Here is a 72,089-nt window from a genome sequence, read left to right as displayed (position 1 = left end):
AATTAGTAGAATCCACTCATTGTTTGTTTGTGGACTTTTCATGGAATTTGTTCATAGTAGAACAAACATTTATAATAATAATGAAACAGGCAGATTTAGTTTAGTTAAATTGTCCAACTCGGGTAAATTGGATTATGTACGAGAAAATGATGGCTTTCAAAGCTTTCAAAGAAATCGAAGCATTTTACTGACATGTGATGCTTTGTGCAACAGTGGAGGTAGAATGGATCCTTTATCCTCTCATCCATCTTTATTACTTAAATCATACCTAACCTTAAAACGAGATGTTTAGTTGCAAAGGCTTACCAGGAACTTCACCAAATGTGTCCGTTTTCGCAGAGGCAGCTGGCCACACAGACAAGAACAATTTAGCCCTAAAACAGTTTAGGCCAGAAGAAGGACATCCCGGGGCTTAAAAGGAAGCAGTGCAAAGGGCAACGCCTGCGACACGCAAGCAGTTAACAAGAGCTCACAGTGTACCAAGACAACACATCACTGATTAGGTTGAGTCAGCTAATGCAGAGTGGATGGCTCTGGCTGGAAGGAAACACAACAGCATAAGGATTATCTAACATGTCCAGATTCATTGTGGTGGGATTTAATTGCAACATTTATTGCCGGCAAAGCACAAAGGTTTGTCTGAGAAGCCTGAGGGAACCCGGCCACCCACTCACCTACTCATATGCTCACACTGTGATGTCAGCACACTTCTGTACTTCTGTCTGCTTGAAGGAGAAAGGACAACCGGAAACAAGAGAATAAAAGAGCTAAGGTGTACAATGTTGTTGAGCGAAGGGCTTCTCTAGAAACCGGGGATTTGCTGACCTTGATGCTGGCTGATGCAACACACACGAGTCAACAACATCAAACTGGACAAATACCTCACATCAGTGTTTGCTCCTGCACTAGGTCTATTATACTGATGCTACTAACGCTAAAAAAAAATCAAAATTAAGTTGAAGTATACATCTTTTGATTTGGCCTTTATTACGACACAGAAATATTAACATACCTATTGTCTGCTTGCTATCTATAGTATTTTTCATTAAACACTGTTTTTTTTTCCCATGAAAAATAAAGACAGGATAGGTGAGAAAATGCTATTAGATAAGGCTGAAGCATGTTGTTTCTCAGAAAAAGGAACTGTGATCTAACAGAGAGTTTCTTTGTTCAGTGATGGTCTCGTGATGCCTCTCGTTGCCTTTGGACAGTCACACCGATGTACTCTACCATACTCCCCCAACATTTCATGGTCTGATTTAGGTCGATCTATATCTTGACCTATAGGTTGAATGGTATTTGTTAACAGACTCACTGTTCTTGATGAACACAGATGCTCTCAGTATTGATGCTGTGTGAAGGCTTTTCTTGGAACACCCAGAAGCATCTTTGTCACTCTTTCAGTCCTAGAAAGAGTCCTAGTTTTGGGGAGAAATGATTTAGGATAGTTCTTTTAGGAAATGTGAACAGTTATGCATTATGGTCAGGCCTGCTAATACATATAAACTTCTTAAAACGTTGTGCATGTTGGATCCAGAAAATCTCATGTACTTTTGACCAGAAAATGATTACTGTGAACAACAGATAAAATGTATCTAAAATGAGAACAGTTAAAAACCTTTGTTTCAACAACATCTCAGTAACTGTACTGAAGTTGTTAAGGTAGGTGTACGCACTATTATTATTATTTTTAATATAAGCTTGATTGAAAATAATAATAATAAGAAGAAATGCTTTGGAAGTCAACTCAACCATCAATGGGAAAAGAGTTGCTGTACAATTGCTTGGATTGTTGTCTAGTATTTGAACTAGCTGTTACAAATTGCTTTAAAGGCACAATATGTAATTTCTGCAGTCAAAACAAAACAGAAGATGGTTGCAGAGTATTGTGTGGTGAGGGCCGGGGGGAGTGGGAGATCAGAGATGCTGTTAAGCTGCTGCTGCTGCTGAGAGAGTCGGGTGGAGAGCCATAAACGACCACAGTCACATTGGATTCTGCTCTCATTTTTATTTTCTGAATCAAAAATCTTCCCACCATTAAACAGCCACCACTCTTCCTCCATGCTGTTACTGTTCTTAGTGATGATGCTCCCCTTCTCACTGTGTGCGTCAGCTGTTTGAAGTCATTGGTTACCTGATGGCTTTTGGTCAAATGAAACTAGAGTTGTGCTCCCTTGCAAGGTTTCCTGAAATACAAGTAGCTGAGGGGAAGATCTGCACCTATTAGTCATTTCACTGTCAAACAAATGTTTTATTCACAAAGCACTACTCAATAGACAAGGGGTCTCGTGTTTAATACTTTAACCTGGTCATGCTCTGGGAAGGCATTTTTCTCCCTCAAAACCAACACTCCAGATCAAAAGATAAACTGGTCTAATATCCTTGAAGCAAGTCTTGAAGAAGGGCTTTGTTTCTCCTGTAAAACTAACTGAGATTTATTTAGGAACTCATATATTTGTGTCAAAAGCATGTGACAGAGACACAGAGGGAGTCAAAGTGCTCAACACTAGAATTAACCTCTGCAGTTGTCTTGAGATGATTGCAGCAAATTAATTAATTGTTCTCATACTATTTTTTTTTTTAGGAAACCACAGTTATTTACTTAGTATTTAAAAATGGTCTTTATGGGAGAAGACTACAGTAAAACATTCCCCAATTTATCTTGAATATGTCAACTAATATATCACACACCAAGGTAATGCATCACCAGGCAATCCTGATAAACCAGAAGTGACATTTACCTGTATGAATGAGTTTGAAATGAAAGGTCGCCTCCCACTCCAGGCTGCTCTATAGCCTCAGGACAGAATGGAGGCTAAGGCCATTTCAGGACTCTCACGTCTTAGGGCCCTACTTTACCTCAACCCACAATTCTATTCTTATTATTTGCATTCGGAATAAGCCCCACCACCACACGCTACCTGAAATTGGAGGTCCTTTTTCATCTCAGGCTGTCCATCTCAAGCCCGGTGAAGACCTTAAAGTTTCATTTGGGCTCAGCTGGGATGAAGAGAAACCTCATCCTCAGCTCAGCATGTTCCTTTCACAGTTCACCTCTATCTGGGTTCTGCTGCGGGGATTAGAAAACAGGACTGGGATCATCCTCTCTTCAGGGAATACTGTTATGCCATCCTGTCACCAGAGAGAAAACGACAAATCAGACGATGTCCCTGGTACCTTACTTTCACCCCAGCGTCTGTAACAGAGCAGCCCGAAACAAAAAAGACCACCAACAGGAAGAAATAGCAAGTTATTTTGATGGTATATTACACCCTGATGGCAATCTGTTATTGGCTGTTCTGCCATCTGAGGTTGAGAGCTTTCTATTGGCATAGAAAGTAGGTCAAGCAGCCGAGGAGAGTCCTTTTGTTTGTATCCAGTGGTTAGCATAGCTGTTTTGATTCAGAATGGGAATCAAACCCTATTAGTACCATACTTGTTAGAGGACATTTACTTTGTGTAATCCATCCATCTTTTTAAAGGGACACACTCGCCAACCATCACCAAACAGAAGGAAATGTGTATAAAGAATGAGAAGCATGCTTACCCTGCTGGAAAAACCACCATAGACCAGTATAGCTGGTGACCAGCAGGACCAGCATATGTTGTGTTTTGGTGCTGGTATGCTGGTCACCAGCATTCCAGCTGATGCTGATGCTGGTGCTGGTGATATGATGCTGGTCATCAGCATAGGATGTGTCTACAACTTCTTTCATCATTGAGTATGAGGAGGAGTGAAGTTGGCTGTGAAGGGCCAATACAGGACACAGAATCAATGATGTCGTCACAGTACACCAAGATTATTGAACACAAGCTTCAAAACTGCAAGGTTTTGGGGTCATTTGAGGGTACCCGAAACAAACTGTAAATACTGGACTAAATATACAAAAATATAAAGGGAACACTTTGTTTTTCTGCTCCCGTTTCTCTCAGAGGTTGAAGAGAGCAATTGCATAGTGGTTTTCCTTTTTATGTACACAAAATAATTATGTTTTTCTGATTCTGAGCACGCATTTGTTAAAGTCCAATAAGATAAGCCATTCACCTGACAGGTGTGGCAAATCAAAATGCTGACTGAACAGGACTCAGGCACAGGCATGGGCAGGGAACTTCTCATGCGGGTGCATTGGATGCTGGTGACCAGCATACCAGTGCCAGCATGGCATGCTGGTGACTGGATGCTGGTGACCAGCGTTGGATGCTGGTGACCAGCTTCAGCAGCAACTGCACCATGCTGGTCTATGCTCCAGCTAGGTACTAAGCTAACAATGCTAGCTGACATCACCAGAGCAAGCCTTTCATTCACGAGGTTTACCCTACATCATCTTCTGCATGTTGATATAGTCTAGTTTGGTCGAAGTAGAATCCACAGGCTTTGTTGTGAGCAGTTATATGTAGGAACTATGTTTTGAATATTCCAAACATTTGTTCAGTTGTGATGCCAAAATGGCTAACAGTGCGTTTGTCACCATCAGCTAAGAGTGCTAGCTACAAGCTTGCACTTTGACTTATTTTGGCAAAATATTTGCATTAGAAGTATTGAGCATGCCATGTACAGCAAGTGGATAACAATGTTTTGAGAAATTTCTTGCCCTTGATATTTTTTTCCCAGTGAAATTGGGGCAGGTTTAGAAGCCATTAACCTAAATTACATAAGCTTGAGCCATTTGAGCCTCGGTGGTGACTGTGTAGACTCTCAGGTACTGGTCAAGTAAATGGGCTACTCATCGTTCAAATTATTACAACATTTCATATCCGAGGGTAGACTAAATATCTTTTTTAATGCAACATAATTTAAGACAGCTACGAATGACAGCCCCCCGGCCCCCCAAAATGATGGTAAAGTTAAATTAACTTCTCTCTGTTTATTGCAGGCCTGTTGTGTTTGACTACATTTGTTTTTTAACTTGGTTTACCCTATTAAACTGGCAACTCTCAGTCAAGCTTTCCTTTGCGGATAAATCAGGATATTGAGTCAAAATTGGAGTAAAAATTAGGGTTTTCTGTTGAACATTTAGTATCGAACAGTATGAACATCTTGCTCCTTCTGTTTCTATTGATGATGACTAAACAGCTATAAAACTATTGTGCTCTGGAGGACAATTCAGTCCTCCACATGCTTCAACCAGGAGGCTCCTTTGTTTCCGCATGAAGCATCAACCAGCTGTTAAATTTGCCCTGCTTTGTGATGCCGATCGCAAATCACTCCACAACACAGGACGTACACATTAGGCCTGAGAACAAACAGAGCGAGCAGCTGTTCCGATGACACACTCGAACTTAACTGAACAAGCTGTCTTATGGGTGAACTTCCAGTGCACCGCCAGGCTACTGATCCATGCGCGCACTGTCACTTTGCAGTCAATAAAACTGAATGGAGACAAATGTGGCGAAGACCTCTTTGCAGGTGACGTTACACCAGGGGAAGTGATGAAAAACAGCAGTGGCAAATCATTTTCCAGTAACCATGCGCTTGTGGATTGATTGTGTTCGCGGCCTGTATGTGTTGGGGAAGAGAAGAAACAAGATGGAAAAAAAAACAAAAAAACAACAACATCCCATATCAGGCCAATGCCACAGGAAGTGTCTGTAATGTTTCCCAGCACTACGTCTGCGTGTTTGTTTGTTTGGATTTTTTTCTGAAGGTCTCTCAGAGCGGTGACTCAGCGGAGAGCGGAGGGGGACAGCTGAAAGCCCGTTTAAATGAATCAGTGAATGGAAACATTCAAACAGAGAGACAAATTGCTGGGAAATTCTTGCCAATGGACCTTCACAAGATAAAACACTGTTCAACCAAAAAGGGATAATTGATTGATTCAGCTTGCTTTGGTTCTGTTTTTTTTTTTTTTTTGTGCAGTGTTTGTTTTGTTTTTGAGTATTATGAGTGAAGTAACATGAGGAGTATAATGCCAGGTATTTTTCCATTTACTAACAAAAAACATACAAACAATCAAACAAAAAAAAAAAAACCTTGGTAATCCATTAATGAAGGGTTTCAGTATACTGATGTGTTTATGGTGTAATCATAAGTTCAATATCATCATTCAACAAATCAGTATATGAGTTTAGAATTACATGGTTATAACATGTTACCCGCAAAGTTACCTGTCCTTGAACATTACAAACATAATCTCTTGAGATTCTAGGTATGGTTTAAATATGGTTAATATTTCTTAAACCAAAATTACGCATTGCTTTCCAACACAATCAAGCACATACTTGTACTATGCACTAGATTGATAAACTTAAGTCCCATGGAAGATGCTTTAAAAAAACAAAAACACAAATAGAGCGCTGCACAGATGATGGTTCTCTGAACAGACAGCATATGGTCATTTCTATATGGGATTTTGAATTATTGCAGAAAATTCATTCTGGAACAAACACTTAGTAAACAAACACCACTTTTATGTTTTTTTTTTTCTGTTTTTTTTTGGAAGCATAAAGACAATGTTAAGCCATCATATAATACACACATTTTACCTTTCCAACTTGAAGATTAGGCCATTTGTTGTGGAGTTACAAAAGTTTGCAACTCCAGTCCACCTGTAAAGATGGACTGGCGAGTAGATTTCTGTCTTCAGCATAATGTTCACAACAACCTCTGGAGTCTCATCAAGCCACTTGTAAACAAACACCTTTACAGACATGTAGACGCTTTAAAATTCATAAATCATTTTTAGGTCTTGGGACTCATTCTAAACATTTTTGGTAACACATTTTGGCAGATAATTATGAAGAAATCACTCTGTTTCTGAAAGGATTAAACAAATATGATGACACTGAATTATTCAGCTTTGGACAGGACCAGGGTAGCTTTTTTTTCAATCTTCATATAAGCAGAGTGTGTTATCAACTGCCTCATGTTATGCTCTGCTGGAAAACTAACGAGCTCATTTTAGAATGCCAATCCTTTTATATAAAGAAATGGGTCATGCAGTTCCATAAGCATGCTGTTTTAGTGAGCAGAGAAGACAGAATCCTTGTTTGCCTGAACTGTTAATGCTTTCAGCCCATATTTTTGCAGTGTGGCAGTAAACAGATTGCAGGGCTCAGTTCTATGAGACACGTCTTCATAATTCATCTTTATAATGACGCTGTAGTTTTGAAACTTTGATCTTACTCAGAACAAGTTTTTATGATTCTTTTGAGTTGAACTCTTTAAAAAGATGGAGAGATAGACTGAACACAGTTTTATCTGGGGTGCCAAATATTCAGCAAAATTAGAACCGCATCCTCCCACGTACAACTTTCTATTCGCAATTTGAACAAGAGGTGCAAGGATTTGTGCTTGGACAGTTGTCTTTTCCCACCCCTCTCAACATTTGTGAAGTGGTCCTGTTGGGTCTCTGTGGGAGTGCGTCTGGCAGTGTGTAGGAAGGAGCCTCAGGTTGCTCATCTGTCTGATCCGCCTCTCGGGAGGAGAGGAGCAGCCTGCCGCAGGCCCAGCCAGATGCTCACTGTGGCTGTTAAACAATAACCACTGGAGTGTGCTCCCCCGTCAGCAACACTGTGATCCGTAACTACTCCCAGGGGGCTATTTAGAGAGAGGTCAGCCGAGCCTACAATATGCAAACTGTCCAGAGATTCAAAAGCGCTAATCTGTGAAATAATTTATCAGTGCTTTTCATTGCCGGTGTTGATTGCTATGGGGTTTCTGCACTACTTTTGAATTTCTGTTGGAAATTGCACTCCATTCTTTCACTGTTAATTATGTAAGCTGCGTCTAGTCACAAGTAACAACTACTTAAATTCTTAAAACTTGAGAAATCAGTGGGCTTGAAGTAGCAAAAGTAAACTGTGAATGGAAGTAGTGCAGTTGGTGCCATTGGTGCAATGTGCAATACTTCCTCTGGCAGTGTAGCAACACAGTACCAGGTGGTATGCTGACTTTATAACAAGAGTCAGTCTAGCAGATCCATTTTATATAACAGTGAACTAAATGCTGACAATAGCATGAGTGAAGTATGAGTTGGTATTTCAAATCTGATCCAATCTGAATGCATCCCAGAGCACCTGAATGTGTCATGGAAACATGGATGGTCACAGCCAGCTGATACTTGTATGACACCTCCCTCAACTTCACAAGTAACTACAACGGCTAATCAAACAGATTAGCACTCTTACATTTAGATGAGATGAGTAGGTTCATACTGCATACTCACAAAGACTGTCCAGCACAAACCAACTGAATGGACAACAGACACTACACAAAATAAAGAGTAATGAAAAGGTAATGGGTGTGCCTTTTCCATGAGGATGGGCTTGATTGGACCTTTGTGGATTCTGTTCTGAGTACAGTGGAATGTATTATTCTCAGTGTTAATATACTGGTGTTTAGCAGGACATGCTGACCATAGTCACCATCTTGAATTTAGGTAGCAGCATGCTAACATTTTGCTTATTGGCACTAAGCACAAAATGCAGTTGCAATGAATGTGAATGTCATTATTCATGCAGGTGTTTAGCTACAAAAGCAAAGTATGATCCAAGTGAAACGTTTGAGCTAAGGATCATGCTAGTTCAAAACTCAGGAAATAAATCACCAAAGGAATTAGGATTCATGAATATCTTGATGTAGCCAAGTAGTTTTTGTTTCATTAAGACAAAAAGAAAATATTTTTTTTAGATAAGTGGCATTTTAGGACTTGCTGGTGCTGCCTGAATGAAATCAAAAAATGGGGAAACATGAATGTCTGTGCCAAATGTCATGGCAATCCATCTGTTTTTTGTGTGTGACATTTTCTCTATTTATGGAGTTCATTGGCAGTAGCATTCAAAGGTAGATTTGTTCGACATCTAACGGCGCACAAATTGTATCATATCCTGTAATATACATACTCCATTTTTAAGCTCAGTCCTTACTGCAGTCACCTGGGTTTAATTCCAGCCTTCCGCTATATTCTAAATTTGGGGATAAAAAAAAAGTTTCTTATGTTGTGTATACAGTTAGTATACAGTTGGGACACAACACTTTCATATTCAGACTGGAAGAATACGATGAACTTAAAGGACATCCAACTCACATTTCTAGCCAAGGATGCGCATTGGCATGGCTAAATAAGTTTATATTGACTTTGTGATAAATTATCGACTGTTTTGATGGATGCAGCCTCTGTGATTACCTATGTTAATCAGTGTCAAGTCAGTTTTCTTTGCACAGCTCACAGAGTTGCTTGCAGTTGACTGGACAGATAAACAAAACCAAACACTCCACAGCCTAAACGAATGGTGTTACCTTTTAAAGCTAACCAAGTGTTTGTTATAGTACCTTGTTCCCTCTTAGCAATATGACAAGTCTGTATTCATCACCATCCACCACCAACACTGGCAGCTAGGAGTGTTTTTTTTTTTTTTTTTTTTAAATGTCAGTTCTTTTTAGATGACACTCCATAAAGAGTCCAAAGTGCAGTCCTTTAAGCACACGTGACACAGCACATGCCCTGTTTGTGAATACTCAAAGCTCTTTAACTGATTTGTTTTAGTCGACAGATGAGACAGAAATGCCATTTTTGATCAGAAAAGAACATTCTTTCAGACCCCATTGGAAATCACCTCTTGTGTGTGTATATGTTGCTGTCACGTGCGCTTTTAAACCTTTTTAAAAGTGTCTGTGTGTGCATGTGTGCATGCGTGCATGTGTGTGTGCACGTGTGTGCGTGCGTGCATATGTGTGTGTGTGTATGCGAGAGAGGTGGACTGTGATAACAGAGCAGCAGGGTTATCTGAGCTGAGTGAAAACGATTTCACAGCCATGAATAAAATATAAGCATGATGCTCCAACAATAGAAGCTCCAGCGCGTTGAACGACTGCGACTTGCAGGTGGTCCTCTGCCGGTAAAGCTCACCCCGGAGAAACAACTGATAATGATTAACTCGGTGTGAATGCCTTTGTTTTGTTTTGGTTTTTTTTTTGTTTTTTTTGGTGGGGTTGTGACACGTCAGGCACAGACAAGAAATGGGATGATATTTGACTCTTGTCAACAATCACGAGGGACACGCACCATGAATGTACCTGCTGCCTTGGAGATCATAACAAACAATCAGTAATGTCAATACAAGAGAGCAGCAGGTACTGTTATTCCCAGAGACTGTTGTTTGTGACTTCAAATAAGCGGTCAAGCAAGTGGACAGTCCATTAAGTGGGCAGGTTTTAATTTTAATTTTAAAATGGTGCTTGGATATAAATGTAGATCTTCACATTTACACACAACTATGAAAACAAGGAACCTGTGTTTGTCTGGATGTTATTCCCATTTCTCAACAACCGTTTATCTGATCCACTTCACACTTATCAGGTTTGTTGCCGAGAACCCAAAGAAGTTCTATGTCAACATTAAGAGTTACTGAACAAACAGTGACTACCGCTCTGACTTCATGGCTCTGCAGGCTGAAGCTGGGCTCACACGTGATTGCTCGCTTGATCTCAGGGGGAAACAGACAAACAAATTCATAAAACAAGATTAGTGTGGTGCAACAACTCAGTTGTGTTTTTTTATTTTCTTCAGTGAAAACTGGAGGTGAGATTTCAGGATTGTGTCTGGCTAAAGTTAGCTTCAAAGGCCTTAATTTATTCATTTGTTTTCATGATGAAGATACATTTTGTCAGTACGCCATGAAATGATTTTTTTCTTTTCAGCAGGTTACCGAAGTGATGATCTTTCCATAACATTGACCAAATTGCCTGTTTTAATTAAACCTAACAAAAGACTGGATACAAATACTTGATGCTGGCGTGATTGTCGTGAACTTTGTTCTCCCACCATAGTCGACCACCTCTTCATGAATCCAGTGCAGATCATAAATAAGGTGATTCATTATGTCAAATGTAATGCAGATAGTCGTGCTTATCGACACATCCAGCAAACAAAGAAACATTAGCATTCATTTCAAGTCTCGACTCTTGGCATCTGACAAATGTAGGTCCATATTCACTAATTTTTTAGCTCTGGTTTGGTCTCCACCACCTCCTGAGAAAAAACATATGAGTCTTCAAGCTTCAGCGTCTAGATGTTAATTAAAGTTGCACTGTACAGTAAGCATGTCATGGCTTGTTGATGACATTTAACCATATGACAAACAGGGTGTTAATAAAATACCGTATACAATATGCATTAAAAATCAGAATGGGATGTGTTATATTTACATCTTACATCATCACAGTCATGTGAGGCTGGAGCTTGATTTAATACACCTGCGGCATGTTTTGATTCTGCTCAATGTCTGACACAATCAAATTTGTTATGTTGTTTTTCCCGCACCGCCTCTGTTGTTTGTCTCGCAGCCGAACAGAAGGACTAATCAACTGTCCTTCTCATCCTCCCCATAATCCATAGTCATGGCAGCCCTGCACCATGGGGATTGTGTTTACTATTGATGAAGAGACTGAGACCAGAGGGAGACAGAGACATGGAGAAAGAGATAGAAAGGGATAGAAGGTTAATGAGACAGTAATACAGGGCTCCGTTTTCCCAGCACTCTATGCTGTAATACTTATATTGACTATTTTGGAGGGCGAAGGCGAGGAAACGTGCAGCTGATAGGTGTCATCTTCCTGTCGAAAACAGCAAAGGAAGGGAGACTGGTGAGGCTTGTGCCCATGACTGAGCGCCTGGTCTTGTCTGCTTTCCCATGTCCACACACCCTTGGGTGCCCTGGTAGACTGCTGGACAATCAGAGGAAGTGGGGGAGCTCACTTGGTCCTGATGGCTTAATTGTTCAATCACACCACAAAGGAGACAAAACTTAGATAGCACGCTATTCCCTATCTGTATGATCAGTGGCTGTCTACTGTTAACATTGTTGGGGGTACAAAACAGTCTGTTAGAGTATTTGGATGTGTGTTCAACATTGGATTTGTTTGGACTATAATGATACTGTCAATGAATTATTTCTTAAGTGATTTACCAATTCCGCTAGCATTGTCAACCATAGCCACCATAGCCACATGTGCACCAGAGCCAATCACTGCAGAGCCCACCCCCACGCCCCACCTCCTAAGTCAAGGGACGCACCAATACGTCCAAATCACGTGACAAATTTAAGATGACGTAGCCTCCGTGAGTCTCAGTTCTGACATATGTGTCATGAACATTGCTGTCATGTTTGCTGCGCACTTGGTGCAGGAAGAAACTGACAAAATGGGCTCACGAAAGTGTCCGCAAGCAGGACGTGTTTGCAAGCAAAAACAAGGGAGTTGAAAGATTTGTGACATTTAGCATGTTTGGAGTGTACAGTTAGTGTGTTATGTAGTGTTTGGTGTAGTGTGTTTAGTGTGTAGTGGAGTCGTGTTTTTGTTTAATGAGTCAAAACAATGAGGAGATGCTGAATGTGGAGCAGGCAGTGCAGCTCTTCATTCAGCTGGAAGGAGCTGTGGAGCCCTGAGCCTGAGGCATTGCCTGCATTTAAATGTGAATAGTTGCATATAACTTTGAAAATTTCAAACATTTACACACAGATTTAGCAAACAACAATTTATTTTTGCATTATAAGTAATAACAATGCTTTGTCAAACATATTTGTGGTTTTCACAGTAAAAAATCTATATCTTTCCTACTCTGATTTTTTTTTTTTTTTGTGATTTTAGGTCCATAGTGTTAATATAGTATATCAAAATGAAAAAAATAACTGTACAGTCACACATGTGAGGTTGTGCTAAAAAAAATGACAGCAAGCAAGGCAAGGTAAATAGTTTTTAAGGTGAAATATAATGGTAAAATCAAAAATAGTCAAAAACTGCCAATTTGACCCTGGAATATCAAATTTCACAACAAACCTAAATATCCCTGACGTCCCACCTTCAAACACAGCCTCATTTGGCCATCCATGAAAAAGCTACATAACCTCCCACTTTTCTATAGGAATACATATTTCCTACGGGCAATGCACTAGTGTTGTGCCTGGAGGATGAGTGCTTGTGTTGGTTTCATTGAAACAGCTGTGCCTAATACTGTATGCCTCTGCTCAGTCCACTGTCAGATTGTCAGTTAAATAAAGAGTTCATGTTATATAGCATCTGGCAATCCTATTATAAAACTGCAGAGTTACCTTGTGGGCCATGAAGAAGCCTACAAGATGACGGTAGAGTCAACACATTCAGTGGTACATGTACAGTTGGGTACACGCTGTCTGGACAATATGCACAAGGACTCTCAAAGGGCATTTGCCATAATTTTGGTAACAACAATAGGTACGCTAACACATTACTTTTCTCAATTGATAAGGCAGTAACATACAATTTAATGGTAGTAATCTTAAAACGTTACAGGTTACTTTTAAAAGAAATGTAACTCAACACTGGTTGTTAATGGGTTGTGGTTGTTTTTTTCTTGAGATTGGTTTGTGAGACAAAACATCCAGAATTTATTTTTACGAGATGTTGAGATTTTCAGCCTTATCTGTGGTTTGCCGACAAATACGTTCACATCCTTTATTCCTGTGCCTACACGTTGTTTACTCACTCTCCGATGTCCAATTACATGACTGTAATTTCCACTTTCACAGCTACAGATAGTTTGTTCTAGTCATCATTACGTGCTGAGCTGATGTTTAGCTTGTAATCTCCTTCACAGTGAGATGCGTGTTAGATGTGATTGCCGTCTACTGGCCCAGATAGGCCCGTGTTATGTCTACTGGCCAGGGTGCTGTCCCACATTCACCCTGCTCTTCATTCCCTGAGTGACTAACACGTTGACAACAACAGCTAAGTTAATGGATGTGTAATGTCACGGTGGGTGACTCCATCCCACCAGTGCCCCAGATACTACAAGAGAGCACTGGCTTTTTCTTAGCCACTAAGCAAAAATAGCACTATGAACGCTTCATTATCGTTCCGATGAGTTTTTCATCACTCTTTACCGTGTGTGACTCATCGCTGTTGAAGCAGCTGTAACATCCAACCTAGGATGTGACTAAATGTAAAGTTTTAGGTGTTGAGCAAAGTTCTCTGCAATTTGCAAAGTAACTGAACTTTTTCAGCTAGTTATTATAATTTAATTTGATCCCTTGCCTGCTAGTTATTCCAGTGAAATGTTAGTAGTAGTAGTACAAACCATACAGTACATTCCTAAATCCCTGGTCCAAAGAATGAATTGTGAAACAGAGTAATAAATCACCCCACAGTCAGACTGGGTCTTCACTTATTAGAGATTTTTTTTTTCTTTTTTCTTTTTCTTTTTTTTTTTTTGTCGGCTTCATTGCTGTTATGAAATAGCAGTGGAATCCAGGTCAGTCCGTCTGTCTGATGAGTGGATGACTACATTTTCATCGCTCTAATGCCATTTTGGTAATACGACAATGAAGTCACGGAGTGCAGTGAAATGTAGATGCAGATTCCCTTTTTAATCACAAAATTTAAGAGGGGGAGGGAGGTTACATTCATGTGGAACACGGCAACGTACAATATCGGGTGATATGTTGTTCAGCCAGTTAATGTTGGGTTTGGCCTTTTTTCAGCACACATGCAGTAAAGAAAATAAATGTCTCTCCCGAAATACTCAGGAAATCTTTTCAGTCAACCAGTTTAAAAATGAGTGCAAATACTGAGGGAGCACAGTTCAAACACATTAGTCATTTTGAAGACATAATCTACATTTAAATTGTTTTTTTTTTTGTTTTTTTTTGCAGTCATTTCATAACATACTGTACAAGTAGAGAATATATAAATATTTATTCAGTATTGCATCATGCTGAAAATAATTTAGGAAATGTGCGCATGTTTCTGTGGGGGTTGGGGCTTGCTTTCAGTTCACTGCTCCAGTGACTGGGAGACCAATGTTTAATCTTCAGTTTAATGAAGCACTGCCTACTGATTATTAGCAGATGAGTTATGTAATCCAGTGCAATTTCCATTTTAGTGAGCGCTCCCAAATTTCTTGCAAATAATGAGTCATTTTGTCAAACTGTCCGATGAAGCGGATTACATTTAATAATGCCTCTGGTCCCGATAGCACGATGACATGACTTTAATTAAATCTAATTTAAAAAGATACCAGTGATAAATTACAACTGAATCCTGGCCCGCCTCAAAGGATTGGTCTGGCAGAATGTTTAATATTGAACAGGTTCAATGACAGCAGATTTCCACTACCTTCAGCGTGAACTGAAAGGAAAGATGAACCCAACCCTTAATTATACCGCACATTTAAAGTCACATAGAATACCTGGAATAGTTGACAATACACAGGATTATGTAGCTATATCAACATTTAAGTGCAATCTAGTTTGGCACAGTTTCAGATATCAAGTGTTAACTCACTTTATTGTTCGTTGTAAACACACAAACTACCACAACAGGTCTAGTCACCTGCATAACCACAGCATCTATTTCACAAAGAAGTCGGGACAGTGCTGGGTGTCATAAAGGATATTTATCACAGATTATTTCTTTCTTGCTGATGGAATGAAAATCAACTCTACGTTACATTAAGTACCCACTGCAATTATTTCTCTAAATTAAGTATTTCCATCCAATATGTTTTATAAAGCTTGGGCTATGCAACTGAACTGAAAACAACCCTCAGCTCAAACTTGAAAGTTTATTCTAGAGCTTGACGCTTAATTTTAGCAGCTGAAGTACATTTTTAATACCAGGAATTGTTTTGCAAGATCAAAAGCTGTTCTATCGTGCTCTGTTCAAGAGCTCTAGTTTAAAAGTTTAAATGTTTTCCATCAGTACGGATGTTAATGACATGGCAAATCGCTGATTTCTTCTCATCCATTTCAAAGAAATCAATAGTGAGAACAGTGTGTGTTGTGATAGATATTTATGGCATGACGCGGTCATTTTATTGACATGTCACCCAGCACCAAGTAGAGGTAAAATGATTAGCTTATCCTCATCCAATCTCCTTCTCTGCACTGTACAGTGCTGTGCACTAAGACGCGTCTTTCCTAGAGGGGTTGCATGCATGGAGCTGGTGTAGACAAAGGAAACAGTCAAGCATGTCATCCCATCCTTGCAGATTCACAGTATTCAGACATGTCAAAGGGTTAATGGATGATTTACAGTGTAGGTCCAGTTTTATGTCCTCCGTGGTCTTCATCGCACCCAGTCAAACGGACCTCCGCTGGCCTTGTGCGCTCGCTCTGTTGACCATGTCCTGGTACATCTTGGACCTGAGGAATCGTGGGTAGGAGTCTTTCTCCATGAGGCTGTAGACTTTAGCCTGGACTTCGTTGAGGCTGGTTGGGGTTGGATCCTCCAGGCTCTGCTTGGTCTTCTCCCTGGTGCGGTAGTCAATGTTTATCTGCCAGGAAAAGAAGGTCACTCACATTAAGTCACATCATCTGAGATATACAGGGTGATTTTTTCCATGATTTCACAGAGATTTAAGTCACTTTTATTTACATGCGTTTACTGTTCACTTCTCAAAGTCCCTCTAGTGTAGCAAAGAGCAAATAAAGTGCATGTCAGGGGGTTGATGGGGTGTAGCAAAGACCAACTCTTTGTGAAAATGGAGACAGTGGTGTTTGAAATGCACTTACATTTTGTATGCTGTAGAAATGTACCAAGATATCACAATCACATAATTAGATGAAGGGCTTTTGACAATGGAGAATTAATAAAATGGAAGAAGACATTAACCCCAGTCACACACACACACACCTCTCTCGGTGCCTGAATATCAATGAATTCATGGAAGATCTTGTTAGCTTTAGACACAAGCTTGGTTGAGCTCTTGATTTTTTTGTACTCCTCGCAGGCCATCCAAAACTCAATATTCTCGTCGCTGAACTCCGTCTTGAGAAATGACCGGAAGGCAGCCAGGCCATCTGTAAAGGACAAAAACAAAACAACAAAAAAAAAAAAGATTAGGATGCTTAGGGAGGATGTAAAAACAATAAGACACTTCACAAACATGATGGATACTGCAGCGTTTGCACCTATTTCTGTGTAGAGGCTGAGAACTCCCTCTTCTGCAGTTGTTCTGTTTTTCCTTCAGCACAGAGCAGCTAAATAATGTGATAATACCCCTCATCCTATGTTGACATCTTTCCTGTGTGTACACACTTGTGTTCCCAGAGGTGGAATCAGCTCTCATGATTAGAACACAAACAAATAGGAGCAAAGTACTCCCACAAAGAGTTCTTTTTTTTCATGTCTTCATCAGTCAAGATAAGTGATCAGTTAATGTGCTAATGATAACATGGAGGGAGGGCATGTGTTTTTTTTTTGTTTTTTTGTTTGTTTTTTTTTACCAGCTTGTGTTACGTTGACATGTTTTTTTCAAACCCTGTCATTTCTGATGTTTACCTAATAAATCTGGGCAGGGCACAGTGGATGGCCCACACACACACACACACACACAGGTTTGTTTGCAGACTTCGCCAAATAACTGCATCAACACAAGCGGAATCATCAAGCTTTTCTTGCGGTCCATCTCATCGACTTTAATGTTTTGGAATGGATTTCCTCTGTAGGGACACACTCTGTGAAGAGCTCTCAGAGAGTGCATACCTGTACAAAGAGATCAAACTTCCCTGCTCTACATTAGTTATGACATTTAGTAGCATCAGACTTTGGATACTAGACAGTCATGGGTGAGGTGCCGTATCTCTCTCAAGATCAGTACTGTGCAAGAAAGTGTTTTAAAAGTGTTTTTACATTACATCTGGTTTGGCATCCCCAGACTGAAAAGATGAGAGTATTCTGTTTACTGTATACTGTTTATTGTATTTTAAGATAACTTTACAAAGCAACACAACCTACATTGATATTTGATACTGAATAAAACCGACAAAGATCAAGCTATAACCAACAAGCCTTATACTTTTGATTAAACCATTTCAGGATTTTATTGTGAAATGGCATCAAAGAGGGTTCTTCATGTGTGGTCTCATGTAGGTCTTCAGTGAATTACGTCAGTTTACAAAATAACCGGACGTGCCAAATGGTTTGTAACACACAACCATCTGGGAAGTTGTCCTTGGAAACTGCTTAGAGAAGGACGGGCGCTTTCAAAAAAGCACTTGGCAGGCGATTGGACGAACCATCTGTCTATCACAGTCCACCAGATAAGAAGTGAAGACATGCTTTCCATTGAGAAAAGCAAAGCCTTCAGTTCTGTTCTTCGGTCTTCTTTCAGTTTCAAAAAAATCTCCTCAATTTCAGATGTAAATGATGCTACGGCAGCTATCTTTAGGAGCCCCCAGTTGTTAGATCTAAATCACAACTGTAGCGGCCAACAGGCCATCATTGGATACTGATTGCTCTAAATGTGGTTTGTACTCACGCACATAGTCTACATAAACTGACTTTAAACATTTCCATTAATAATCTTTATGAAGTGACTGGTCTGTTTTTGTTGCATGTATACGAAAACACATAAGGTATTCTTATTCACTCTTTTAGCTTTGTTTTTGGTCTCTATGACATCCCTAATGTAAATATCGGACTGCTATTTGCTCCACTACGTTCAACAGCAAGTCACAAATGACAGTACGTCTGCTGATTGAGGCTGAGGAGGTAGTGGTGGGGCTCATAGAGCATTTGAGTTCTTCCAAAGTCAAAACAGCAACAGTGAAATTTACTGAGCAGACATCTGAACATAAGAGTTGCAAATTCAGTTGACAGTTTGTAGGGTCCACCACTTTGAGTAACCCCTTTCACATTGCCATTTGATGTCGTATGAAAGTCTGTGTTGAGTGCATCCCGATCCTCATAAAACATTGTTGCTAGCAGTGTCCTTCACTCTATGTCTTGGTGTAGTGCTATATCTGTTGGGACATTACTCCCACGGACTGTTAATTAGTAGATCAGCATCAAACCAACAGCATGAAGTGAATCATGCCGCTTGTCTCGCATATGTAGACTGATGACCACAGCACTGTGACAGTGCAGGGGATTGGCCGGGCTGCACCAAATCTCATTCTGGTATCACGGGAAAAGAATCTGCCCACCATTGAGTCTCCGAGGTTCTGCTCCGACGTTTCCGCCTGTTAAAGGCCGTTTTTCTTTTCCCTTGCCACTGTCGCCAAGGGCCTGCTCATGGTGAAAATATTGGGTCTCAGTTTAGCCCTGAGTATTGAGTAGAGTAGTGCCCTTGACTGACTGAATAAAAGCTCTGGCTGTTGTTTTTCTTTACATAGAACCTATCAGCTTGGGTGGTGCCCTTGACTGTGAAAGAGTGCATGGGATACTTGTTTTGCACAGTGGGCCCTGGCCATAAAATGGCTAAATCCCAGCAAAAGAATAAGGTAACAGCTACTAACTTGTTTAGGTTCACACCATTAGCTACCAAGTTTGCCTAGGGATAACGTTTGTCAGTGTGTATGGTGCTAGCTTGGATGATGTTGTTTCACCTAGAGACTGGGAAGAGAGAAATGCCGCTGGACATAGACTATCATCCTAAAAACTACAGTCCAGAACCAGGAAAAAGATGGAAAATTATTGCTCCATAGCACTCATGGTTTAAAAAAAAAACAAAGCACCCTAAAACCAAAAGCGCACAAAGATTGATAAAGATTGGTAACTTGTTAAGGTAGCGTTCATTCGGAAAGGATGGGGGTAAAGGTCCATTGCTCAGTAGGTGGTTTAGAAGGTTAGAATGCAAGAATGACTGAGGGAGATAATTTGACAAAAGTCAGAGTGAAAATGGAGAGCAGGCTGACATGAATTTAGCAGTAAATGTGGCTGAGAAACTTTAAGTCAGTGCAACAAGGGAGCTTAATGAACTGACTGTCCAGAGACTCACGCTTAAATACATCAGAACAATTAGGAGCAGCTGGGAGCAACGGGGACAATGTGGGGCAGCTGGGGCTGAGACGATCACTGGGGACAATCACTGTGGCACTCTGGGACCAGCCAGGATGTTAATTAAAGAATACACTGTAGCAGTAAGCTTAAAACACTGTCTGCTGTTTTGGACTGTTCCCGTCACTTCGTCACTCTGGATGACAACTTTGGCTAGAATGCACACTATAGCCCTGACATATCAAAAGCCCGGCTGCTCGTCAGCTTCACACAATGTTCTTTCTACTAACAAGACATGTAACAGCCGACAGTGTTCTCGGGTCAGGCCCCCAACAGCACACACACACAATCGGCTTTACACACTGAGGAATGACCCTGAATCCACGAAGGTCTAAGCGTAATTCACTATTGCGCCTTACAAATTAAATTAGGGCAAGGTGAATGCAATATCCTATCAGGGGAACATTCAGTGTCCCGGCCCCATTGCTTTGATATTGAATTATGTAATGTGTTAGTGTTATGTGTCCATGTACTTGTTGTAGTTCACCTCTCTAATGCTCGGTCAATTGAAACAGGATACACAGGTGCATCCCGCCTGGGGTCGGCCCTTTTCTTGGCCCCCGTGACAAACGCTGTTTTTCACGGGCGACATTAGCTTCCTAATGGTTATGTGTCCAGCCGGGGTGTTATGTCACAACCTCGATTTGAACAAAAACAAATAATTTTCATGCGAGGGGGAGATTGTTTACAGCTCTCTTTTATTGAAGAACTGTACAAATCATAAATTGAAAAAGACATCTAACTGCTAAGTAGCAAGCAAAGCGTTTGCAGTCACATCCATTTTCAAAGTCTCTCATATGTAAGACTCAAACACGCTTACGATTCTTTAATGACGAAGACTTGCGGTGATGGCTGATCATTAAAAGGAAACCCTCTAGACTTTTCTTGTTCATTAATCAATTTGAAGATATATATCCGCAACTATTTTGACAAGCGATTTTTAGAACCAACTCGTCCCAGCTTCTCCTATGTGAACATTCGTGGCCTTTCTTTGTTTTTTAAATTTGATGGTGCTTTTTCAGAAAGCAACATTTATCTGAACACTGGTTACATCAACGCTAGCATTTCCCCTTATTGCTGACACATCACAAACAAAATAATTATATTATAAATAATAATAATATACCACCTCCAACAATCGAACATGGAACAGCAAGGCATGCACATACTTCAAGGTTACACTGGCAGGCAGGTGTAGGTGTGAAGTACTTGACTGATGTGCGTACTTATACAGCAAAAGTCTGCAGGGTGCCTTCAAATCTGCTCAGCAGCAACTGTGTGACTGACTGCAATGGACTGCTATCACCAGGCATGGACTGGCCATCTGCACATTTTTGGGCCGGGCTGTCATAATTTAATCAAAAAAGTATATTATAATCATTTTTATTGACCATGACGGCCCATTGGTTGATTTTCTTGTAGGACATTGGGCTAATCCAATGAAATATTCCAGCCCTCCTCTTTTTTTTTTTTAATTTTTTAATAATTATTTTCTAAGAGCACAATTTAGAGAGGACGGCCCATTGGTCCATCTTCAATATAGATAGTGGACCGAATCAATCAGGATATAATACAAAAGTGGCCCCACCCCTTCTCTGCGTTGTCTCCTGTAACTTTTGCTAGTTTCAAAGTGGTGAGCATGAGGAGTGGCAACGTGGGGCAACCTAAGAGAAAGAAGGGAGGTCTGGAGAAGTTGCGTGCTCAGAGTGAAGAATCTCACTGTAGATGCAGAATGATGAGCAATGCTGATTTATATGTATCAGTATTAAATGGTGTTGCAGAGTTCCCAAAATCTGGCAGTCACAGCACCTTATTCTGATAAAATAGCAAACGGTCAAGGCTGAGAAGTGTTGGATGAGCAGCAAGTGTCCGTTTTAGGCGACATCATGGCATTTTAGATATTTAGGTTAAAGGTGTGTTAAAAGGCTGCATAGTAGTTTGAATTTGTAGCAGCTCTTTATGCTGTGGTTAAACACATTTTTTAAAAAACGATTTAAAAACTGCTAAATGATAAGTAAAAGCTTTGCAATTTACATTACTAAAGCAAGTGTAAAAAAAAGTATAAAAGTATTATTAGCAAAAGGTACGCCCACATTGAATAAGAGAGTAAGACAGTGCCAAATGCTTTTAATATTTGCTTTGCATGAGTTCATACAGCAGCACAGTCTTTAGCCTTATATAACAATGTTGTAGCTTTTTAAAGGAGGGAGCACCTTTTAACCTGAAGGGTTAGAAGTGAGCTGCTATATCAGAAAATACGTATTAGAGATGATTCCAATAAAAAGGGTGGCAGAATTGAATTACACAGAGCAGATAAAAGTGGTGGAGATAACAATAGATGCTAAACTTCTGATATTTAGGATGCTGATGATGCATTATGCTTAGGAAATAGAATATTCCAATTCCAATTTAATATAGGAGGTAGAACTATGTGTTGAGTAAATGTACTTATTTGCTTTCCACAATGATTAATTGACAGACTTCTAAAGTCAGCAGCAGAGTTGGATTTGGGATAATAGTAAAACACATTCCTTTGGGGAACACATACATAAATTACTAGTTGGTTGTACTGGCCAATTTTTTTTGTTCCAGTCCAGCCCTGGCTATCACAACAACAATCGGTCCAGTGATTAAAGCTTGAAACATCATGTAATGCTCAAAAGTTTCTTTCTTTTTATTCTAACTGGCAAAGATATGGAATTTAGTCACAGTTCTGATGACATAAAATAAATGACTTGAGACTCATTTGGATTTGGAGCGGATAGACTTGTGACTTGACACATATGCTGACTGAAATGTATTTACGTTCAGAGTTCGTACTTTTTTGATTTTTTGTTTGATTATGTTTATTTTACAGAATATCAATAATTATGACACAAATGTAATTAATTTTTAACATTTTTGAACCGGTTGGATGACTTGGTCAACTATATCCTTGTTTGAGGTACTAACGCTGCATTCTATTGCGAGTCGGAAGTCAGTATTTCTGAATCTGTATTCCCTACTTTCATTCTAAATGCGTCCCGGTGTATCTGCTTGGGAAAACATTGACGCCCACAGCAAAGGGATGTTTGTATGGAAAGCCTGTGAACTTCACAAGCAGCTACAGCAGCTGATCTAACAGATTAGGGGTCGCCTCCCTCCTCATGCTCACAAAGACTTCTATCAAGCATAAAATCGTCTGAGCAGAAGTGAAAACGGCAGCTACGACATTGTTGTGACTAGACGTTTTACAACACATCCACTACCATTAAGTAAGAAGTGATGAAAGGATAAAAAGTATTGTTCGCTATGTGTGGCGCCATCTGTGCTTACGATGGTGAAGCTGGGGTTGGTGGAGCTTGCCTGAGTTTCTGACTTGGATGTCTGAACTGTATCTGGATCAGTTTTCCTTGCTTTACTCCAAGCAGCTACAAACATAAAGCAACTTTTCGTCCATGTTGCTATGCTTGCAATCTGAGTTTTTATTTCAATCAAACCATTTCTACATCAGTTGTGACCCTCTGGACCTCAGTGAAACACTCTGTAAAACACAAACATTCCGAAAAAGAAAGGGTTTTCATATCAAGCAGATTTAGCTCGAAGTGGAGCAAGAGTGTGTGGTGAGTATTTCTGGAGAAATCCCACAAGGTGGATGTGCTCTGAGTCCTGTCAGTTCAGTTTTGATGCCTCTGATGTTACGTCACACAGCTGGTTAGCAGTTAATAAATGCGTGACCGGTTTGTGCAAATGGATCTTTGTGAGTGGGTCTGTGCCAGTGTGTGTTTGGTCCAAGGGGAAGGTCACAGACAAGTGTGTGACTCATTATGCAGTAAGGAGTCATTACAACACAGAATTGACAAGATGGTCTTAGAGGGAAGGACATTGACTTGAATTGAATTGAGTATGAAGCAGAAACTATCAAAGAAACGGGGAAAGGGCTATTTTACCGCTACAGAAAGGTGATTTGTGCAGAAATAGAGAATGTCCACTTACGTTTGTGAGAGAGAAGATGATCAAACGATTCTGACCACCGAACAACCTCGTCGGTTGACACTCTGAAGGAGAGAAAGAGCCGGAAGAAAGTGCCTGAGCAAGATGCCGAACAACCACTGTAATTTCATGCATTTTTAACACCAGATGGTACTGTATATATTATTGAAAGGGCAGAGGAGTTTGATGTATGATTTATTCAATGCTCGCGGTTGTTCTTCCGCTCAGGAGGAAGCTCGGGATAGAAGAATAACTGTCTGACATCTCATTTTAATAATAATAATAATAATAATAATAATAATAATAATAATAATAATAATAATAACATATCTTAGATTTTTTTTAACCTTTGCAACAGCTTCCCCTCTTATAGGTTTCGTACCCACTTGCATGCTGTGACTTGGAAATATACTTTTTAATATCTCCATTATCGTCAATAATGGCGACACCCCTATACCGTTTGTATTGCTAATGTGATGTTATGACACACGACACGTGTCTTCTGAAAAGCAGGTCATGTCTTCTCCTCGCTCACGTTCCTCACATATCTCACACTCACAGGTTCACCTCCAACACTGAGGGAGACATGTGTTAATCTATTTTCACTCATGTAAATAGGTTAGAATAGATTAGTCAAGAGCAGTTTTCAGTTCCAATGGTTTCTACAGCTCTCATGTTTCTGTGATGGAAAAAGAGGAATACAAAGTACTTTGTCACAAAATAGCATTCATGAAATTTGGTTGAGTAATTGATTTATTATAGGTTTACTGAAAATGTGACTAAATCTGCTGGGTCAAAATATACATACAGTCATTTCACCCCAATTGGGTGCTTTTGATGGCCATCCACAAGCTTCTGGTTGTCCTCTGGCTGAATTTTTAGCCACTCCTCTCGACAGAATCAGTGAAGTTCAGCTACATTTGTTGGCTTCCTCGCACAGACTTGTTTTGTCAGCACAGTCCACAAGTTCTTGATGGAGTTCAGGTCAGGACTTTGACAAGACCATTCCAAAACCTAGATTCTTGCCTGATTTAGCCACATTTGATGTGCGTTTGGGATCTTTGTCCCATCGGAACACCCAACTGCACCCAAGAGCCAATCTTCTGGCTGATGATTTGGAGATAATCCTCCTTCTTCATTATTCCATTTACTTTCTTTAAAGCAGCAGATCCACTGGCAGTAAAACAGCCCCACAACATGATACTGACTGCACCATGCTGGACAGTTGGTATGGTGTTCTTGGGGCTAAAGGCCTCACCTTCTCTTCTCCGAGAAGAGTTTTCCTCCAGGAAGTTTTTTCTTTGTCCGTGTGATCAACAGCAAACATCAGGGGGGCTTTAAGGTGCTGTGTTTAAGGTGCTTCTATCTTGAACATCAACCTCTATTATTTGCTCTTTCAGATGAATGCTGAGCTCCTTAGACATTCCCATTGCAGTGTTTATGGCTGAGTCGAGAAAAGTCGTCAGCTGTTATCAGTCAGAATCACTCAGAAGAAGTTCAGAGTCCATGCTACAAAGACAATTTGATTCACACAACATTCTGTAATCACCCAAATTGATTGTTCAGTTTACTGTATGTATATTTTCGATGCAGCAGATTTGGTTACATTTTCAGAAGACCTATAATTAATTCATTACTGAACCAAACTTCATGAATGTTTCTTCATTAAAATAACTTGTGACATCTCAAATGTGCCTTTTGCTTACAACTGAACATTTTGCCCACTTGCAGCTGTAGGCAGCGTCAGTTCAAACCGATTTGATGGCAGTAGGAGAAATGTTTCTTCATCAGCATTTGCCACGGCTTTGTTAACTGTTACGCAAGTTTGCAGCAAATAAAAACCAAGCGCTTATTTGAAAAGGTTAAATCGTATCACACAAATGTATTGTGTATGATGAACAACAGAAGGCTGAGCTGCTAATCCATGTTTCTGGCATGAGGGTTGACAGGAGTGGATTATATGAGATTGAAAGCCACACTAAAAAAAGCAATAAACTTAATTTGAAGAAACGTTTTCGAAGAAGTGTAACAAATTCAAACTCAAGGCAGACTGTGGCATCCAGAGAGTTCTGTAACACAACAGAAGCGTTTCCATTTGTTGGAAACTTCAGATATTTTTTGGCAGACTCACTTCAGACACCTGGCGGCTGTCTCGTGGGCCGGAGGCAGGAACTCAGAGAAGTCACTGTAGGAGTCAGATTTGTTGGACAGGCAGCCTAGTCTGGTCTTCATGGTGCTGAACCTGCTGTAAAACACACACAGGCGACACAATGACTTCTGACTCTGATATCTCAGTGTACAGCTGTGACAAAGAAAATACATCTTATGTCTTATGTAAGCGGATGATGATTTGTGTGTAGGTGCGAGGTTGTGACCTGTAGGTTGTAGGCTCTGAAGAGATGTGGAAAGAACTATGTTCATCAGCGGGAATTTAATGAATTGAATGCATGAAGGTGCACAAATGTGAACCCAGAGCATAACTGGAAAGCAGCAAATACGTCATAATCAATTTCTCTGAATAAGTGAAGGTCACTGTGATAATACTGCTAAATGATTGTATTCGCTCCTGTTTTTCAGTGATTGCAATACACCAGGAAAAAAAATGCATCTTAGCTTGGCAGCATCGAACATATTCTTCAGCTGTTACCAGGGTGGCTAATCGTATGTTTTAGCTTCATGAAGCCGGGCTGCCCCTTTAGATATTTAGACTATGCATCAGTTCTTAAATGTTGTTGGGAAACCTGATGAATTAACTGATGATAAGAAACAAGATGCGGAGAGGCCCACTGGCTGGGCTGGATGTAGACGACAGGTGCAACTCCATATGCAAGAAACTGATTCAGTGCGGGCTCTGCCTCATTCAGAGAGAGCTTAAACATCCCTGATAGCCAAATTCACATCCACTCAGGGTTTTCTTGTTTGATTGCAGTTTGCAGACTTTAAGAAAACCCCTAACAATTCATGACTGGAGTTCAGTTACAGAGGCTAAGATATGGAGCTGACAATATCCAGCTTCAATTCACAGTATGGCTTGTAGCACTGGGGTCTCTATTTAGTTACTTCTACAGATGGAGCATAGAGAGATACTGTACTGTTCATCTTCTTTATTAGAATGATCACACAGAATAAATACAATAATACACACAGCAGTTAGGATGATTTATTGTTTGGCTATGAAAAGTAAAGTATGGAAACAGCCCCTAAAATTGGTCATTAAAAAACACTAAAAAAAACACTCAATTCTCTTTAACTTGACAAATTGTATATGCACAGATATGAGCCACATCTCCATAGTTCGTCACAAGCTGTCCCATCTTATTTGCACACTGCTGCTGTCATGTACTGTTTGTCAGCCCTCTGCCTCTGGGACACATGGGTCACTCCAGATGGGGAAGGGTTGTGAGGATGCTCCATCAAAGGTTAAACATTTCTATAAAAGTGGGCCTATTTCACAGGAAATAATAAGAAATCATTGGATAGTTAGACAGTCATACAATACATTCACATAAAATCCCAGAGACATGGAAGTGGTATCCATCGTCATCTAACTCTCCATCTGAGAGCAAATAAGCATTCTTATATATCTGAAACAGTTCAGTATTCTCTGCAGTAAAGACCTGAGTACTTACAAAAGCAAATATGTATATAAGTGGAATGAGAGATCAAGTTTTAAGATTGCCTAATTTGTTCCATTTAAAAGATGCAACTTGGAGAAGGCTGTGCCGGAGAAGGCTGTGCTGCCAAGTTCAGCACTTTCCTGAAGGGGAAACGAAAAAAAAACTGGATACCCCAGGGCCTGAAAATGTAACAAATGTCAAAAACTACAATTCCTCGAATAACCACTTGTGGCCAGCTCCAAAAGTGAGTCAATGGAGACGGAGCGCAATGAAGTCTTGCTCATCTCGGCGGGCTCAGCTCAGCAAGCGAACAACAGAAAAATGCCTAAATGCCACCGTGTGCTGGATGTACTATATAACCAAGAACTGAGCTGAGCTGAATGGAACTCACTAGAACCGAGCCAGTAACACATCTAAAGTGGATACAGGCAACATGATTTGAATCTTCAGAATGATGAGGCATATTGCCTTTCAGAGGCCTGATGTCACAGAGTAAAGGCTCATATTGATTGTAGTCTTTGAGCAACACAGTCCTGAGTTCTAGTCTGGTGTGCAGTGGTTTTAAATCTCAGAGGGAAAGTGATGAACTGCAGCAACTTTCACAGGAGAACTTTGAAATAATAGAATCTAGTTCTCTTTTTGTTGCTTGTGAGGACCGGCCTACTTTTTTTATGTGGTACACCCTTATTAGGATGATATTTACACGGCAAAAATAAACGTCGAGACAGACTTGATGGTTCAGCCACTTTCCTGTCCCCACAACAACAACATGCTTCATACTGAGGTAAGCCAATTTTATTGTGACAGGTTTGTTATGTACATATCTCTGAAGAAATCTGATGGATGATGATAATTTAGGACAACTTGTGTCTGTCTATTCATCCACACACGTTAATTAAAAAGTCCCAATTTCACAAGTCCCTCTTGCCTTTTACCTTTATCACTTTGAGTGCAGTGCAGGTGGAGTTGCAGCAGTGGATTGTTTTCATGCTTGGACCTGGAATTGGGAACATTGCGTGAAATGTACTATTCATTAGCCAACCGAAGGCCATTTGCTGGAGCAAATGAACTTGAAAGTGTTGTGTCCCCCATTCACCGCTGGCTGGTTGTGGTATCATATTTACGTGTGTGAGTCTGTGTACACAAGAGGCAGCGTGTGCGTTTGTGTTTGGTTTGGACCAATAAATCAGCTTTCTGATATTGCCTTTAAATGAAAAGTGAATGGCAGTTTCCTTTGCCATCAGATGTGAGTATCAGAGAGGGAAACAGGACATTTACAAAGAGAACATTAGAGTAAAAACATATTCTGCAGGGAGAGGCATTTGTTTTTGGGTTAAGAGGAGAGTTACTAGCTCACATGCTCTCACCGAAGCTTTAATCAATCAAGATTAAACACGAGGAAGAACAGCCCCGAAGTTATTGCAGCTCCTTTGCGATGCAATGTGGATGTGATGCTCCCTGCCCCAGAAACACCCCTGTTATATACCAGATGTTATTTATAAAACAGATGCACTGGACTGGAAGAACAGTTTGTCGTCTGTGTGAGTCATAATCTGAAGGTGCACTTCATTTGTTAATGAAAAGCTATTTTCAGAGAGGCTTGCAAAAAAAAAAAAAAAATAGCCAGAGATATTTTAAGTATAGCAGCGCATGTATGGCGTATGGGTTTACTCAAGTTCACCAGTGAGGGTCGAGTTCTACGTCAGATTTCTCCATAGACTCGTGGAAGGTTTTAAAAGAACGTTGTTAGGATTACTTTCTCCCACCATGAAATCCGTAATGCAAACACCGCCAAGACATACACAAAGACTAGAACAAGATGCATTGCTGTTTTTAGACCCCTGCAGCGAGGGAGCCTGACGATGTAAAGTCGAGGATGAAATGCACACAAAAGGTCACGCAATCACACAATTTTGATGCGTTCCTTCTATGCAGAGGCTGGATGTGTGTAACACGCTGTGCAAATGAAGTTTTGGTGTGAGGTTGGTGGCTGCAGAGTGGCTCAGGGGATCACTGAATGAATGAATGAATGAATTGGATACATCCTCTGAGGAACATCATGTTTGTCCAGCAAATTTCAAGGCAATTTGCGAAAGTGATCAAACTGGCTTTAGTGTTGAGAGAAACACCATCTCACCAAAAGGACCATTCAGTAGCTCCACTAGAGGGTTTTTATCATATCATACATTTTTCCCCATTTCATTTAGGGTGTATCCTCTGAGAACCCCGATAATCCTGCTCTGGCTAGTTGATGCACAACTATCTTGGTCTGGACCAAAGTGATGGACATGACAGTCCAACTGATCAATATGCAACTCACATTACTCTCTGCTATCAAGATGAACTTTCATTTCTTTTTTTTTTTGGTTAATGTTTATCTCATATATATCACTTTTGCATCTGATATATTTTCATGCATCTTCCCTTGATTATTGTACGTCTTTCATAAGCCACACTGACTTCTGACCTTGTTGTGGAAAGGTGCACTACAATGAAACCTGACTACAGAGCTTTGCCCTTGGTGATGGACAAATTCCACGACTGACTGGTGCCTTTTCAGCCTTTCTTCCCTCAGGCAGTGCCATTATGTAGGGACACCTTTCACGGATTGTAGGTGGCATGCACACATGGGCATACAAATATTAAATGAAGGCAAGCCGACAAGCGGTTTTAATACAATTCCAGGGGAAATGGAAACCAGCCTTTAACCATAAATCATGGTTGAATGTGTATGTGTGTCAGCATGTGCCTCTTTTTTTAGAGCAGAAAAAAAAGGTCATCTAGTGAAGTTGACGAGGAGAGACGTGGACATATGATACTGATGGTTTGGCACACACCGTACAGACTTATCAATAACTGACCTCCTCCCCCTCCTCATGCCTTCTGCCTGTCCTCGCCTCTCTTCCTCTCTTTTGACAAATCTATCTCTCTGGCTGTTGTGAGCTGCGTTCTGCGTCTGCAGCGTGGCACAGACACGTGCCGCCGCTGAGCTATTTATAAAAATCCCTGACAAATCCATGTAGTCAGGAGGAAGCAGTGCATGTTCTATTCAGCCATGCAGCAAGGCCGACTCCTGGAGGAAAGAGGCTAAAAACGGCAACAGCACTCTAATGTCTCAGTTATACACAAGTGTGACTCTGAATCTCAAAGTGAAGGCAGCATCCTGCCAGACCTCCACTATGCGAGGTGCCCGTTGGGGTTGCTGGATTAATAAGTAAAAATCTAGATCATGGAATTTGTTTCTGTGTGTGTGTGTGTGCGTGTACGAACATCTCCTTTGATGTTACCTAACTTGGTGCAATGCAGGTTTTCACATTACCCTCCATGTCCTCATTTCTGGCAGACAGACAGAAGGGTGTCTTTCTGACAGAAGACACCCGGCAGGTCTATAGCTGTGTGCAGCATTAGCTGACATGCTGCACAGTAATCATTAAATGAGGGTTTGTATAATAATGATTAGATGACATTTATCTAGGAAAAATAAAGAAATTATTGATATTATTATTATTATTATTATTATTATTATTATATTTGCCTGGTGCAAACAGGTAGACGTGTTATGTATTTATAGATTTATTCTGCACTGGGATATACATAGTGTGATTACATATGCATGGATGCTCAGGTGTTCATATCTACAGTGACGTTAGTGTTGACGGTAGCGTTGACGTTAAAAGCGAAAAGACAGAGACGATGCGCGTGTGTGTCGTCTTCAAGATCTCAAGTACAGGTCAAATCCCTGCTCTCGCTCCGGCTGAGTGCAAGTAAAAATAGCAACTTGTCAAGTTGAATTTTGGGACTGTTTGGGTTGCGTCCACATATAGCACGTCACGTTTTTGTCATAAATCTGGGACAAGCTCCCAAGAAACGTCACACTGTTTTGACACAGCGCTGTTTTTTCTTTTTTTGTACCTTATAAAAAACTTTTCCAGCTTTTCCAATTTCCAAACACACTAGAACTGTGTATACTACTGCAGCTGTAGCTAAAGTCTACAACTGCGTACACATATCATGTTCGTATTAGATGTATATGAGCTGATCTTCATGTCAGGAGGTGGAGAGGATTGTGGTAAAGTGACAGCTAGGCGAGATGGTTGCCATGCAAGAGACAACTATTAGAGACGGTGTTTCCACATCAAACCCACTGGATATTTTTTAGGAGACATCAAGACAACTTGCAGCCAGTGTTGCTGGTTACCTTGAAAAGGTAATCTGATTACTGATTACTCCTTTGAAAAGTAACTTAGTTATGCATGATAGCACTTTGTGGCCAGCACAGAGTGTCATCTTTAGATGACACAAACACAAAATAATGACTGTATTTCCAGCTTGAAAATGCACATCTCCATTGCTGTTTGTGTTTGCGTTGCTGCATGGTGTAACACGTGAGTTGTTCTCATGCTGAAAACTTGAATTGTCACATACACGACGTAACTCCCCGAAACGCGAGAAGAAAGCAAAAATTTATATTTTTAGTAAGGAAAATGACAATAATAATAGTAACGCACAGTGACTTGAATAAGTAACTTTAATCTGATTACTGCTTTGGAAATATAGACACGTTAGATTACTCGTTACTGAAAAAGCGGTCAGATTAGAGTAACACATTACTGAGTAACACGGTACTGGCATCACTGGTGGCAGCAACACATGTATGATGAGACATTGGGATCATTTCCAGGCAAAAATTAAAACAAAAACGGAAGATTTCTCAGTCATGTTAATGGTAGAAGTTTTTGATGGAACATCCAGATAATTTCCAGCAACAAAACATTTTCCCCAACTCTAACCAAGTGGTTTTTACGCTTAACCCACCCAGACCACATTAAAGAAAAAGAAACATAAAGGGGTAAAAATAAGAAGCATGAGTTTCAAACTATTAAATGTAAATTTTAAATATGTCCTTTTTTGTTAAAACATAGATAGGCAACATTTATTCTACTGACTGGGTGAGATTCTCCAGGCTGGCGAGGAGACGGTTTGCAGGCTAGCTGTGTTGACTGTGTCCACAGGTAAGTAGTACAACCTCCCTCCCAGCATCTCTCAGATTCATTAAATCATTTATTTAATAATGACTGACCACAGACACGAGAGCAGCATTAATCCTCTCAGCTCTCTCTTTGCAATCCTGCAAATTAGTCTATTTCTCAAAATGCACAGCTTACCCTTTAGGTTTCCTTATAAACGCATATATGCACTCCAGTTCTTACAACCATTCAGTTTTCCTGCTTCATAGAGCCTCATTTATCAGCAGCCATCTCTCACTTATCTGTTAATTAATATCAATTCACTGGCTTGGTAATTAATTCGCTCAGTCACTGTCAGCCTCTCGGCCCCCTCCACTTCTTCACAAGCACTAAAACAGGGTCACTCGCTTGTCTTGCACAACCACCGAACTGTGTCGGCTGCTTTGCTCCTGTGACACTGTGTGGCTGATTTGTGTTCTTTTTATAACCAACCGCTGGCTCAAAAATAACCCAACCGAAGGAATCATCTAGTTCCTCAGGGCTAATATCAGGGATTTTATTCAAATGTTGGCTGCTGCAGAAAGGGACAGAATTTGTGCGCACACACATAATACCTGGTGGAAGAAACATGTTGTATTTCTTGCAGTGTCTTTGAGTCGGTCAGTCTTGCAGTGAATAATGGGAAACAAAAGCTTGAATAACTCCTGTGCTACATTCATAAAGTGAGGCACACAAAGAACAAGCAACACACAGGGATGTTTAAATGCCAATACTGAAGGTCTCTCAAATTATGGCGTAATTACTGGCAAATGTTCCAACATGGGCTCACATTCAGCGTGCAGTTTATAATCTCCGCTCATTCAGGGAGCCAGTTTTAGCTGATTTCAGGCTGATTAAGATGCACCGTGACTCAGATCGCAACATATCCAACAGTTCTGAGCAGAGATTTCATTTTGGCGAGTCCAGACATGTCCTTTTCCCGTCTGCAGCCAAGTTGTCAGATTTGGGACTTGAGTCACAAAAGCACAACTGCGGTCTTGCACTTGTGTGTTTGCTTGTGTGTATTTGTGTGTGTACTCTGCCCTAAGAGCAGAAGCCCGACTGCCCACAGAAGTATGTGTCAGACTATCTGATGCGGTGCCACCGTCAGAAACAGCGGAAGGGAGAATATTTCTGTCCTTGCGGATGTCTGCTGTGCCCGACTGGTTCAGGTAGATTTCAGGACAGGATTCTCAACAGCACACTGCTGCTGAGCTGCTACTCTGATGGACAAACGCCTGCCAACGTCCACGTGTCATTGCGTTAACACACTGAATCAGTTTAATCCCTTTTAAAAAAAAAACATCTGTAAGTGGGATTTTAGTCCCACATGTATTCTCTTTGAGACACAGGACACTGGTCACTGCTGAGTGCCGTCGTGTCAAGGCCAGCTTAGAAGAAGCTTCCGGGAACATGGTGTTCAGAAAAATGATCAGAAAATGCAAACAAAAAAACAAACAAACAAAAAAAACAACCTTGGCTCAGGTGTAGAAACGCTGCAGACGTTCAGTTTCTAGATATGAACTGACCTTAGAAGAATGTTTTTTTCTGCTTTTGAAGAGAAACACATCGTACAGCATTATTTGATTTTATAAAGAGATTGTTTTTCCCCTTTTATTCTCTGTTGTGGAGCACTGTGAATAGTTTGTTCTGATAACAGTGCTGTAAACTAAATCACTGATTATCTTTTTAATTATAATGGCAATATTACCTCCGATGACTGAGTACGGGTACTTGCGTTGAATGAATGTACAGGTGCTATATATAGTCGCAGCAGTGAGCAACAGTCACATGTACAGTGCCTTGCCAATGTGGAAGAAGCCATACAGTTGCACTTACCTGCTGGTGACAAAGGTATAAGGGGTTATGAAGCAGCTAGACATATTGTAACATGCAAACAGCTGGTTAAAGACACGTCTTAAAGAGGTTAAAAAAAATGCTCATTCTGTCTTTATGTAAATTTGTGTCTTTGCTCCAAAGTTTCACACATCTGGCCACTGCAGCCCCCGTGATTATTAAAAATGTTTGTGGAATTTGATTAAAAGAAATCTGACTGTTTCCTAGTTTTGAAATATTTGAAATAATTGTGTTTAATTCTGTAAATTGTATTTAAACTCTTGTTTAAATGTGGACGGAATACTAGAAAACAACTCAGTTGTGAGTAACAGATAATGATGACGGCTCCTCCTATACATCCTGTTCCATAACTGTGCAGTCCCTGACTCCTCTGAGGCCTCCTGCGATGACACCTGAGCACATCGCTCACTTCAACTCTCTGATAGGTCAAGCTGGGATAAAGCTGCCCGAGGGGCTTTTTTTTTTTTTTTTTTTTCAGCACGTAACACCCGGATACTATTTTCATCTACTTTCTAGTCAGAAAGGTACACTCGTGTGGTCAGATTAATGTCACTCCCCTGCTGCGCTGCCCCTCCTTGTACCTATTTATTTTGTATCGGTTTAATCTGTGTCTAGTTGAAAAGCGCCAGCGGCTTATAATTTAATCTCCAAAAGAATAGAAACACGCAATGCAGGCTTTACAGGGACGCTGTACATTATATATCTCTGCAGCTTGTTTGGTAGCCTTAAAAGCTCTGCCCATCTGCTCTACAAATATTACAATGTTTATATTTCTATCCTCTTTTGACCGAGGTGCACTGGTGTTCATTTGGATTAATGTCGCTCTCCTGCCTGTGGGTGTTCTGCTGTTGCCAGTTTTCTATTTCAGACAAACCCGGACAAGTCAGTGGTTTAATATATACTGGCAAATCTCTTTCGTGGTTATCCCTTGTCGAGTATTATATACAAACTTCACATGGACAAATGATAACGCGAGCAAAGAATGGAAGCAGTTGCTACACCAAATTAACTCTGATTCATTATATTAACCACTTCTATGTGATAAACAAAGTAGGAAGAAACACGTAATCTCTGGCTCAATCATGATATTCTGTGTCGATTGTCTCTGCTGTTGATGTGCAAAGCCTTTGCAGTTTGTAAGCAGCAGGTTTTGGGCACCTGGTGACACATTACTAATGAATCCTCCTTGTGACAACAAATGGGTAGCTTGTGCTAATGAAGACTACATTAGGTTTTTCTTATCAACAATTTCCATCACTCTTATTTGCATGAATGTGATAAATAAAGCTAGCGAGCTATGACACCATATGTTGTTTGCAAACTGCATCTTTTACATCTATATTTCATTTTCAAAATCATTGCGAGTACAATTCAGTTAGTTGATAAACGTAGATGTGGGTCAGAATTCTGATAAGTGATACACACACCAAATGTGAGTCTGTGCTGATTGGCTCCAAAGCAGCAGCGGTCAGTTCACCGGATTTACTGACTCACCAGCCACTCAGAGGGCTAATTCATCCTGAGCTACAATAATCATTAGCGAAAGTGTCATGAGTGGCCACTCGACGAGCGCATTAGCCGCTGTGCAGACCTGTCAATACTAAGATGACAGATAAAGCAGCACTAATCATTTGTTAGCTGTTTGGGGTGTATTATGGGCTCATGAACTATAAGTGTGAGCAAGCAATCACCAATTTACATATCCGGCACAGTAAAATTAGCATTATTTGGTGCCATCTGGCACGACAGTACGTCTAATATTAATCCTCCTTAAAATGCTGTTTGTATAAATAACTCAGCTGCTAAATGTTCCACTTTGTTTGCCAGCCGATCGCTAACTTTGTCTCCTGTTTGTTGCTGGATTGGCAGCATCATATTTTTCACAGAAAACAGCTGCTTGTTGCTGCTGGAAAGCCAGAGAGAAGCAGCATTATGAACCTCACTGTACAGCCTTAACTCACGGTTAAGTTCCTTAACTGAAATCAACCACAATTAATGGCAAATTCAACAGCTGTCACCCAGTGTGGTCTGTTTAGAAACCAAATCAGCTATTCACAGCCTCAGTCATAACATGGCACGCCTCCTGAAATCTTTACACTTCGTATGAGAGATTTGTAATGCATCTTTCCTTCCACCCCAGTCAAATCTCAAAACAGACTGCGCTTGAAGCTCTTCCCACTCTCACTCACCTTAGGCATACAGGGAGGGAGAACAAAGCTCACCAATCGCGGAACAAGGGTTTGACTCACAGCTATGTCAGATTATGCTCAAGTAAATCTGCCTGTCAGGGGCTGGACATGGACAGGACTATTAAAAGCACATGCGTGCCAGGGGTGTTCAGGATGATAAGGGCATCACACTGACTTGCATTAGCTTCTGAGAACATTTCGCTTGGTGATAGAATTAGAGCTTGTCATCAACTTTAGGCTACATCCACAAATGATGGGATGTGACTAGGCTGAGTGGGCTTTTGCATGGTCCTGCTAAATTTAGTTCTTGGGGTAGTGTTCAGATAAGGATAGTAAGAACTGACTACTGACAAATTATTTGTGCTTTCAAGAGTAATTACACTAATTTTACATGTGTAGAAAACTGCCTTTAGCGATGTCACTCTTTGGTTTCATTGTGGTAAATGTGGGCGGCATGTTTTCAATGGACAGCTTAAAATAAAAATTGTTACAGCAGAACCAGAGATATCACCCTGTTTTCCTTTTCAAAACCTGGTGCCTTCATTACCCACAATGCAACCAAGCTACCTTGTGACATTGGTCTTTACACTACATTAAAAAAAACCAAAAACATATGCAGTAGTACCATCCAAGACTTGTAAAAACACTTGAGTGTGGGAAATTGATGGAGTTACCCTTTAATTGGGTTTGACTGATAAGCTCTAACCAGCAAATTAAGTCTGGATGAGGAATATATATATGAACCTTTTAATTGTTAATGTTGGTTCAATCTTTACAGTGATGGAGGTATATTACTGAACAGCAACCCTGAAAGTCATGTGTCAGTTCTGTGGCTGATTGAAGAAAAGTACAACTTGCTGTCGTTTGCTCATAAATACTCTGGTTGCACGAGCTAATCCATTGTAAATATTTAGTCACCCTCATCACCATGTGTAATAAACCCTGGGATGCAGGTGTCTAGTGTTTCTATAATCAGGACCTGCTTTGTTCCCCTCACTGCTACAGGCTGAGCGCATGTCTCTTAGCGCTCATCCTGCTTTCAGCCATTTATGTAATCAGTTTGTTCCAAGGATTTATTTTGCATTGCAAAAAAGTGTCTCCAATCCTAGGCCTGTGGCTCTGTCTGCTAATGGCATTGCTCTTCAGTAGGATTTGGAACTGTGCTGTCATATGCATGTAGCAAGCGTAAGCATTTCAGTGGAGAGCTACAGTAGTGCACTGGCTCAACACCACATGTGGGGACGGTACTGCAGCTGGCTGTGACAGTACATCTCCTGGAAATAATTATCCCTTTAATACTTTCAAAATATTTTGTACCCAGATCACTTATTTACATCTGAGGTTTCTGGTGTCACCTGAACACACTGGCAGTGAACAGAACTGTGATTGTGATGCGCAGCGTTGAAAAAGTCTGTTTTGAAAAAAAAAAAACAAAAAAAAACAAAAAAACGGATCCAAATGATCACAGAATGAGTTAGATTATATTTTTACATTCATGTACAATACTAACCATTCTAATAATGCCACTTTGTATACCTGTAGTTTCAGTTTGCAGTGTTGTCTAACAAGTGAATAAAATCAACCCATAACATGTGATTAAGATATTTTGTATACCTAGCTTTAGCATTATTCTTACAAAACCACATATTCAACTCACAGCTTCCGATGTCAAGTTTCTCTCTTTAATCACAGTATAATTCATTTAGATCAACAGTGAACCGAGCTCACAGTCCAGGCAGACTCCAGTCAGCGAATAATCAGCCACCTAAGCTTCTTAGCTAACGTTACTAACAACAGCAGTTACTCTGTTGATATTCTGATATTAGCTATGGTCAAATGCTGGCCAATTTTCTTACATGTCACACCTTTAAACTTGATCTGCACATCTCATGCCAGCAGGAAAAGAAAACTTGCTTGGCCGTGATTTCATAGCGTAGCCTGAAGCATTCGATGAGCTTCACCTGCAACTGCAACTTTTCCTCACAGCTGATGTTTTCATCGCTGCTTAATTTGCTTGGCACAGTCAGTAATTGAAGTCATTCCTAAACACAAACAGCAGTTTGGTGTTAACGTACTTTTACTACTGCGTAGCTAGGTGTTTGGCTAACTGCTGTGTAGGATTCCAAAAATGATGAAACAATTCCTAAAGTCAGTCGAGCATTTAATCGCGTGGTCGGTTATAGCTGGTTACTATGTGCCACCTTAGGCGCGGTGGTTGTACAACCTTTGAAAAAAGCAATGACTTAACTGCACACATTGCATTGGCAATAACCAACTAGCTTAATTTAGCACAAAGGCAGAAAGTATGGGAATACAGCAGCCCTGGCCCCACAAGGTAACAACATCCGCCTGCCAGTACCTCTACACCTAACTGAGATATGATGAGTACCAGGTTAGGTGACTAACACAATGAGGGTAAGTAGGAAGTGGAAAGGTTCCAAACTGAAACATCTGAGTGTTGTGTAGGGGTCTGGACACACCCCGCCCTGGGGTGGCACTTGTGTGGGCTTCAAAGACCTACTCCATCTTTGATAGCTCTGATGAGTGACATTTACTGGACTGAAAAGCCCTCAGAGCTTTCAGCATGAAGGGGGGGAAGGTGGGAGGGTGTGAACTGATTTTCAATAGTGCTCCCAGGAAATGGGACTGAAAGCATGCGTGAATAAGCAATCACTTAGGTGCAGACATTTGGAAATGCAGCCTAACAAATCGTACACAAACGCCCATAAAATTAGCTTGATAAGAGGTAATAGGAGAAACACTCTGGCACGCAGCTCGCATCCTTGTGCTGTGCTAGTTTGTTTGCTGTTTACAGTATTAGCCACAACACATCATCATCATCAACAACAACAACAACAACAGTGTTTTCCCTGCTCTAACAATACGCTTCCACCCAAAGCTGCAGATAATAATCAGCCCCGTGAACCATTAGGAATGACATAGACCAACATAATGCTGAGAGCTGTGTCCACAGCAGAATTATGCAACACAGTGTCATTTGATAAATGAATATGGATCATTTACCTTGAGTCCGGTGTGTGCGAGAGCTGCTGGACTCTTTCTTCCCCTTCTTTTTTCTGTCACTGCCTGTCCCCAACGCGTGTTTTGGCAGAACGCCGCCTCCGTCGAGCCAATGCTGGTCTGTATTAGTATGAATCTGCAAAGCTCAGAACTGAAGATATCTAGTGTTTGTGATGCCAGCGAGTGGGAGCTACACGCGGCATGCTCAATGGTGTGAAACGTGGGGGGGGAGAGAGCAGGGGGGGATGGATAGAGGGAGAAGCAGAGGGGGTGGAATCGGAGCGAGATGGAGGGGGAAGAGGGCTTTGTTTGCACAGGGAACCCTCCAAGGACAATCTGCGAACACATCTGTGAAGTGGAGAAGTGCTGTTCAATGATGCTGTGGTTGAAGAGACAGGAACATAAATTTGCCATGCAGGAGGCACGAGGGGAACGGGGGGAGGGGGGGAAGGGGGGCTGTAGTGTTGAGGTCTGTAATGAGGCTGGAAACTAAAGTGATTTGAGTGACACAGTCGCTTTTATTTTAGTGCTAAAAAGACACCGACCTTCAGTTTCTTCTTTTTTTCCCTCCAGTTTTGCAATGCAAAGTCAGCAAGTCTCAATGTAAAATTAGAGTTTTAGGATGTTCAACGTCTTGCATAAAAAACAAAAAAGAGCAATTTCAAGATATTAACTTGGCTCGCAACTTTTGTGACAAAATGAATCCATCATTTAATGATTTAGATTTTTACTAATAAATGTTCGAACATGTCACAGAAAACGAAAAAGGGAAGGATGATGATGGGATTAAAAAAATTAGAACAGACAGTCAATAATTTGACAACATATGTTCGATCATGGTATAGAGTGTGTACTTTGCTCTCTAGAAGCGCAGGCCATAACAGATCCTTTACATTCAGCATGCCACGGTGTAAACATGTAAATAATTTACATTGATGTTGAGCATCCCTGCAAACTGCATCAGGATGTACATGTTTTTTTTCCATGAGCCACAGTCTTCATATGATCAGTGCAAAGATTTCTGTAAAGATTAAGACTTGTGCCTCTCTGGGTCACCACTGTGTAGGCATCTGCACAGGAAGATGTTACGTAACACAGCTTTTACAGTGTAAAATGAGAACTGCAAGGATACGTTGCTTCTCGGCAGTGAGTAAATTGTTTCCCCTCGCACTGTCGCTCATTTGTCTTAATGTGAGGTGCTTTGGTAACTGCTGCACACGCACAAAGACAAAAGCTCACAAGAATTGCATTTGCGCCTTCATTTGTTTGCACCTACGAACATATGGAAAATGGCATGTGACAAGTGTTTGAGCATTAAGACTGAAGCGAGCGCGGGGAACATTTATCTCATCGCAATCTGTAAAAAAAGAAAAAAAAAACAAAAACAGGATATGATAAGAGATGAGAGTGTGGAGGAGGCAGCCTGGCAGAGGACAGATTATTCTTGCCACTGAATAGACAACCAAGTGTTACATAAAAATCACACACACACACACACACACAAAACCAAGAAAAAGCTCTGCCTACACACACATGTTCTAAGGCTCCGTCCTTCTGTCTCTTTCTTGGTTTGACACACACACACACACACACACACACACACACACACACACACACACTTAACATGACTGACCCGCTTGAGCAATTCACACCATTATTCTATTGGCAACGTTAATAGTGTTTTATAAAAATAAACACAATGTTAAATTGATTTTGAACAAATCTGAGGAAATGAAACAAATATCACAGTTCCTTTACCCGACATGCGTTTACATGCATGTGTGCATAACCATGTCTGACAATTTCAGTTTACACTTACAGTAGCCTATCTTACCTTAATTCTTGCACCCGCAATCAGTCAGTTTATTCAGAGACACCCTGGTTCTTTATCTTAATCTCTGAACTGAAAATACAGGTTGCAAAGATCGCATATCTGCTGGTGGCAAATTTGGGATTTGTAATATTGGGTTTTATATATTAAATGAAGTCTTGGTGCGTCCCAAATTTGAGTTTATCTCGCTCATCATGTTGTGTAACTGAGGTGCGATTTGGTATCACCTTCCACATAAGTTCATAGCTACAGTATGGGATTTTTGGTTTGTATGTTGCATAACTGACCTTACATACAGAAGTTACAATAAATCAACACTGACTTTGGTTTCACACAGGAGAGTGGTCTTCTGGTTCAAAGTCCTGTGCTTGATTCATCCATCCACCACCATTTTTGGGTATAGCGTGAAGTTGTGAACGATTTGTGATCATCAATGCTTTTTTTCTATCTGTGGCATTGTGATAACACCAGGACTGCCACAGGAACACAAGACAAATCTCCACAGCTGAAGACGGTGTATTGTAATTGACCAGTCATGTCTGTTTACATAAACACCATCAACAATGGCTGGTGAGATATGAGGGTCTTCAAGATAAGGAGCAGGAGTAAAAATCTGAAATGACGTTCAGGTAAAATGACGAACCGTTTCTGCACAACAGAGGTCAGTGAAAACTAAATGGTCTGACGTGACATGCTAAAAGCAGTAAATGCTCACACGCAAAATTGAGAGAGGGAGTGAGTGAGAGAGAAATAAAAAATACTGTTGGTCGCACTTCCGGTCAGGTGTGACACAGCTGTAGGAAAGTAAGGGCTCTGAATCAAGTCTCTTTTTTCCAGACGCAGCTGGCAGTTCTGACAAATGAATCACCCTTTATGTGGTGTAAGAAACAGACTGACGCACTAAAAGCAGATAGTTGAGAAGGGAAAACGTGCAAAAACAATTATTTATTTCTGCCTGCTAATGTCATCCGGTCGTGAGAAACATCCGAGTGAGCAGAAATACAAGCTACACGTAATTCAAAGCCCTTTGCAAATGTGAGGCAGCAAGCCACAAAGGGAAATGTGCGCCCACATAGTCTACCAGGTAAGTGTGACCTTCATGATGCTGCAGCTGGAGAACTGCTTGTATCGTAGGTTTCCCAGCCAGACATTGTCTGTCGATGACTAATAGGAAGTTCTCTCCCGGAAGTCAGAATTTTACACATCCCCACTTCATGTAAGTAATTTCTCTTTTATGCTGTCTGACATGCACACAGTCTCCCGAGCTAGTGTGGGCTTGAATATAGCTCCCCAGCTCAGCCGCCATGTGTTGGAGTTCACCCCGGTGAGCGAGAGGGTCGCTTCCCTGCGCCTTCGGGTCAGGGAAAGGTCTCTCACTATTGTTTCGGAGTATGGGCCGAACAGCAGTGCAGAGTACCTGGCCTTCTTGGAGGCCCTGGGAAGGGTACTGGAGAGTGCTCCAACCGGGGACCCCGTCGTTCTACTGGGGGACTTCAACACTCACGTCGACAGCGACAGTGTTATCTGGAGGGGTTCCCACCCTCACCTATGGCCATAAACTCTGGGTCATGACCGAATGAATAAGATCCCGGATACAAGCGGCTGACCTGAGTTTCCTCCACAGGGTGGCAGGGCGCTCCCTTACAGAAAGGAAAGGGTGAGGAACTCTGTCACCCGGGAGGAGCTCGGTGTAGAGCCGCTGCTCCTCCACATCGAGAGGAACCAGTTGAGGCGGCTCGGGCATTTGTTTTGGATGACCCGGGACGCCTCCCTCGGGAGGTGTTCCTGGCATGTCCCGTAGGGAGGAGACCCCGAGAAAGACCCAGGAAGCGCTGGAGTGACTATGTCGCCCAGCTGGCCTGGGAACACCTTGGGATCCTCCCAGAAGAGCTGGAGAAAGTGTCCGGGGTGAGGGAAGTCTGGGTGTCCCTGCTCAGGCAGCTGCCCCCGCGACCCGGCCCCGGATAATGCAGAAGAAGATGGATGGATGATTTGTTTGGATATATTATCTCATTATATTGGTACAATATGTAAGATAATTCATTATTTTTGTGTGGTAAGTCCACCACTATTGTCCTGATAAAATGTATACAGACATTCATGATTTCCAGAGGATGAACTTGAGGATAAATTTTGATGACATTCTGACATTTCCTCCAGAGGCCAATGAGGTTGACATTTGTGGTTTTTACCCTATGATGCACAAGTGTTTGGATCTACATCTTACAGTAAAAAACATTTCCATATCAAAATCAATATGGGATTGTGCCATTTTTGTCAGTTATGTTAAGAATAATCATTATATTTTGGTCCACACAACAATGATTTCATTTTTGGATGATTTTCATTTTTTCACCTTTCAACATTTTGAGAATGTTGAAAATGTGCGTGTGTATGTAAGGCAAGTCATAGCTAGCTAGTGTTAGCTAACTATGAAGTAGGCTCATTTGTTGATACATGATAGTAACACATAAAGTTACTCTTCCACCCATCATCACAAAGATTTTGCAAGAAAACAACTACGCCCGGTCATTTTTGACCAGCTTACGCATATAAGGGTTTAAGGATTAAGGTTTCTGAGGATACATTTTGTTCCATTTAGATGGGTTCTCAATAAATCTCACTTTGACTTTGCAGTTTTGTGTTACAGCCCTAGTGTTGTGGGTGTTTTTGTGTTGTGCCATCATTCAGGTGTCACCCGAGTTCTCCCCATCCTCCTCCACATGTGGAGGTCCACACCTGATCCTAGTCTCCACTCAGGCCAGCTGATATAAAGTGCTGCTGGTGGGTGGGCTGTGATGTGAAGGAGGGAGTAGCTGAGCAATGGACCACATTTTCTATACTAGTACTGTTTTCTTTCCCTCCTTTACACTCAGTTTCATTTTACTATGTTACTCCCCGCATCTATTTGGCCTTACAGGGACGTAACATGTGGCGAGTATTGATTGTCCGGTTTGCCAGTGTCTAGCCTTTGCTATATTTTCTACGATACTGCTCCTCAGGCAAGATAGGTGAGTGTCCAGCTGGGTTTTTAATCAGCGTTTCCTTCAGGCACTCTTTTATTATTTTGCATTTTTTGTTTTCAGAGTAATCCTGGGTGGGGAAAACGTTCCAGCCAGTTTAAGTTTATATCCGTTTTTTGTCTCCGTTGGAGTGCCCTTCTGTTTCGTAATTTTTACAGCTCAGTTGTGAAGCGTAGTTAAGTTTGTAGCCGATTTGCTTTCCTCCGTTGGAATGATCTTTTGTTAGGTTTTCATAGCCAAGTCTCTCAGAGTAGTTTAGTTCATAGCCTTTTTCTTTGCCTCCTTTGGAATGTTTTTTTTTTGTCATTTAGATTTTTGCTTTGAGGTCTTTTGCCTCATAATCTTGTTGTGTTTTGTTTCTTGTTTCTTGTCTTGTTGTTTTCTTTTCCTAGATTAGGAAGAGATTATCATAGCCTGTTCACTCTTGTCACTCTGTTTAAGAGAGAAGAGAGCAATACTTTCAGAATAAAAGCCTGCTTTAATTGTCCCTGCTCTGCATCTGAGTCCTCTTTCAAGCCCAGGCCTGACACATATAGGTGCGTATATAGGTACATATTGGTACATATACAAGTGAACATGTAAGTACATATATGGGTGCATATGTAGGTGAACATATATGTACATATAATATATGAAACCGGCCAATTTTATGTATGTTGCATGTATTTGAAACCTATATTAAAACCTGTATGTTTATATAGGTTCTTTCCGTGTGGGCAGTATTATCATGTTCACTAATGGTAGATTGGTTAATTTTGCTTATTGATCAAGTGTAAATTTAGTTTGAGAAAATTGTGTGCTAGTCTGAGCCAGCTGTAGGCTAGGTGTGTGGTTTAGCTCCGTCTGCTTTACGGTGAGTATGCCGACATTTGTGTTAGGGTAGTTTGTGGCTAATCCTACTTTAAGTGATCTTGAGTTGTGTGAAAATCGTGATTTGTTTGCAATTGCTGCTAATTTTGGTTAATCTCTCTTAATGGCATTAGTGAAGCGAAAGCTAAAAGCTGTTGCCCTTACAGGGTTATTTGGTATAGAGGAACTGTGTCAGCATCTCCTAGCTTGATGGCCATGTGAAAGGACCGCCTCGTATCAGCAGAGCTCTCGGTTGCCAGCCTCTTTGCTCCTCAGGTGGAAGAGGCAGCTGGGCCATGGCCGGTTGATCCTATTCCTGGGATGAATTCTCTCAGCCGTTCAAACTCAACGTTGATGCCAATGCATCATGTTTTTTTTTTCTTTTTTTCATTTGAGTTGACCACCATCTCAATTACACTATCATAGAGAAGGAGACACTAGCCATATTCCTTGCCCTCCAGCATTTCACCAGTATTTCACCAGCAAGTCACCATTGCCCCGTTTTTTGTTTTTGTTATTTTGTTAATTGCTTCTCTGGGGAAACCGGAAATGATTTGGTTGTCTTTGTAACAGTAGTGTAAGCAGTAATACCACCGGAAAACGTGAGGCAAATGGAAATTATTTATACAAATATATCTCCTTTACCCCCTAAATTACCGGTCTGCGTCATCTTGCTGCCACAACACGGTCGCTGGAGCAGATCAGGACTTTTCTAAACAAAGTTTGTGGCTCACCACGGTGCTTTTAAGAAGCGCTGAGAAGGTCACTCCCCACTCCATGGTGATACTGGCAGGTAAACAAACCTGCCCCGAACTGCATAAAAAACTGCCTTTTAAGTCCCCAACGAAACAGGGAAAAAAGTGATTAGTGGGGCTTGGGTAGCGAAGGGTTCAGTTAAGAAAAAAAGACTCCAGGCTATTGAAAGGCAAGAAAAAGCCCTTGTCGATGTAAACGCGGTCCTGATGCAGGTGACTTAATTGAATTGTGGGTCTTGATGCTCTGGGATGCACTGGGTTGTAGAATGCTCACAACCTTTCCCAAATTTAAAAGAACAGGGCAGTGAAGAACCTCAAAGGGCCTAAACAGAGCAGAGTTTCTGGCTGACAGACATGTTTTGATGACGTCTGCAGTGCGTCGAGGACAGACTGAGAGTCAGATTCACATGGGTGCCATTCCCCATCTTCCTGCATTTTCCCCTTAAATGTGTTGATGACCTACAACTTAATGATCATGGAATACATGATGAAGAGAACCATTAAGGCTTACTCAAGGAGGAAATGACAGAACTGCTCAAATAGGTTCAGGGATGTAACAATACCCCTGATACACCTGTACAGTCCAAAATGATCATCAGCAGATCTAATTACAGGCCTGTTAGTCATTCTTGTTTTGTCTGTCATGATTATCTCAGGCTACCGTGAGAATTGATTTTACGGCTTTAATGTTAATTTGTCTAGCTTTTACCCATACCTGTTTTCTCTGCACAGATGGACTTTATTTAAATGCATTTTGTGTATCACATTATTTAGAATAGGCCAATCTCTAACTAAATGAGACTCAAGAGACTTATGGTATAAATTGATAGTTGTCACTTATTTTGTTCCACTGCCTGCTCATAGCTATTGTTGGTTTGGTTGATTAGTTTTAGGCAAGAGGAATCAGAGAGATTGTCCGCGATAGGGTGAGAGAGATACGGCGATGGTTATTTTCACAGGAAGCCAGCGGGGACATATCTGCAGCTGCCCCAAGGATGTTACATCACATCGGGCTGCCCCCGACACCGTGCACCACTCAAAGGAAAAACGGATGCAGAAATACAGACGGGAGTGGGAAGACTGAAATGCTTGGCTTTCCCTTAGTGTCAGGACAGACATTCATATCCCAAGCATCTCTTGAGGCTGATTCAGTAAGCTTCTTCATCACTGCTATGACAGGACATCGCATAATATTCAGATTATATTTGATTTCTGGATGTTTTAGCTAGCAAATCAATGAATCACATCACACTCATGGGACTGATTTCCTGGTTAGAATCTCAGCCCCTGAGGTGGGCTGCCGTCACATGGACTGGCCCCAATAATGGTTATGTGATGCATAAACACTGATTAAATTAGATAGGAATCAATATAAATGTGCTGAAAATGCAAATATAATTTGTTATTAAGTAATGCTTTATCAATCTGGAATATCGCTTCCTCCAGTACTAATGCATTAACAGTATCAAATGTTGAAATGAATAGTGTTTTACTTCATACATTTTTCTTAGATGTATGTAGATTATTACCATTTCCGTGTGATTTTACTGTCATGACTTTGTGACTGCTGTTCAGTGCAGAAGACAGGCAGGTGACAACTCTTTCAGCCAACCCTGTGTTCACATCATGGCCTGGGTGATATATCACATATTTATCGTCAATAGACATGAATACAACCAGAAAATAGTTCAATGTAATATTGATGGTATCATTCACGATTTGATCAGAAAAACAACAATGACAGAAAGGAGGAAAGAATGAATTAAAACATCCACTGAAGAATCTGATTTGGGGCTATATAAATAAAACTGATTTTGATCTATTTCATTAAAAATCTGTCATCCTACTTTTAACGCAGGTGTACATTATGATTTACCACTACTGGCAGCCTACCCTTGGGCCAGTAGTGGTCGGGCCCCTGCGGTGCAGCGCCCCCGCTGAAGAGGGTGTCCTTGTTTTTTAAGCCTGGAAGGTGGCAAACCTACAAGTTGTGACAGAGAGACAGAACTATCAGACACTAACAGATGCACTATGAGAGACAACACTGTCAGGCGCGCTGTGACAGTGGAAATAACTAGGCTCCATGACAGAAACACTATAGATGACAGAATTGTCCGATCTGAACATTCTTTGTCCTTCTCATTTTTTCCCTTTCTCTCCAGTCTTCAGTCAGAAATACCACACTGAAATGAATAAAATACTTTGGTTAATGGACTCCTATTGTTTTGCCAATTGCTTTATTTTTGTATTTTCTATCTTACAACAGTGTTTGGAATATTGAATTGGCAGGCTCTGTAATCATATCTTTGCCTTTCCTTCATATCCAGTCATCTGTTCCACTCTTCCTGGCTTGTAATTACATTTATGGTTATGTTGTGGATTCACTTGACACTTGCTAGGTCCTGTATGCCACAGCTGTTTTTTTCCATGGATCAAACAATTACAATCTGGACACAGCATTGGAGATGGTGCCCCGTTCATACCTATGAAAGCTATGAAAGCTATGCGCATGAAGCCCAGAAACTTTTGACATCCAGGGTATGAAAAAATAATGGGATCTTTTGTGTTGTGGATAAAGCATGCACACCTGAGACTTCTGCTGAGCAAAGTGTTCCTCTATACATTTTCATAGTAAAACAAGTCATTTCATGGGGTTTGTAATGCTTGAAAACTGCGGCCTGTTTTAAACAAAAAGTTGAACCAGGGGACATTTATGGCAGCTCCAACTGGAAATAGGCCACCAAAAACAAGACTGTCCCTGGAAAACAGGGACATCTGGTTACCCTACAAAATTATACATTTTGTCTGTCTATATCGCTCAGCTAGCTGATACGGACTATTTATTGGTTTCACATGAGTTATAAAATCAGGCTTCATTGAAAAATTTTAGTCAACAGCAACAAGTCCAGCATGAGTGACTGAAATCTCAGCAATTGTTCAGGTGGTGCTTGAGTCAGTCACAGTCTGATGGCTGTGGAGGTGAGTGATCTGCAGTAGCGCTCCTTCTTACACAGTGGGTCTGCTGCTGACAGAGCTGCTCAAGGCTTCCACAGTGTGGTGCAGGAGGTCAGAGGTGTTGTCCATGATTATTGTCTGCCTGGCTAACATCCACCTCTCACCCACCACTTCTATGGAACCCAGTGGACAGTCCAGGACAGAGCTGGCCCTCCCAACCAGTTTGTTTAGTCTCTTCCCGTCCCTGTACGTGCTGCTAGCTCCGCAGCAGACCACTGCATAAAGGAACGCTGATACCACCATGGTGCCATAAAATGTTTAAAGTACCCCAAAGGACTTCAGTCTCCTCAGCAGCTGAAGGCAACTTGGCTCTCCTTGTACAGGGCATCTGTGTTATCAGTATAGTCCAGTTTATTGTTAAGGTGAACACCCAGGTATATGTGTGTTCTCACCGTTTCTATGTCCAAACCCTCAGTGTTCACTGGTGTGATCTGTGGTGTCTTCCTCTGGAAGTTGATCACTATTTCCTTTGTTGTACTGGTGTTTATACAGGCGATTGCATTCATACCACTTAACAAATGTGTTGATGACCCACTTATATTCCTGTTTGTTCCCCTCAGACACACCACCAAAATGTACTGTATCATCTGAGAAACTTTAGAAGAGACAATCCACAGTTTTTGCACAGTTTTTAACTCTGTACAGAGTTATAGCTATTCTATGAAGATGGAATACTAGCTAGTAAACTAGCTAGCATGTCTAACTTTTTTTTTTTGAGCAGTTTCCGCTGTCACTGAGGGGAACTGTCTGGTAGATTTATTGGATGCTCATTCAGGTGTCAAAGCCCCTGCGTATCCTTCCCAGCGTTTCCCCTTTGTTATTTATGACCTTCATCTAATTTATTACGACACAATGAGGAGAGCCATTAAGGCTTACACAAGGAAGAGGCTTGCAGACATTAAATATGTTCAGGGATGTAATAATACCCCTGGTGCACATGTACAGTCCAAAATGATTGTCCCATGTCTAAATATAGTCCTGTTAGTCACTGTTGTTGTGTCTGTCATGATTATCTCAGTCTATCTGGTTTGATTTAATGGCCTCTATGTTGATCTTTTCTCCCTTTTACGACCATTGTTTTTGGCACAGATGGCCTTCACATTAATCCATCTCAAGTACCACATTATTTAGAACAGTTTGATCGCTCACTTTAGAAGGTTCAAAAGGTTGAATTTTAACTTAAATTATAATTATTACTTATTTTGGGACGTTATTGTATTTATCGGAAAAACAAGAATTATCCGGCTGTAGAGAGGTAAACTATTTTCAGTCAGTAAAATAGTACATGAACCAACTGTACTGTTGCTGTTTGCCAGTAGGTTTACTCAGTAGCTAGTTACAGCTACACAAGGACTCTTACATGTTAGATAATTTGCTAGCTAGCGAGCTCATAACTTGTACGTTTTACCTATGAACCATTTTCTGTCTGTTACAGAAAGTCATGAACTTTACAAAATGTTCTGGCTGGTGCAGTAGAGAGCTCGACTGATGCACTGTTGGCATCACAGATAGTTCCTGAGACATAGCGGTATTGCTGTGTATGTTCAATACATCTAAAAACTTATTCTCCAGGATGATAATGCAGATAAAGATGCAGCGGTAATTTGAATCAAAAGTTTGGGGTAATTTAGCATTGTTTTGTTTCCAGTGAAGTTTACCATTTTAGGGCACTGCCAAGCTTATTCTTAAACTAAAATATTGTGTTTGCTACCAGCATTTGAGGGATCATTGCAAAAGAAAAGAAAAAAAGATCTTCATTTAAATCCCCAAAAATGTGATATGTAGCCCTAGTGGCAAATGTGGGAGTAATTCATGCACTCCAAAATTAGGGATGGGATGGGATGTATGGTTGGGGTAGGCAAGACACAGGACTTGATGAAACAGATGGGACAAGCACCACCCATGACCTCCTCCGCACAGTATGGCTGGAGATGACTTTTGAAGGTGAGAGTGAAGGGGTGCTTATAGCTTGATGTTGCAAATCCCACCAATATGTGATTAGGTAGCACAGCGAGGTGGAGCATATGTTTAGCAGAAACACACTCAGTTGAAACATTTATGTTAACCCACGTGTCGGTCTTATATTGGTAGGTAACCTCTCCAATCTGTCTGACCTTGTGGGAGGTTCGAGGAATTCTAGCTACCCAGATTGAAGGCGTTCTCTTGTATAGGCGCAATGTCATGTTGTGATATATGTGGTGAGAAGAGGGCGACTGCAGCAATTGAGTAATGCATGTGAATGCACATACATGGTGTTTGATGACTGTTCAAGGGGGGAGACGACCGGAGGGCTTTCCTCCGAGCACCAGCAGACTGTCAGTCAATGAATCATCTGGTCCCAGATGTTTGTACCAACATGTCCAGCGTTGTTATGTCAGTGAAGATAGTTTAGCCAAATTCTGCCCAGAAAAATAATCTTTCTTCTCAGATTGTGAACAGGAAAATAATGAATGAATGAATAAATAAATAAATAAATAAAAATACACATTTTAAAAATCATGAAGTTATGTTGTACCCGATGAAAAGCTAGTGGCTGATGTAATATGTTCTCCTTGCAGGGTGCTCAGTGGGAGTGACATACGATAAGCTTCACCAGTAAATTCATAAATAAACATGACCACGCCTGCAGAGTTACTGTAGTGGTGGATAATAGCTCTGTGAGGGGGAATGCCCTGACTGTCATTACTCACCGTACATTTCTATGTGAATAGACAGAAAAGGAAGTTGGCTGACCCTTTCCTGGACAACATCGGGAAAAAAAAAATTAATTAATTAATTAAAAAAAAATGGATAAACCTGCATTGCTTCAGTTGTGAACCGAGCAGCATTATCATTTAAGTCCATCAGTTCTATGAAGCAGCGGTGGCAAATCTGAGCTCTGCAGCTGTAGTTAAAAAAAGGCTGGCTGTAGACCAGTTTTGTGTGGGAGGAAGAACGGCAAATTCGACTCACAAACTGATTCTTCTAGAAAGAAAAGGTGAAAACGGTGTTAGACGATAAGAGACAGAGCTACATCTTCACTGATCAACTGGAACCTAAGATGAACCAGGGTGAAAGAAGAGGCCATGTTGGATACCTTTGATGTAGTGTTAAGATGTAGCCAACTTCATCCTACTTAAAGGTCATATTGATAACATTTTTATGAACATTGTTTTTACAATGTGTGCTGGGTCCTAAATGATTGTTTATCTCTGTAAAAGTTCTGGTTGGTTTCAGCGTCTGCCAAGGTTTGTCAGCCGATGGTGTATCACTGTTGCACGTGGTAGCTGTGTTTCGTCAGCACCTGACACTCTTGGTGAGTTGCCAGTCTGTTGAAAAAATAACCTGTGAATGGCAGTTTTTTACAGTATGCACCCAGCATACTGTACTGCCCTTATGTTAGCGAGATAGCATTTGCAACATTTACATTAGCAAGTGATTAGCAAAGTAAGCATATCTATCAGTAGGCTACTTATTTTTAATTTTCAAAAGTCAATGATTGATAGAATGCAGCTTTACAAATACAAATACAATACAAAAAATGCTATAATTATAAATTATATATATTTATCTAAATTTCTTATTATGGCTTATGTGCACCATGACCTATTGCAACAACCGTTGCAAACATACAAAATTTGAACTTTTTTCAATATATAGTCATTTTCCTAAAAAAACACACAAATTTTGTTTTACTAAAAGTTTATCCTGAAATGTATAATGAAGGTTAATGTTCATGTATTGATTATTTAACTATTTGATGATCTCTTTACTTAGTATACATTTGTCCTGTAAAAAAGAAACATGGCCTTAACTCTTTATGTTTGTATTAATAGCAGACCTGATATAAAACCATCATCACTCTGCTAACCCTGCGGCTGTAGCTCAGGAGGTAGAACGGGTCGTTTAGTAATTGGAATGTCGACATTTTGGATCCCCCACTCCCTTGAGCCCCTGGGCAAGATGCTGAACCCCAAATTGGTCCTGATGAGCATTTGGCACCTTCCCTCCTTCACCTTCACTCAGCCATCAGTGCCTGAATGGGTGTTGAGCAGTCTGTAGACTGGGAAAGCATTATAGAAACGCAAGTCCATTTCCTGTGTATGCCCATGACGATGTTCAGATACACAAGGGTGTGAAAGCTCATACGTCAGCCAAAGTATTAACATATGAAGGGCATTAATTGCATCTATCTTTAGTACATCAATAAATCCATCCCAAGTCCACTGCATTGCAACTGCAGTCATTTTCATTTCTCTCAGAGGAGCGGGATGATGACTGTATGACCTAAGCAAACCGTGTGCAGCTGCTGGTTATTTGCTGAAAAGCTGATAGTGTGACACTACGCTGATGATGGAATGAACCCTGTTTCCTTGTTTTATCTGACAACACTGTACACACCGTTTCAATCTATGAATCACACACTATTTGTTTATGTGGCTTGGTGAACACGCATTTCTTTTCCTTGAAATGTTCCTCGGGGGAAGCAATAATTGTTTCCCTGTCAACCCCTCCAGTCCTAGCTCTTGTCTGACAGCAGGTCAGTTTTAGAAAATTGCAGCTACCTTGACTTCACATCAATACCAGGATCTGTTTGTCGAAGGGAGACTTATTCTGCATCCAAATGGAAGCGATCTTGGGAAGTCTTAAGGGCTCTCCAAAGTCACATTTCATCCAGTCCACAAGGGCCTGCAGACTTCATTGCAATACTGCCGTGACATTGTAGGACTTATACTGTTGAATGACAATCTTGAATCTTGTAGATTAGAAATGATACCACATTGTAACACATAAATATTTATACCATAAGTATAGACTATAGATGTTATATGTGGATAGTTCAAATAACTCACTGATGACCTTTGGTTACACACAGTACACCAACAGTGGTCTCTTGTTCGTCTCTGTGACCTTTTCCCTATGTTGGCTTTGTCGCTGACTTCCTCCTCTGCTGTTGTAATTATTGCTACCATAAATGTAAAGTTCACAGTCAACCTATATGGCTGTTTTTTCAGAAGAGGAGGGCCTGTCCATAGTGTTGATGCCTAGTGAGAATATCTGTTTGAATGAACTGTGTGATGTGACCCTTTAGACAATTCAAACTTTAAACAAGCAAACTTGTCACCTTAAACTCTTCAATGGAGTTGACAGTCATGCTCAACACGCTGAAAATGTTTACACACTGATAATATTTACCATGTTTACGTCTCAGTTTAACATGTCAGCACTTAACAGTATGTCGAAAAGATTACATTCCAACAAAATGCGTGGTTATACAGTACATATCATTGCTGCTACAACAATAAACACATACACATACAACTTTAACACAGTGGTGTTCATTTTTGTACTTCTTTTAACAAGTTGCACACACTGTATTCGTTATGGTTGACTGAATTATTCGCTGAATACATGTAATGAACCAAATCGCTTTTTTCAAACTCAAGTAAACCTTATAATGTTGGGGGTAATTAAAATGAGGTATTTTTAATCAGACATCCTGCGTTTGGAGGGCAAAGAAGCATCCGCTTCACCACACACCTGATAAAGGAGTTAATGACAACACTGGACAAAACCTAGGGACATGTCATCATCAGGATATGATCAATTAGCATGTGCGACGCATACAATATGCCAGCTTATTCCAGCTAATAGCTGCCGCTGCTCTCCATCCTGGAACCCTAATTATCAAACTGTTATAATTATGAATTATAGGTCAGACGTGACTAGACATGCATTGTCTGGCCACTTGCGGAGGGTCATTTCCATTTTTTTTTTTTTTTCTGTCAGCCTGATTGCGCTACAGTGTTTATGAATGAGGAGACAACATGCTAATAGGCTAATATAAACATGCAGAATTAGAGCATCAGGTTTTCAATTGATTTTAACAAGGTTTTGCTTTTCCAAGGACGACCATGTTTGCAGCACGTTTCGTAGATCTTGTTTCGATTTCCTGGAACTATGCGTTGGCCCCACACGTTTGATAAAAGTGGTGACACCCACACAAACATCAGTAGCTACGGCTGGTTTGTTTTAAAGCTTAGAGCCTTGTTCAGAAAGGTCTTATTCTGTTACCTGGCAACAACATGCTGCTTAGGGATGTGTGCCCTCACTTACTGAGTATGTATTATAACATCCCCCTGTCGTCACCCACCACAGACCCTGTATCCCCCCCACCACACCACACCACTCAGACTGGACTAAACATCTCAGCCAGCCAGGTGAGGAGGGAGCTGGAGAGGCTCAAGCAGAGGAAAGCTGCTGGACCGGGCCACATCAGCCGTCGTGTGATGAAGGCTTGTGCCAGTCTGTGGAGCTCTCCAGCACCTCTTCAACCTGAGCCTCCACCTTCAGAGAGTGAAAACATCCTGCCTCATTCCAGTGCCCATAAAAGGACTGCAGGCTGATTGCACTGACCTCTAACATCGAGAAGATCATGGAGAGGCTAGTTCTAACACACTTCGGGCCCCTAAGTGTGCCCATCACAGGACCGCCTACAGTTCCCACATCAGCCCCATGTTGGGGTCAGCAATCATTTCCTTATTCCATGGATAGATCCAACACCACTGTCCCGTCATGTTCTTCGACTTCCCCAGCGCCTTCAGCACCATCCAGTCCAGGCTGCTGAAGGCCAGACTGGAGAACATGCAGGTGGGTTCTCCCCTCGTCACATCTGCTGATGACTCTCTGACGGGCAGACCTGCAGTTTTTGTCCAGCCCGTCTGATCGGCACCATCGGCAACCCTCCAGCAGAACTGTGCGGTCCCCCTTCCTCTTCACCACCTACACCACAGACTTTAAATACCACACTGAGTCGTGCCATCTGCAGAAATCCTCGGTCGACTTCAGGAGAAACCAGCCCCACCCTCTCCAGTCCGCATTGGTGGGACAGACGTTGTTGTATCATACGAATACCTGGGTGTGGTGCTGGACAATAAACTGGAGTGGACTACGAACACGGAGGCAGTCTACAAGAAGAAGGGCCTGAGCCGGCTTTACTTCCTGTGGAGGCTCAGGTCCTTTAATGTCTGCAACCGGTTGCTCCAGATGTTCTATCAGTCTGTTGTTGCAAGCACCATCTTCCTCTCTGTGGCGTCCTGGGGTGCGGGAATCAAAGCGACAGACGCCAGACTGAACCAACTCATTAAGAAGACAGTGATCTGTTGTTGGCTCTAAGCTTGTCACCCTGGAGGAGGTGGAAGAGGACAGGTTGCTGGTAAAACTGCTGGCAATCATAGACACAAATCTATCTATCTATCTATCTATCTATCTATCTATCTATCTATCTATCTATCTATCTATCTATCTATCTATCTATCTATCTATCTATCTATCTATGTCATCTAGAATACAAACACATTAAAATGACAGCGGGCTGTTTGTTACAAATGCTGCACATCCTCCCCAGCACATGGTGTCCATAAATGAAAAAAGCTTGTGCGTGATTTGTGTTTTTGACCACAAACAACACTGCAAAAAGGAAACCTTCAATAAAATGAATGAACACTGAATTTGAGGGGAACACTACTGTAATTTTCTGTCCATGCAACACAATCAATTTACTTGACATACATCCTCAAATAAAGTGGATCGGTTGAGAAATAAATGTCAGTGTTTGAAAGCTCGGAGTAAATGGGATCGGACTGCGCATCAACAGCACATTTATGTGGATATGAAAAATACACTGAATGCAGCAAATTATATTTTAATGTTCTTGAACTCATGATCAGTTTACGAATGTATCATGAATTCAAAGACTGAAACTAGAAAATGACTTTTAAAAACAAGAAATGTAGTGTCATGATTACAAATCTTTGTTGTAATCTTTTTTTTTTCTTTTTTTTTTACTTTAATTTTTATTGTCAGTACAACAATATCATCAGTTACATGTGCGTTAGTTGTTTTATGAGACAAGGTAGAAGGTACAAAAAAACCAAAAAAAAACAACAGAAAATCAAGTGAGCGAAAAAAGAAAGAAAGAAATGGATAATATAAAACAAAATGAAGAAGTAAAATTAGATAAAAGAATATGGAAACTTAAAGACAAAATGCCAGTATATCGAATAATTACATTTTTGTCACAAAATGCCATGCATCCCCATGTCTACCTCCTAAAGGTTAGAGGGACAGGCGATTTTAAACTCTCATTGCATCAATATGCTCAATATTGGACTCCATCTTCTGTCAAATTTGTCCTTTTGTAATCTTAGCAGGAATGTGATTCTCTCCATCTCATACATTTCCAGGGTCTTTTGGTCCACAAGTCGTATGTAGGTTGCTCAGACTTTAGCCAGTTAATTGTGATGCATTTAATTGCTGCAGTTAGCAGGATTTGCAATAAGTAGTTTGTAGCTCTTCCCTCTATTACTTGTGGTTTTACCCCCAATACAGCAGTGGATCTTTAGGGATGTTGGCATGAAAAACCACTGCAAGAACTTTATATACTTCATCCCAAAATGACCTCAGTTTGGGGCATGCCCAAAATATGTGTAGATGAATACCTATGTGCGCTCCACAGCTTCTCCAACATTTATTATTGTGTGTTGGGCCCATTTTTGCCACTATGTGTGGTGTTCGAAAATATCTAGTAAAAACTTTCCACTTGAATTCTCTCCATGTGTTTGAGCCGGTTACCAACTGTGCTTCAGAACAGATTATGTCCCAGTTTTCCATTGATACCTCTTGATGCATCTCAGCCTCCCATCTCTGTTTAATTTGTACTGAGTTATTTGGGTTCAAAAGTAAGAATTGCTGGTAGAATCTGGAGATGACTTTTGTCTCATCATTTCCTGTAAATGCATCAGAAATTGCTCTGATCCTGTGGGATTTGCAATTTTGGCCCAATCTGTCTGTGCTGTTAAAAGGTGTCTCAGTTGTAGATACGTGAAAAAGTCAGTTTTGGGGAAGAGGAAATTGTTCCTTAATTGTCCAAATGACTTCATAGTGCCCTTCTCAAATGATTGATGGATATATTTAAGTCCATATTCTGACCATCTTCTAAATCCTATATCTAATTGGGCAGGTATAAAATTCCTAATTGAGCCTATGTTTGTTAATGAGGAAATTGGTCTGGGTAATTTTAACAGGGATTGTATTTCTCTCCAGATCTTTAGGGTGGACATGGTCCACTCTCCCATCTCAGTGTTTTTCAGAGTAATATCTAGAAAAGGTAGCTCAGGTAGAGACTGTTGACATAGACTTTTTTCAATGTTGAGCCATCGTGTATCCGTGAGGTCCCTGAGCCATGCTGTCAGAGGTTTTAATTTTGCTGCCCAAAAGTAATTCCTTCGTTATAATCTTGATAAATGTTTTTATTTTACTGAAGTCTTGCATTTATTGCTCTTTTTCCATCTACTGAACTCAGTAGAAAGTGTCACATTCATCCATTCTCACATACACTTGTGGTTCAGTATCTCCCTCGAGTATACTTTGGCATGCAGCATGGGGATTTCCTGATTGGATGATGACTCGCTCTTCCTCCTGAGCCGCACTCCTGACAAACATAGAACTTTGCCCGTGACTGACATGAAGCAAACATTTTTACTGCTGTGGATCAGGGAAAAATTAAGCATGAAAATTAATGTGCATGTAAAAAAGAACAAAGACTAATGATAAAATAAATAATATATAACTTGTTTGCACTTTAAAAATATGTAAATGCAAATATATAAAAAAAATGAATAATGAATGATATCCTAAGGTATTTTTGTTGTCCTGATTTTAATATGCATCATTATTTATTTTTTTTATTACCAAATGTTTCAAATAAGAGACTTTGACCTTAATAACCACAATAACCCTTGAATACAAGTTATTGATAAAATGATCAAAAATGCAGGTAATATAATGGTCACTGATTATGTCACTTTGATAAGTCATGACATGAAAATACCATAGAAAAAATTCAATGGTTTAGAAATGGCAGATTTAATGTCAACATTTCAGCAACTTGACTGAGAATACTAATGACATAATTAATACAGAATACAGAATGACAATTAAACATTTCTGTGTTCAAATTAAACCACCGCAGAGTTGCCAAGTAGAGATACACTTGTTTTATACTGTGCAGGTAGTGCCCTCTAGTGGCTGCCTGACCGGATTGCACTTTAACGATGAGAGGCACAGCACCCTGCTGATGACACACTGATAAATAACTCCACCACAGATGCTCTGATGAACATGTATGGCTACAGCGTCGCCTTACTTTTTTCTGCTGATTTGATCCGATGACAGAAATGATAAATGTCCTCATGCTCTTCAGTGTCTCAGAGAGTCCTCAAGGACGCGACCCCTCCGGCCTGTCGCTGGCTGTCTCTGCCTGGTTGCCTCCACAGGGACTCTTCATGCGGAGCACAGTACACACACCTCTTACCGTGAACAGCAGGGAGATGGCGGCAAAGTATGAGGCGTAGATGAGAAACTGAAAAGAAATGAGAGGATACATTGCACTGTGGGTGATAACTCATAAATGAATGAATCTTTCCATCCAATTATTCCCTGTTGTCTCTTGTGGTCTGTCTCACTCTGTATGTTCATCGAATGCCATTCAAACAGCATTTTGTTGTTGTTGTTGTTGTTTTTTTATCAGTGCTACTCAATGTCTTCATTTCATTTTCTCTGCACGGTTTACATCACTCTCATTTGCATTAATATTGCTCAATTTCCAACTTATTGTAAAAGCTAGTATTAAAATGTTTCTGATCCTCTATGAGTAGGCTGATGTAACACAGGCAAAGAGGCTAAAATCATCTACTGACTGTGTTTGATTGTGTGTGCTGCAGGACCTGCAAGTTTATTTATTTATTTATTTACTTTTTACCTGTGAGGTGATGGTGAGCTTCAGAGGCTTGGTGTTGATAACAGTGGCAGTGAGGACACTCTGGAGGACTGTGGCAACAAATTTGTTCACCCCGAATACCAATGCATAGCACCTCCTGCTCAAAATCTGAAAACTGTAACATAAATACTGTACATCAGATGCTGGGTAGAATTAAAGTGTTGATTTATAAGATGAATCTAATTACTTCTATTCACATTTAAGGTTATACGACAAAGGATACTTAGATAAAGGTGAATCACAGTATGGTACATTTTAAAAACCCAGCCAGACTCTGTAAGGTAATGCTTTTTGGTTTTGCAGGTAATATTAACCATAGTCACCGTCTTAGTTTAAAGGTGTAGTATGTAGGAATTGGCCATCTTTTGATCTGTTACTCCCAACAAACAAGGACAGCATATCACCAGAGTAGCTAACTGCTAATTTTATTCTGTTTATGACTGTAGCTGATGTTATCTTGTTAGCTAGGTTAGCTGTGGAGCTTTCAGAAGTTTTGGTGTGTACAACAAAATATATGCATGTCTTGAAAATTGCTAATTAGCATTAAACTCAACATGTTGCTGAGGCTGGTGGAATGTCATGAGTAGTGATTGTACATTTGTGGCACAACACATTTAGATTCTGCCCAGAGGATTCATGCATTCACACAGATACACAGTATTGATGAGTTGTTCAGCTGCAGTCCTCATATCAATACGTGGGAGCTCACATGTTATGAATTCTTACGTGCAGATGGCCGTGAGGAGCAAGTACAATGTTTTGAAGAGGGTGAAGCATGTGTGGCTGATCCAGATGTTGTTACTCTGACCCATAAGGAATATAACCGGGGCAATCAGAAGTGTGAAACCCCCCAGGACCAGTTCCCCCCACATGGACCACTCCAGAGATATGTGTCCCACAGCAACAGTGGCCGCGGCTCCTGAAGGAGAACACTCTGTGAGTCAGTGCAGAACTGTAGGGTGACTGGGGAGAACATGGCAGAGCCCTCAGAGACCAGAGACACAAACACTTAATAAGATGATGTTTTCGGATTGGTCAGATTGTTTACTTTAGGCACAATGTGGGACAAATAAATGAACTAAATAAACTCTGATGAAAATTCTGAATTTTCTACAATACTTCAAAATGTAGTAAGGAAATGAAACTGCAACAGGAACATCATTAGAACAGCTGAAACATTCCAGAGGTCCAAAGTCCAAGGGTTCTGAAATGTTCACAGATTTTTCTGTCATTAATATTTAAATGCAATATATTCAATATTATGGTTAACTCTGATTCCTGTCCCAGCAGATGAGAACAACTTGCGTTTTCTTGAATGTTTTAAGTCATTATTCTAAAAAAAGATACATTTTTAATTCTGTTTTATCATAAACTGTAATACTGTTATGGGTAAAAAAGATTCAACATATAACCTATGATGTTTTTAGCTTCTCAATACTTACTGAAATCAAATATAAAGTCAACTTTTTGAATAGCCCATCGGACACACAGTCTCTCAAGGAGTCATTTTTAAAGCGCTATTTCCATCATTGATAAGCGAAAACATATTATTGAAAAACTCTGTGAATAAGTCATTGTTGTTTCTCATTTCAGCCACAGGGTGGCACAGTGCAGCCCTGACGCCTCACACAGCTCCTGTCACCACAGCAGAAGGAGTTATGAGGCCCCGTTCCCTGTGGATGGATATGAAGTCAGGGACTCAAGTCAGTGAGTCTTTGGGGCATTGATTATTTTGAGCTCTCTTTTTTTCATCCTCTTTTTCATCTCCAGGTCCCCATCTCTGCTTCACATACTGATTTAACTTGGTTGCTACATGCATCATATGTTCTTTCTAAGTCGTGCTGCAGATTGAAATAAACACTAAATAAAAACTGAGTTGCGTTCAGTGACCCGAGCGTTAATAATCTCTGAGCCCCAAGAGACATGGATCTACTCCAGAGGAGCTCTTTATCCACTCGAATATAAAGAGAGGATGAGTAGAACTGCTCTGGTCTTTTAAATGTATACATTGCCTTTGATTCTTTGATCATCCGCAGTCAATGAACGCTAATAGTCCAACACCCAGGCTAGTCTGTGTATTTAACATGTTCTTTATCAATCCCCCTGACTCCGATTAGCAGAGGGGGGTCAAACGCAGGCTGAATAATTAGAGCAGTTTCCACTGCAGCATCAATTGGAGGCTTAGCAGGGTCAGAAGGGGCCGGCTCTATAGCTTCATAGACAGGGATCAATAATGCAGCTGGGCTGTACATTATGTTCAAGCCGCAGGAATTCAAGCTAAATTGGGTAGGTGCTTGAAGTTATTCAATAATTTAACCCATTTTATGTCTCACAGAAAACCATCTGTATCTGACGCCTCCGTTACCCACAAAGCCACTTAGCCACTGAATGACATCACTGGAAACATTTTATCAGATAATGTGTAGCTTCCTCTGGAGCTACAAAAAACTTTATACTTCTTTTTTTTTTTTTTCTCAAATGCAATAGTAGATTGGTGGAGTTACCCTTTTAAGAGATCTTGTAACATAGACACCATGTCCTCAAAGTATGACATTTATACTGCTGTAGAAAAGGTTACTTCTCCCTGGGTATTTCCAGTCCAAGAACTTCTGCATAGGGAGATGATTGGGGCAGATAGTGGCTGTATACAGAGCAGCATTTTCACACCAGAAACAAGGCCTCCTGTCCTATTTTTTGGCCAAATTCAGGCTACAAAAAAACAGGTTTGAAGAATGATTGTGGTTTGGCAAACTGCCGTCCCCAGAGAGATGCCACAAACGTGCCTTTAAAAATGGTCAAAATCAATGCAACACCAAGATATCCGGACTTTTAGTCTCCTAGCATAAAACATTTCAAATGCATCTTTGATAAGCCTTCGTACTCCCAGTCTGCAACTCTGTAGCCCAAATCACCCCGGATGACATCATCAGTTTCACTGTGATTGTGGTTTGATTTGAAGGATCAGACACGAGCTGCATGCAGGTCACACTGAACCATGAGCAGATGGCAGATGGGGAACATTTGTGAGCTCACGTTGTGTTTGTTTGTTCACGCTGATGACATAGCATCACACTGTATGCTGTGTGTTGCACAGTGCGGTTTGAATTTGCACATGTTAAGCTCCAGTTTGTGGTCTAAGTCTAAACCAAAGTATATTCAGTGTGCAGTTTCATGCCAAATTAGATAGAGAACCTTGGACATCCCTGACCTGTGGAAGAGAATGTCCTGACAGAAACTATGCTCTGAATATATTATCCATTTACTTCAATACGTTTGAAGTGTAAATGACTTGCAATTACTGTTTTAGCCCACAGATAAAAAAAAAAGTTTGGTTTAAGTGCACTGTAACTCCCACTCCTTGAAAATCATGCTCTAGAAGACAATACAACTTATCATAACTCTGTTCTGCATACACATTTCTTTTTATCTTAATATTAATGAGCTCCTAAAAAAAATGGTTGCTTTCAAGCCCTGGGACATACAGAGTTATTAATATGCCGAATATGAAAATACTAAATTATGTTGTGTTTTTCTGCTACGTTTTATCATCTTGGTAATCCATATGCATATTTTCCCTATCGGTTCCAACCAGGTTTTTTTCCTCAGGGATGTTTTCTAAGTGTGGAACGGAGAAAATACAGCAGGAATCTTTGGGGAAATATCAGACATGGGCCCTACAGCTTGACTGCGTGTTGGGCAGAACCATTTACAAGTGAAAGGCATACAGCTGGATGTGGTTTACACAGAGTAATTGCCTTTGGTTTCTGGGGAATACAGGAATGTATCAGTACTATAATCAATAAAAGTGCACTGGCTAGATGGCAGCAGCTGCTATACCCATCTGGGGATGAGAGCAGGCAATTAAATAGTCTAATTAATGCTGCTCCTATTGTCTGCCGCGCTTTGGGGGTTGCGAAATACTGATAGTAGAAAGGGATTGTGTTTTCTTTCTGCCTATTTATCCGATTATTTTTTTGTAGCAGGGTGCATACAACCCCCATAAGCTTTAATGAAAATGTTTGGACTTGTTTTAACAAGAGCCTGAACCAGTTCTGCTAAGCTGGATATGCAGCGGGTGATGTTCTGAATTAATCAGTTTTTTTCAAAATGTTCCCAACAATTCCTCATGGGATCGGAGTGACACTGAAGAATCAAATTGTCTAGCGTGTGAAATATGGGAGGTAGCAAAGTTTTACCTACTTTTTTTTTTTAGTAAGTAAAAACTACATACAGAGGACAGTGAGTGGAGGCAGAAGTATTCAGATCCTGGTACTCAGAGTACTGACATTTTAGGTAATACACTGGCTTGCAGATATGTGCAGATTTGAAGTAGGCTTGTGCAGTGCCTGCGCAAAACACGCTGTTCTTGATAACTGTGAATATATCCTTGATAAGATAGTGTTCTGATTTTAGACCCAGTTTTGCAAAAAGCATTCTTATCATGTCATATGTTGATAGTTAACTGCTTAATAAATTCACAATGTAGTGTGCATTCATTTTAATAAAGCAACGCACAGCTTAGTAAAGATTTCACAATCTTATTGTACACAATTATAGGAAACATATAGGGCTCCATTAACCTTCTTAAGCGTCTATGAATTATAAACAAGTTCCTCTAAACGCCTTATAATCTTACAGTACAACATTCAAGTACAACACTGCTGTTTTTGACACATCTATACTTCTATTAATGTTATTTCAATCTGAATGACTTATGGGTGCATTATACCTATTTACTTTTATGCAACTTTTAAGACTGTATTGAAGTAAAAAAAAAAGAAAGAAAAGAAATAACGAAAAAAAAAAATCAGTGGTGCATTAGTTACCTGACAAATCACTGATGGTGTCTACCCGTCCGTTGTATTCTGTGAGGTTATGGGGCTGGATTTGCTGCCAGAGGAGCTGGATGTAGCTTGCAACCTGGTAAAAGCCACATTTCCCTGTAGCTGCCCATATGCAGAAGAAGACCACAGCCACAGATGAATAACTTTCCTCACAGTCCAGCGCGAGCCTTTCGCGAGAACATTCTCCCAACATGCTCGGCAGCCGTCACACATTTCACCCGTACGGAAAAGTCCTGCCTGCCAGGGACGTTACAACCTAGTCTTTGGCATGGGCAGGAAAAAGGAGGTTATCAGGGCGACAGAGACAGAGATGAGGGTTAGAAAAGCTAAGCAGTACAGGGGCACCCCACCCAAAGACACAAGCAGTTGAGCCAGCAGGGCATGGCTCTGACATAACTGGTTACTCTCTGGTAATACCTGGCCTCAACAATGCTGTAAATGTAGGAGAAATAGGCCACATCTGCTGCCATGGCAATGCTGTAGCAGAAGAAGGCTAGCTGAGTCAAGTGGACCCCTGAGCCAAACAGAACCAGCACAAATGCTGCAACATAGTTGAGCCCCTGGAGGATGATTACAGGCTTGTACCTGAGGATATCTGTCACCAGGAGGACTGGGATGAGGAGAAACAGGCTGGAGTAAGTCCACACAGGATACACCTGTCTGTTCACCTGGATATGGAGGAAAGAAAAAAAAAAAAAAAGAGAGAGACCATACTGTTTATTAAAATGATCCCTAAATGCTGAGTGCAACGCATAATGGAAAATTGTTTCAGGAAGCAGCAGGAATGAGGCTCACAATGTAACATGATTTATGCAAATAAACACAATAGTTGCAGCTTGAAAGCAAAATATAGTCTTAAGTTTTCATGGAGATGTTTTTTTTTTTTGTTTTCCACTTTGTCCTTGATTGAAATGACAGTATTTTAAATTCCTACCAATCCTCTTAAGCTCCAGAGTCATAAGTATATGGATAAAAGAAGCGTTTTTTTTAGTGCTCCAAATGTGCATGATTGCTTTGAGTGCCCTGACATATATAACTGTCTGGTTTAAGCTTACATTTGCCCTGCAATCGTAGTTGAGTCTGCAGCCTGGACTCATAAAACATTGGGAGCCTGCGTGAAACATAAGAAAAAAACATGGCTGTAATAGTTTGCTAATCCTTTTTTGACTTATACTGAATTGAAAACAGTTTTCAGCTTCATTGATTGATTCTGAACATCCCACACACAAACAGGAAACAGGTGATGCTATCATAATTGGGTATGAAGAAGGCATCCTCGTAAGGCTCAGTTGTTTACCAGCAAAGATGGAGTGTGAAACACAAAGGACATCTGGGCTTGGGAACACTTTGTAAAACTGTCGTCAGTGTCAAGTAATTGCTTTCTTTTATAATTTTGTTTTACAGTGTTCTATCTTTTTTACCTTCAATAAGTACCTCTCTATGTATTAGTTTTAATATGGAGGTGGAATCTGCCATTGCTACAGTAGATTTAGTTTGAGTGTTTCACAGGAAACAATGCATGCACAAAATCAACTCAGTCGCCTACAAATAACCACTTAGGGTTAGTTAAAATAAATAAATAAATAAATAAATAAAAATGGTTTGGCTTCTATACCTGTTTTGACTGCCAAAAAATGAGATGGTCAGACTTCCCCACAGAAATGGTTCAAAATGTCCCCACAGACTCGACATGCTCGCTTGGCAGCTATGTTACGACATCAGCTCCCCCTCTGCCTTATGATGTGAAAGTCTGCTAATAAGGATGTGTCAGCCTTGGATGTATTGGTTGTTTGCTAACCGCTTACACTGTATACAATTCATATCAGTCTCACTGTTCCTTATCTTTCAACATAACAGAAGTGTATAAAGGAACTACCAAAGCAGGCTTTTGGAAACGGAATGTATTTGTCCTTGTGGTCCGTGCCAACTGCAGTCTCTGTTAAAACTTCGACATGCATTCATCAGTGGATCATTTAAAATTCAGAGTAATGGAACCAGATGAGATGCAGAGTTAAGGTGACAAGCTGCATCTAAAGCAACCTTCACCGTGTCCTACAGTGTTTGGAAAACCGTGTGCTGCCGCGTGCAGCATCAAAACTGCGTTCACCGTCATTATTGAGTAACTTCTTCATCAAAGTGAATTAATTTGGCTGAACCCTAGTTGCTCTTCTGTTATACTGCATTTCTGACAATGTAGCTGCTCAGGGAGTATTTGCTGTAGGATTTGACTGTACTTGCTGTAACCACGGTAACCACAGATGTCTCCAAATTAACCGGGACTGAAATGTTAATCTACAATTTTAAATAATGGTTTGACATTGATTCATCTGTCTCGAGAGGATAAATCCTCATTAGTTTGGTGTCTCCATGAATTTTCTCAGTGCAAACACGAGGTCAAACCTTTCTCTTGATCAGCACTTTGATGAGGGCGAAACAGCATACAGTAACCCCCCCACAACCCCTGCAGAGCCAATCAGCAGCTGCATTTTCAGTGGACACCAGAGTTGCTGTTGCAGTTGCCAGAAGCAGTTAACGTTTTTTTTTTTTCTTTTTTTTTTTTTTTACAACGATCAACAAATGTGAATCTTAACCATCCCGTTATCCTTGGGGTGAATTTGACCCCATTCAATATTTAACGTCTCTAAATAAATGGCTCACATCATTTCTTTCGCTTGATAGTTCCCTGTTTCATGAGGACAACTGTGTAAAACACATAACAAGTGTAGATATTACACACATATTTGTTTTGGTTTTGTTCTAAAAAAAACTTTGTGCAAACATGCAAGTGGGCAGGGGAAGGCACACTGTGCTGACATTGAGATGTTTCAGCTTGAGCCAGGTAAGTTTGGAGAGCAAGGGTCAAGCTAGCTAACAGCTACACTGGCTGTTTGTGGTGAATAAACATGGACTGCACAAACACTCCAGTCGTACTAGTGAGTAACACATTCAAATATGTGCGGGTGGGTGTTCAGTCTAAATGCACCCCAAGACCTCTGGCTCCTTGAGTGAAGACAGGAATATATCAGGTTGGTGGTCATTGTCCCTGTAATGAATACAAATGTACTTTAAAATCCACCAAGATAAACTCACTGTCAGTTTCACTTTGTTGGAGGGGTTGGAACAGGAATAGTTTGTACCTTGTTCAGGAACTTAGTAAATATCTGTAACTTCGAAATAAAATCTCAAAAGCCACTCGGGAGCAGGAGTTGAAGAGGTAATTTGCCTCATACATGGCTGAGCATCGAATGAGCCCACCTTGAGAGTACCTGCCATAATTTGTGTGACTAAAGCAGCTCCCATCCTGCCTTGTGCATCACAGAGTGATTGTTGCTGCAGAGGTGTGAAGGACCCCATTTAGTTTCTTCTTCATGCCACGGTGTGAGGGGTGACACTGAAGAGCCTCTCATGTTCTCTTCAGTCTGAGCCAAACCTCACTTCAACACTGAATTTACTCATGTGTCATGTAAACAGGGCAGCTCTGCAGACACCAGAGGACTTTATGCTCCCATCAGGGTGCTCCAGCAGTACATAATACACGGTATAGTACAGAAAGAAAATAATGTGTTGGTTACAATATGATGCATTTCTCTAATATTAAATATTAAGTGGTTAACTCATTTTATTTCTTTACTTACATGGGTGATCTAACAACCTCAGGTATTTTAAACTAATGCTCGTTTGTCAGTTAGTCCTGCTCATGTGTATGTCCGGATCAGACTGCTAGGACACTTGACTTGTATATGTATGTTGTTAAGGGGTGAACTGTAGAGGCTGCAGTGATTATGATGGAGAAGAGGAGGAACTGAGGTGACGTAGAATAAAATCAACGGACTCTGTGTTGGAGGAGGAGGTTGGCTCGGAAGAACGTGTTTCACCCAGCAGACCACCTTCCGTGTCTGCCGTAAGCCTACATTGACTTAGTCAAACTGACATGCTAGCTTACTTAACTTAATTAACATATTCAATTTACATCACATACATAAATTAACTTAATTGTCACTTAACCTTCGTTATTGTAACCCAATATCATGATCTTTTCCTAAACCTTACCAAGTCATTTTGGCTGTTTCTTGAAACAAAACATCCTTGATTATGTTATCAACAGTTCAGTTAATATTTTTCACTACTTCCTTACACATATTTACAGTCATTATAGTAAATATATTGTGGATTGCATTCAAAGTCCTTTCCTCAGGCTTCTATCTGTGCAGCAGTCACATATCTCATTACACAGTTCAGTGCCTCACCTGTTCGCTGGTGAGAGTCTTGTAAGTTCCTGTGAGAAACTCTGTCATGAAGGGCTCTATGGGCCTCATCATGGAGCAGAAACCGTAGGTGCAGAGCAGCGCAGTTGGGCCCACCCAACCAGCACAGTAAGGCACATAATGGCCTGCCCAGCAAGGCCCGTTGCCACACTCCCCGCTCCAGCAAAAACCCATCGTTCCTCTGCGGGTCCCCCGGGGACGTCTCGCTGCGTCCGGCGAGAGCGCGGTCTAATTTAGGCAGTTTAATCTGTTGAGATACGGGCGCCTCAGATAAGGCCAAGGTGAGACTGACTGTGAACACCGAGTCACCTGCTTCGCCATTGTTGTTTCTCTCCTCCGAAGTTTTCCTGGCTACGGTGAGACAGGAAAAAAAATGTGAGGCTGTGAGCGAAGATACATTAGGATGAAATATGAGGTGGTGAGCCCCTGGGGCTCCAGCAGGTTATAATAAATATTGTCTCCTCCTCTGTCTTTATACAAAACACCCTCATTCCTGCAGATTTTGAGGAAGGGGTAGAAGTCAAGCAGAGGAATATGTATGAGTGTGTATCTGAGTGCAGGTGTACACACCACCCTGGTGCCCCCCCATACACACACACGCGGTGTACATACTGTGCCACCATCAGCCAAAGCAATGAGAGTTAAGATATGTCTCACAACTGTTTTGGTCAAATAAATAAGAAAAAAATACTTTTTTTTTTTGATACAAAATACTTAAGGCCTTCTCTTCAGGCTGCTATATAAAAAAATAGTTAATAGACTCTTGGACACATCCACAAGGCACTAAATTAAACTCAACTCTCTTCAACTCAATTTTCCAGAGTAGCTCCTCTGATCAGATAATGTTGATGTTCAGCATTTTGTCTTTGTGACTGTCATAAATAACAAGTTCATAATGTTAGAGTCAGTTTGGGAGTTTGCAGGGTGGCTTGGCGGTGAATTCTTAATACTTAGGGGAGGAAATAAGCGAGGCAATCATTCCCGAGATGAGAATTACTGTAGTCTGTAATTTGAAATATCCAACGGCGAATTATGACTCACCAGTGGGGTGTCAACAGAAAGCTCTGCCTCAGCTCTAACTGTCAGACTGTCTCCCCGACTTAATTCTCAACATCAAGGTCATCCGGCAAAAAAAAAAAAAAATATTATTCATATTCATATATTTGGCATTTCTGCTTTGTTGCTGGCAGATTTACAGTATGTGATGTTCAGCCACTGTGGCTGGGGGGAGGGTGTGCAGGCGGTGTTCGGAAAACACTCAATTTGACCTTTACACTGTCAAAGGAGAGTCTTAACACTGTTTATTTATTTTTGTATAAGATTCATCTGAAAAATGTTCCCTTTCAGGTTGTCATTATCAGTACATGTTGTAGAAGCAGTAAAGGTCAGATAGCTTTCACCTCTACAAGGCACCAGCATACCAGTGAGGTATTTAACAAGCTGCAGTTCAACTCAAGGCGAAAAGACATAAAACAAGACGGGCAACCCCACATCCTAGAAACTGCCTTCACACAGATGTATTGTTTGTCACATTTTGATTGGGAAGAGGAGTCTTTCTGTGCTGTTTACAAGTCATGACATGGTCAGGGTGGGCTGGTGGGCACACAAAGTGCTGCCAGCGATCATTTAACAGATACATTCAGCACCAACATTTTGCAGCCTGACCTTAAATAAAACTGTTCAAAAGAGTAACACAATTATGACTCTCAAAACACATTTTCTGGTACAAACAGTACTATATAAACAGATAAGAGAATGTTGGAATAAGCTAGCTTTAAAAGTCAACCATGCCAGCTCCCCACTGGGAAGATGATGCACCAATCAAAAGTGCAGTGTGAATGATGCAGCGGCATGTGAAGGACTCAGCCCATGACTTAGTGAATACCTGTCCTCTCCCCAGCCGCTATTTGTGGCAGCGGCCGAAAAACATGAAGGGCTCTCTCTAAAGCCAGCGCTCGGTTTGTCTGTTATGGGCTCCCGTAGAAACATGGTGGACTTTGTGGAACAGGTTTACCCCCTCTGTAAATATGAAATGCTCATTCTAAGGCAACAGAGACACAATTTCAGGTGATTAACCAAACGCTGATGAAATCATAATTACCAAGATTATATTACATTTCTGCCAAACCACAAAAGGTGCAGACGTTCACATCCAGTCAGTCCTTTGTTTTCGAGAGAAACATATTGAAACTTTTGATTACCTTGGATCATGTGCAAAGCCCTGATCGACTCTTGTAATATTCTTTTGATTCTCACATCCACCATCGTATGATCTTTCATTCGCTGCCAGCATAAGTGTACCATTCTGCAAACAGTGGATATTTTGGAACTTTACGGTTCTTTATGTTGCAACTTTACATTTCCTTTGGCTTAGTTTTCAGTTGTATGTTATGAGACTGTGCTTGGGGTCTAGGTTTAGGTTTAGGCACAACAAATACTTATGCTTACCTGGTTCTGCTGCCACAAACACAAATAGAATATTTCTCAAAACAAAGTATCAAACCAAGTATCAAGTATTATTCCCATATAGAAGAGCACCTTTTGCACAGACTAAATATTTCTTTTCATTATGACAAAAAAAAAAAAAAGTAATGGCTGGATGAACAAAGAATGGAACGACGCAATCTTCATTTGTTTTCTTTGTAAGTCAACATGTATTTCAAGTATTGCCTTCATTTCATGTTCTCCTGCCGTCCATTATCTTATAATGGAAAGCTATTTTAAGATACAGAACACCCAGGAAGGAGAATGTTGGATATCCACTCCTCCTCACATTAAAATAAGACATCATCTTGTATAATATAGCCTGATACATTACTGCAGAAACTCGGGACATAAAAATAACATTAACACAACATGACTGCAATACACTGTGCCAAGAACAGTGGATCTTAAACCCCTCATCCTCCTCTCTGAACTCATTACGCTCTTAATCATCTCTGACCTGCAGTCTTTTTCCTATTAATTTACAGCAGACAGAGATGGACCTTGTTCTCATTTTGAGGAGTCAGGCTACTTCATTTTTCCTTGCCTCTGTAATATTCCCCAGTCTGTACTGCGACTGAAGTGATGACCAAAAGTAACTATCCTCCATTTCCCTTCCTTTCCCGACTCTAAGTTCATGGATAAAGATAGTGTAAAGATAGACAGCCTCATGATAGGTGGAACGGAGCGGGGGCCGTGGGAGGAAATGGCAGGTAAATGCCTGAAATTGCCTGCTGTGCTCAGTAGGACCAGATAGAGCTCAGCACGGTGAAGGACATCTAAAGGCTC

General features: G+C 40.8%; 2 protein-coding genes and 1 pseudogene across 3 annotated transcripts; all 3 read right to left on the bottom strand.

Annotated features, from left to right (window-relative positions):
- Positions 1-14,319: 14,319 nt before the first annotated feature.
- On the bottom strand, positions 14,320-39,599 carry LOC119028035 (regulator of G-protein signaling 8-like). 2 transcript variants are annotated; one of them, XM_037113524.1, is made up of 5 exons: positions 39,419-39,599; positions 25,857-25,970; positions 23,729-23,790; positions 16,607-16,773; positions 14,320-16,247 (listed from the first exon to the last, which is right to left on the bottom strand). In XM_037113524.1, the coding sequence occupies exons 2-5, from the start codon at positions 25,955-25,957 to the stop codon at positions 16,053-16,055; spliced, it is 525 nt and encodes a 174-aa protein (XP_036969419.1). In that variant the 5' UTR covers positions 25,958-25,970; positions 39,419-39,599; the 3' UTR covers positions 14,320-16,052. The 2 variants fall into 2 exon arrangements, with proteins under 2 accessions (XP_036969419.1, XP_036969420.1); XM_037113525.1 differs by having other exon boundaries at positions 25,857-25,967.
- Positions 39,600-55,741: 16,142 nt separating this feature from the next.
- On the bottom strand, positions 55,742-60,639 carry LOC119028787 (thiamine transporter 1-like). The gene is made up of 4 exons (XM_037115056.1): positions 60,434-60,639; positions 59,690-59,822; positions 59,075-59,290; positions 55,742-56,053 (listed from the first exon to the last, which is right to left on the bottom strand). The coding sequence occupies exons 1-3, from the start codon at positions 60,577-60,579 to the stop codon at positions 59,147-59,149; spliced, it is 423 nt and encodes a 140-aa protein (XP_036970951.1). The 5' UTR covers positions 60,580-60,639; the 3' UTR covers positions 55,742-56,053; positions 59,075-59,146.
- A 3,909-nt stretch (positions 60,640-64,548) lies between these two features.
- LOC119028728 lies at positions 64,549-68,990 on the bottom strand (annotated as a pseudogene).
- Positions 68,991-72,089: the final 3,099 nt, after the last annotated feature.

The sequence above is a fragment of the Acanthopagrus latus genome, chromosome 11 (assembly GCF_904848185.1).
Source record: "Acanthopagrus latus isolate v.2019 chromosome 11, fAcaLat1.1, whole genome shotgun sequence".
Classification (NCBI taxonomy): domain Eukaryota; kingdom Metazoa; phylum Chordata; class Actinopteri; order Spariformes; family Sparidae; genus Acanthopagrus; species Acanthopagrus latus.
Note: the sequence above shows the minus strand (reverse complement) of the source record. Positions and strands in the feature narration are given on the sequence as shown.

Coding starts and splice junctions, on each gene's coding strand:
- LOC119028035 (XM_037113524.1), bottom strand. CDS start 25,957: ATGAAGACCAGACTAGGCTGCCTGTCCAACAAATCTGACTCCTACAGT. Junction 16,774..23,728: donor TCATCTTCTCTCTCACAAAC/GTAAGTGGACAT, acceptor TGTCCTTTACAG/ATGGCCTGGCTGCCTTCCGG. Junction 16,248..16,606: donor ATATTCAGGCACCGAGAGAG/GTGTGTGTGTGT, acceptor TTTTCCTGGCAG/ATAAACATTGACTACCGCAC.
- LOC119028787 (XM_037115056.1), bottom strand. CDS start 60,579: ATGTGGGGGGAACTGGTCCTGGGGGGTTTCACACTTCTGATTGCCCCG. Junction 59,823..60,433: donor CTCCTCACGGCCATCTGCAC/GTAAGAATTCAT, acceptor TTTATGTTACAG/TTTTCAGATTTTGAGCAGGA. Junction 59,291..59,689: donor AGCTCACCATCACCTCACAG/GTAAAAAGTAAA, acceptor ATTTCTTTTCAG/TTTCTCATCTACGCCTCATA.